The sequence below is a fragment of the Nicotiana sylvestris genome, chromosome 7, assembly GCF_000393655.2.
Source record: "Nicotiana sylvestris chromosome 7, ASM39365v2, whole genome shotgun sequence".
Lineage (NCBI taxonomy): Eukaryota > Viridiplantae > Streptophyta > Magnoliopsida > Solanales > Solanaceae > Nicotiana > Nicotiana sylvestris.
The window spans coordinates 134,720,436-134,792,188 of record NC_091063.1 but is presented as its reverse complement, the minus strand read 5'-3'; the positions used below and the strand labels follow the sequence as shown (position 1 = coordinate 134,792,188).

The window sequence follows — 71,753 nt, the reverse complement described above, 5'->3', positions numbered from 1 at the left end:
GGTAGTTACTCAGGTATTGGTGGATAACGGTTCAAGTGCCAATATCTGCCCATTATCCACTCTGAACCAGTTAAAGATCGACCACGGAAAAATCCGCAAGAATAGCATCTGTGTTCGAGGATTTGACGGGAATGGAACATCCACTGTAGGGGATGTTGTACTTTAATTGACCATCGGTCCAGTCCGGTTCACCATGGAGTTCCAGGTGTTAGATGCCACAGTATCTTATAACCTTCTGTTAGGATGACCATGGATTCATGCAGCCAAAGCAGTGCCCTCCACCCTACATTAGATGGTGAAGTTCGAGTGGGAAAGACAAGAGGTCGTACTACATGGCGAGGACACGGCATGCACCATGGGTGGCGCCATTGTACCTTTCATAGAGACCGATGATGACAAAGGTCCTTGGGTCTACCAGATTTTTGATACAGGGTTGGCAAACAAAATCGCTGAGGGAGAAAGCATCCCGCACCCTAGGGTAGCTGCCGCGACAGTCATGATGGTTTCGGAAATGCTGGGTAATGGATTTGTGCCGGGAAAGGGCCTGGGAGTCGAGCTTCAGGGGATTGTCCAACCTGTGTCCCTGCCTAAAAATCTGGAAACTTTCGGATTGGGGTTCAAACCAACTGCAGCAGATGTAAATCAAGCGCGGAAAATGAAGAAGAAAGTCTGGTATCTTCCCAAACCCGTGCCACGTTTCTCAAGATCTTTTGTCAGAGCAAGCGCCAAAGGGCCACCGGTCCCAAAGATTCTAGGACCGTTGATTGGTATGGATGGGGACCTGAATCAGAGTTTCGAGAGGCTATTCGCTGATGTCAGTATGGTAGAAGCTGGAGAAGGTTCCAGCAGAGCAGAGATACAGTTTGTGGGGCCTGAGGCCAAAACCAACAATTGGACGGTTACTCCTCTTCCTGTCCGAGGGGAGTCTTGGTAGTAGGCTTTGATTTATGTTTTGTTTGTTTCGTTTTGTTCGGATTATTCCAGGGTGTAATCCAAATTTTACTTTTGTTTTGTAAAAGTGTGAACCCTTTTATCCCGCAAGTTTAATAAAGTTCTCTTCTTTTGTCCCATTTTAATTTTGTTTTGTTCTTTTTCTTTTTGAACAGTTCTCTTTTTACTGGTTCTAACGACATGGAATGCACAGCGGATCTTCTACCTAGTCTAATAAATCAATCTGAATCCGACTTAATGACACAAGAGGTCGTTTGCGACGATGAATCTGAATATGACGAAGATAAAGCCTTCGAAGAGATAAACCGAGAACTGTGCCAATTTGAAGAAAAACCCAAACCTAACCTAAATGACACTGAGGCTATGAATCTAGGGGACACTGATAATGTCCGAGAAACCAAAATCAGCATCCATATTGAGCCAAATGTCAGGGAAGAATTGATCAAAACCCTCGTGGAATTCAAAGATGTTTTTGCATGGTCATATGATGATATGCCGGGATTAAGCACCAATTTATGGTTCACAAATTGCCCACTGGCCCGGCATACCCTCCGGTCAAGCAAAAGCTAAGGAAATTTAAAACAGAAATGAGTGTAAAGATCAAAGAAGAGGTGATTAAGCAGTTGCAAGCGAAGGTCATTCGGGTCACTCGATATCCCGAGTGGTTGGACAACGTGGTACCAGTTCCAAAGAAGGGCGGGAAAATCAGGGTGTGCGTCGACTACCGCAATCTCAACAAAGCAAGTCCCAAGGACAATTTTCCGTTGCCCAACATTCATATCCTGATCGATAATTGCGCTGGGCGCGAGATCGGATCCTTTGTGGATTGCTATGCGGGATATCATCAGATCCTAATGGATGAGGAAGATGCGGAAAAGACAGCATTTATCACGCCATGGGGAACTTACTGCTATCGGGTAATGCCGTTCGGACTGAAGAATGCCGGGGCAACGTACATGCGAGCAATGACTGCTGTGTTTCACGACATGATACACAAAGAAATTGAGGTGTACGTAGATGATATGATCATAAAGTCTTGGCGTCAGGAAGACCATGTAGCAGACCTAAGGAGATTCTTCCAAAGACTCCGAAGGTATGATATCAAGCTTAACCGGCCAAATGCGCATTCGGGGTTCCGTCAGGAAAGCTGTTAGGATTCATCGTCAGTCGACGGGGGATTGAGTTAGACCCATCCAAAATCGAATCCATCCAAGATTTGCCACCGCCAAAGAACAAAACAGAGGTAATGAGTTTGCTGGGTAGACTCAATTACATCAACAGGTTCATCGCTCAACTCACAGCAACTTGTGAGCCCATATTTCGGCTACTGAAAAAGGATGTTGCGGTAAGTTGGACGGCAGAGTGTCAAGAGGCTTTCGACCAAATCAAAGGGTATCTGTCTAATCCACCCGTATTGGTCCCGCCTAAGCCAGGGAAGCCCTTAATTCTTTATCTGACGGTCCTGGAAAATTCATTTGGTTATGTACTGGGGCAACATGATGACACAGGAAGGAAGGAGCAGGCCCTATATTATATTAGCAAGAAATTCACAGTATATGAGGTCAAGTACACTCAACTCGAGAAAACATGCTGCGCCCTAACTTGGGTAGCTCAGAAGTTGAAACACTACCTGTCCTCGTATACTACTTATCTCATATCCCGTTTGGACCCATTGAAGTATATCTTTCAGAAACCTATGCCCACAGGGAGGTTGGAAAAATGACAAATTTTGCTCACAGAGTTCGATATCGTCTATGTGACGAGGACAGCCATGAAAGCCCAGGCGCTGGCCGACCATTTGGCAGAGAATCCCGTTGATGAAAAATATGAGCCTTTAAGAACGTATTTTCCCGACGAAGAGGTAATGCATACAAATGAGCTGGAGTTACCCGAGGAACCGGGTTGGAAGCTTTTCTTCGATGGGGCTGTAAACGCGAAAGGGGTTGGAATAGGAGCAGTACTCATTTCTGAAACAGGACGCCATTATCCTGTTACGGCTCAACTACGCTTCTATTGCACCAACAATATGGCCGAGTATGAAGCTTGCATATTGGGTCTGCGATTGGCTGCGGACATGGATGTCCAAGACGTCTTGGTCTTGGGAGACTCGGACCTCTTGGTACATCAGATTCAGGGTGAATGGGAAACGCGGGATCTAAAACTCATACCATATCGACAATACTTGCACGATCTGAGCAAACGATTTCGATCAGTAAAGTTCAAACATATCCCGAGAGTTCATAACGATGTTGCGGATGCATTGGCCACCTTAGCATCATGTTGCACCACCCTGACAAAATGTATGTTGACCCTCTGCACATCCAGGTTCGTGATCAACACGCTTATTGCAACACGGTGGAAGAGGAAGCGGATGGCGAGCCCTGGTTTCATGATATCAAGGAGTACCTCAAAATGGGGATATATCCGGAACAGGCCACTGGAGACCAAAAAAGAGCCCTTCGGCGTTTGTCGAATGGTTTCTTCCTCAGCGGAGGAGTTTTGTACAAAAGAACCCCGGATTTGGGATTGTTAAGATGTATAGACGCCGGTCAAGCCACGACGGTCATGGCAGAGGTACATGCTGGAGTTTGCGGGCCACATATGAGCGGATATGTATTGGAAAGGAAGATCCTTCGAGCAGGGTATTATTGGCTTACCATGGAGCATGACTGTATCTCTTTCGTGAGAAAATTCCATCAGTGTCAGATACATGGAGATCTGATTCATTCTCCGCCAACAGAGTTACATACGATGTCAGCACCCTGGCCGTTTGTGGCATGGGGCATGGATGTCATTGGACCTATCGAGCCGGCAGCATCCAACGGTCATAGGTTCATTCTAGTAACCATTGACTACTTCACCAAATGGGTTGAGGCTAAAACCTTCAAGTCGGTAACTAAAAAGGCAGTGGTGGATTTTGTGCACTCCCATATCATCTGCAGATTTGGGATCCCAAAAGTGATCATTACGGACAACGGTGCAAACCTTAACAACAGTCTGATAAGAGAGGTATGCCAACAATTCAAGATTACACACCGCAATTCCACCCCATATCGCCCCAAGGAGAATGGAGCGGTCGAAGCAGCCAATAAAAACATCAAGAAGATACTGCGAAAGATGGTGGAAGGATCTAGACAATGGCACGAGAGATTACCCTTTGCTTTGTTGGGTTATCGCACTACCGTCCGGACTTCCATAGGTGTAACTCCTTATTTGTTGTTGTACGGAACTGAGGCCGTAATACCGACGGAGGTCGAAATTCCATCCCTCCGGATTGTCGCTGAAGCCGAAATTGATGATGACGAATGGGTCAAAGCTCAACTAGAACAGTTGAGCTTGATAGACGAGAAAAGATTGGCAGCAGTGTGCCATGGTCAGCTGTATCAGAAGAGAATGGCAAGAACATATAATAAGAAGGTACGCCCCAGGAAGTTTGAAGTAGGGCAGCAGGTATTGAAGAAGATCCTCCCACATCAGGTCGAGGCAAAAGGCAAGTTCACCCCAAATTGGCAAGGGCCTTATATCGTGACCAGAGTATTGTCCAATTGAGCTTTGTGTTTGACGGATATCGAGGGAAGATGTGTTGACATGACTATCAATTCGGATGCAGTCAAGAGATATTATGCGTAATTTCTTTGATTATGGCAATTATGGGTTCGTTTGTTTGTACTTGGTACTTATTGGATAATGAAATGACGGAGACAATTCTTTCTTCTATCCAAACACTTTTTACCCTTGTTTCCCCCTTTTGAGCCTTAAGTTATTCTTTCATACCCCTCTTTTGGAATCACTAACGGAAAAGATATGAAAAGAGAAAGAAGAAGAAAAGAAGTTTTTAAGAGAAAATGAAAAAAAAAAAGAAGAAAAAAAAAGAAAAAAAAAAGAAAAAAAAGAAGAAGATAAAAATCACAAACCATGGGAACTACGTTTGACCTGATTCCTCAAAGAGGTTACGTAGGCGCCTCACGGCTCGGTCATAGTGTGCATAATGTCCATAAGTGTGCATAATAGGCACAGTGTGCATAGCGCACATAGCTCAACATAGAGTAAAAATAAAATCCCCCAAGCAAGAAAACTGGGGCAGAGGTTATGTTTTAAAATCCCAACAAAAGGTTTGATTCCAAAAGTTGTAGATGATCACCCATCAAAGTTATTTCATTTTTGATAGCCTTTCTTTAGTCCCACACCAAAACCAACATCGACGTCCAAAAGACCTCCCGACCAATATCCAAGAGATGCCAAGTCAGGAAAATAAAGCCGAGGATAATACACTGATCCCCAGCAAAGAAGAAGATCATAAAACTGGAAATGAATTGATAGTCCAAAGGAATCTCCGAAGAGAGGGTCATATCGACGACACTCCAATTCTCCGTTGAGGAAATAAAATTAGAGAGTCTTGGCGGTGAAAACCTTCGCAGGCATCGCAAGGCGACGAAAGATGAGATATATAAAACTAGAGAGTCTTACCGGTGAAAACCTTCACAGGCACCATAAGGCGACGGGAGCTGAGAGAAAAGAGAGAGTCTCATTAGTGAAAACCCCTCGAAGGGCACTATGAGGCGACAAGATGGATCAACGAAAGGGTCCGCGTTCGCAAAGGAATGGACACCCATTTATCCCCAGCAAGTAAGGTCATCAGGCAAATTGATTGATACAAATAGACTGGGTCGGGAATCTATGGTGCACGTCATGATCACCAGGACCAGTCATGTCGCCCAGATAAGTTTTTCTCTTTTTCTTTTCCCACCAAGTATTGGTTCAGAAAAATTTTCCTCCTTTTTCTATCTCTTTCATTTTTCTTTCTAAGAATTCGTTTTGAAAGAGATTTTTCAAAGTTTACTACCGGAGGCCGAAGGGTCACAAAAGCAGAATATGAAAAGGGTAGGCCAAGAGCCGAGGCAATAAGACAAAAGGCATCGGCTGTAAAACCAAAGGACGAATTGTGTAGAAAAAAGGGTAACATAAAGAGAGCGGAAAATGACGATTGAAGAACTTGTGGACCAAGTTCCGAGAAGGTTTCCCCGCAGAATGTTGATAAATCTCGGACCCAAATCCGAAGTGGTCAGACGCCACAAGAAAGGGAAGTCAATCCAGTGCAAGATATCCCCAGGCAACGCAATTCTATGCCTTGCAGTTCCGGGAGGAAGTAAACTCCTGAAGGGGTAGTTTCGGGATTAAAAGCAGACTCCCACAGCATGTCCTGAAAAGAGGAAGCAGAAAGGAGGATAAATGGAAAACCACCCCAGCAGGCAACGTCGTCCACCAACCAGTTGTTGGTGCACAGAGCAAGGAAAAGAAAAGGGAAAAATCATCCCTCAACGGAAAGACCACCGTTGCCCCACCATGATAAAAACTAATTAAGTCCTTTTGTCTGCTGCAGGAAAATAAAGGTCGATGAAGGCAGAGGGACGCGATACCAGAAAGGTCACCAAAACAGGGGCAGAAAATTTTCTGCCATTGTCAGAAATCAAACATGTCTTAGTTTAAATAGGTGCCCACCTGTATAACGAGAGGAATAAATTTCATGTCTTAGTTTAGATAGGCGCCCACCTGTATAACGAGAGGAATAATTTTCAGTCTTAGTTTAAATAGGCGCCCACCTGTATAACGAGAGGAATACTTTTCAGTCTTAGTTTAAATAGGCGCCCACCTGTATAACGAGAGGAATAATTTTCAGTCTTAGTTTAAATAGGCGCCCACCTGTATAACGAGAGGAATACTTTTCAGTCTTAGTTTAAATAGGCGCCCACCTGTATAACGAGAGGAATACTTTTCAGTCTTAGTTTAAATAGGCGCCCACCTGTATAACGAGTGGAATAATTTCATGTCTTAGTTTAAATAGGCGCCCACCTGTATAACGAGAGGAATAATTTTCAGTCTTAGTTTAAATAGGCGCCCACCTGTATAACGAGTGGAATACTTTTCATGTCTTAGTTTAAATAGGCGCCCACCTGTATAACGAGAGGAATAATTTTCAGTCTTAGTTTAAATAGGCGCCCACCTGTATAACGAGAGGAATAATTTTCAGTCTTAGTTTAAATAGGCGCCCACCTGTATAACGAGAGGAATAATTTTCAGTCTTAGTTTAAATAGGCGCCCACCTGTATAACGAGTGGAATACTTTTCATGTCTTAGTTTAAATAGGCGCCCACCTGTATAACTAGAGGAATAATTTTCAGTCTTAGTTTAAATAGGCGCCCACCTGTATAACGAGAGGAATAATTTTCATGTCTTAGTTCAAATAGGCGCCCACCTGTATAACGAGAGGAATAATTTTCATGTCTTAGTTTAAATAGGCGCGCACCTGTATAACGAGAGGAATATTTTCAGTCTTAGTTTAAATAGGCGCCCACCTGTATAATGAGAGGAATATTTTCAGTCTTAGTTTAAATAGGCTCCCACCTGTATAACGAGAGGAATACTTTTCAGTCTTAGTTTAAATAGGCGCCCACCTGTATAACGAGAGGAATAATTTTTCAGTCTTAGTTTAAATAGGCGCCCACCTGTATAACGAGAGGAATAGTTTTCATGTCTTAGTTAAATAGGCGCCCACATGTATAACGAGAGGAATATTTTCATGTTTTAGTTCAAACATTTCGGGTTTTGAGAGCAGTAACCCCACTGAAAGGCAGAAGGTTACAACAGGAGTACCCAGCAGAAAACAATAAAAATCCCCAGCACCGGGAAGCAGAAGGTTGCAAACTCAGGCGCACAAATCAAAAAGACGCGTAAGGACGCATTTTGAAAGAAGCAGCTTGTGAACATTGAATCATGCCCAGCATGGCAAATCTGATGAAGAGAGCCGTACCACCAGAGGAACCACTGAAAAGCTTAATGAAGAAAGCCGTGTCCCCAGCGGACCAAGAAAAATGATGAAAATCGGCATTCAGAAAGGCAGAGGATCGGTGTAATCCCCAAGTTCACAAAATAAAAGCATCGGAGGAAAACGCAAGCCGACAAGAAAGCAAGGCGACGAGAACAAGTTGAAGATAGATGAGATCCTATGATCCATAGTCTAGCCTAGCTTCTTGTTTTTCCTTTTGGCACAATGTAACAGGGAGATCGGTAAGCGATAACAACATACAAAATCATGTAACAGCACACAACAACAGCGAACGTTACAGTCACACGGTAGTCCCAGCTACCAAAGCTTCCCGAACTACATTGACCTGATTCCTGTTCAGCCCAGGATATGTAGGAAACCTCTGAAGCAAAGGTTCGGTCAAATCTTTTTCAAAAAATGCTTCACACGGAGTACGCGGATGAGCAAAAATCGCTCACTTTGTCTTTGCACAAAGACCCTTCGTGTCTTCGGGCAAAGAGGGGCAGTTGTAAGCACGTGATTTTTGCTTCGCGAAAGTTACTCCAAAAAGAAAAGAAAATCAAAAAATATATGTCTTGTCATTGAGTGATTTGTATTTAATGTTAATTTGTGTGTTAATTGTTATAGGTATTAACCAATGTGTGTTAATTCTATTTTTAATTTTTTATAATTTTACAATTTATTTAGGAATTTGGTTTAAATTTGGTTAATTAGAAAGGGAAAGGGTTGTGGGAAAATCAGATTGGGCCCCAAAGAGAGGCCCAAAACCAGCACAAGAACCCGGTCCAAACCAGGCCTGCCCAGGCACGGACCCAAAACGACGCCGCATAGGGCATCTGATCTGAGCCGTCCGTTCAAACTCATCCAACGAACCACACTCACACCCATAACCCGACCTGTTTACTCGGGTCAACCCAACCCCTCACTTAAACCAAAACGACCCCGTTTCAATACCAAACGACCCCGTCCTGTCATTCACCAGTAGATCCAAGCCGTTGAGATCACTTGATCTAATGGCCCTGATCTATCTTCCCCTTCCGTATATAAACCCTCCATCACACCCCACGCCCCCTATCCAAACACCCCCGGTTCCATCGTCCCCAAGAGCCCAACCCTAATGTCCCAAACCCTAGCCGCCCCCCTTCACCTTCCCCGTAAAGCCGGCGGCAAGGACGCCGGTGACCACCCCCTTAACACCTCTGATGCATCTCACCACCCCATACCCAAATCTGTTACCCCCTGGCCTCGAATCACACTCCATCATCTCGAATCTTGATTTGAAGATTCGAGACCAAACCCCGATCTACACCAAACCAACCCAGATTCACACTAGACAACCCCTTGACCTCCCTCATGACCAAACCAAGCTTGGTTTGGTCCGAATCTACCCACAAATCCTAGAATCTCAAATCTGAAGATCCAAACCCTAGAACACAAGAACCTGAGGAATCCGGCCAGTTTTAATAGAGGTTTGAGGTCTAATAGACCTTAATCAAGGTGTTCTCGGTTGAGAACACCCCGATTAAAGTTTGTTCGGCCTCAAATGGTCAAATCTAATTCAGACCTGGGTCGGCTTTGGTTGAACATTTTCAGTAAGTTTTCTTTTTCTTTTCAGTTTTGTTTAAGTATTGTCTGAATTTGTTAAGCATGTTTTGTCGTAGTTGTTTGGTGTTTCTGATATGTTCCTTTCAATTTCTTCCGTCTTTGTAAAGACCATTTATTTGGTCGCTTGTTCTTCTGTGTATATGTTGAACACGTCTTGTGATATACATGTTCGTCAATTAGATTAGTCGTCGAGTAGATAATTCATATAGATTCTCTGTGTTGTGCAAAGTTGTTAAAGGCAGTCGATTGCCCTGTTCGTGTTGTTTGATTGATCGACCGATTATTTCATGTTATAATTAGTATAGTCAACCTGATAAACGTCGTCGATTAATTTTCTATTACTGAATGATCAAATGGTCTAACAACTTCACATGACTGATCGAACCCTGTTGTTGACTGGATGCCCGACATTGTTTGAAATTAGTTTGTTTGCATTGCAAAACAACTGAAAAGATTCAGTCCAGGGCAGCTCTGAATTTGAACTTTCAGAAGTTCAAAAATGCCCTACTGTTGCAATGAGTTAATACAGTAATAACCAGGGTTAACAAGGGTAGTTTGGGTGTTAACAAAAACAGAAATAATTAGTTTAAGTAGGCTGACAAATAGGGTAATGAATTAGGATTAAACTAATGTATTAGTGGGGACAAAACATAAGAGCATGGGAGTTTAATACTTAAATGAACCCATGACTCTTGAATAGAGCAATAGGCCAGGCGTGGGGAACAAAATGACTTGCATCAAGAAGATGCTTAGGCATGGGAAATGAAGGGGATGGGCAGTCACTGAGGCTGTGAAGTTCTAGGCAGCCCTTAGGGTTTCTCATTCAGTTATAAATAGAGTTGTTTTTAGTTAAGAAAGGGCGGGACATTTTTTAGTCTTCAGAGAAAGAAAGAAACATAAAGAGGATTTCAGAATATTGTAACAAAAACATTGTCTGAAACTGAATAAGAGACTAAGGTAGTCAGGCTACTTTTGCCAAGTCAGTTCTTCTAGTTGGGACTGTCACTATTTCATTAGGGTAGTCTGATCTCTCTGGGGGATTACTACTGTATCCTGGGCCTCTGTATGCTGCTGACTGATTCTGGCCTTATTGATATTGAAGTTATTGCTGGTTGTCTGCCGAGTTGTTGTGGTTATTGAATTGTTGTTGCGATTACATTGATTATTCTGGGTTTGTCTGCTGGTTTACCACTCTGTTTTCTGGGACTGTTGTTTGTTGCTCGACCACTTGTGAGCTTCATCATCATGGTTGATTGTATTTTTTTGCTGTTGATCATTGACTGCTGTTTACCTGCTGTTGTTGTATTGTTGCATACTACTCAGCTGATCATTCTCCTTCTTCTTTTGTTTTCCTATACCAGGTACACAATTAATACTGTCCATGTAACTTGAAAGTTGAGCATGAATACAAAAGAGAAGAGTTGAAGATGTTATTTTTACACATAGTCTGTTACATTGAATATCATGCAATGTATAATGGTTTACGTTTTTGCCTGGATACTGGAGTTAGCCTTCCCACACAGTGAATGTAAATGTGGGGTAATTTAATGTCATATTGTGTGTATAGGCTGATAGACAATAGGATTGACAGTGTAGTAGGTTATATTTTAAAAGTTAGCTATGTTTGTGATTAGCATGTCCTTTAATGCATGTCAAATGTGAAACTATCCATTGTTAGTTAACTTCTTTCCCTTTTAATAGACTGCCCCGTCACAACGAACAAACCACACCTTCAGAACAAAGAACACAAATTTGCGGTCTCAACCTCACGAAGGTCGGGCCCAAGTCGAAACGCTAAGTAGGCTTTCATCGGAAAAGCCGTGGCCCAAGCTTGGCCTATCCTGCATGAGCTGGGTTTGGGCCCATAATGTTCGATTAGCTGCCCACGTGCATGGCCATGTTTTCTTATTCTGCAAAGGCCTTTGGAATTCCGTTATAAATAACCTGCAAGCATGTAATTGAGTAGGATCATTTTACTTTCAATTAGTAGAGACAAATGCGACAAGAAAACATAGCCGCTATAGGATATCCTTTAAAAAATAAAGACGAGATGAGCCTCGACAAATAAAAGAATGTACAAGCTGCGGGGCCCTCTAAATGTGTATATTAAAATACTTATAATTCGGGACAGGCGGTTTAGCGAATTTCACGGCCTTCCCCAAAATAACAATACGCTAGTTACTTTAGGCGCGTATCTTAATAATCTTACCTTCTTAAACTCGGGTGCGCATTTCATGCGACCCAAATCCAAATCCTAAAACATTGAACAAAAATATGTTCCGGACCGTGGGTGCATTTCATGTGACGCGAGCTAAAGACATGTTTTAAGCAATGTTCACGTTCTTTTAAAATAATAATAATAAAGCGGTAAAAAGTTAAAATTGGCACATCGGTTCATAAAGTATTAAAATCAGATAAATAAGCCGAATATAACAGTTGAGCAACCGTGCTAGAACCACGGACTCGGGAATGCCTAACACCTTCTCCCGGGTTAACAGAATTCCTTATCTGGATTTCTGGTACGCAGACTGTAATATGGAATCATTCTTTTCCTCGATTCGGGGTTAAAATTGGTGACTTGGGACACCCTAAATCTCCCAAGTGGCGACTCTGAAATAAATAAACCAATCCCGTTTTGATTGTCCTTTAATTGGAAAAACTCCCTTGTACCCTCTCGGGTGCGGAAAAAGGAGGTGTGACACTCATTTCACGCTTGGATCCACTGAAGTATATTTTCCAGAACCCTATGCCCACAGGGAGGTTAGCGAAATGACAAATATTACTCACGGAGTTCGACATCGTCTATGTGACGAGGACGGCCATGAAAGCCTAAGAATTGGCCGATCACTTGGCTGAGAATCCTGTTGATGAAGAATACGAGCCATTGAGGACGTATTTTCCTGATGAAGAAGTGATGCATATAGATGAGTTGGAACTATCTGATGAACCAGGTTGGAAGCTCTTCTTTGATGGAGCCGCAAATGCGAAAGGAGTTGGAATAGGAGCGGTACTTATATCTGAAACAGGACATCATTATCCTGTTACGACACAGTTACATTTCTATTGTACCAATAACATGGCTGAATATGAGGCATGCATTTTGGAATTACGGTTAGCTACAGACGTGGATGTCCAGGACGTTTTGGTCTTGGGAGACTCAGACCTCCTGGTGCATCAAATCTAGGGTGAATGGGAAACACGGGATTTGAAGCTTATACCATATCGACAATATTTGCACGATCTGAGCAAGCGATTTCGATCAGTGGAGTTCAGACACATCTCAAGAGTTCACAATGAGGTTGTCGATGCTTTGGCCACTTTAGCATCGATGTTGCACCACCCAGACAAAATTCATGTTGACCCGTTGTATATCCATGTTCGTGATCAGCATGCATATTGCAACATGATAGAGGAAGAAATGGATGGCGAGCCATAGTTTTATGATGTCAAGGAATACCTCAGGATGGGGATATACCCAGAGCAGGACACCAGAGATCAAAATAGAGTCATTCGGCGATTGGCAAATGGATTTTTCCTCAGTGGAGGAGTGTTATACAAAAGAACACCAGATTTGGGATTGCTGAGATGTATAGATGCTGGTCAACCCATGACAGTGATGACATAGGTACATGCGGGAGTTTGTGGGTCACATATGAACGAATATGTATTGGCGAAGAAGATTCTTCGAGCAGGGTATTATTGGCTCACTATGGAGCATGATTGTATCAATTTCGTGCGAAAATGCCATCAGTGTCAGATACACGGAGATTTGATTCATTCTCCGCCAACAGAATTGCATACAATGTCAGCACCATGGCCATTTGTTGCATGGGGCATGGATGTTATTGGACCGATTGAGCCGGCAGCTTCCAACGGTCATAGGTTCATTCTGGTCACCATCGATTATTTCACCAAGTGGGTTGAAGCTAAAACTTTCAAGTCGGTAACCAAGAAGGCAGTGGTGGATTTCGTTCATTCCCATATCATCTATAGATTTGGGATCCCCAAAGTGATCATCACGGACAATGGAGCTAATCTTAACAGCAGTTTGATGAAAGAAGTATGTCAATAGTTCAAGATTACACACCGTAATTCCACCCCGTATCGTCCCAAGGCGAATGGCGCGGTTGAGGCAGCCAACAAGAACATAAAGAAGATATTGAGGAAGATGGTAGAAGGGTCCAGGCAATGGCACGAAAAGTTGTCATTTGCATTGTTGGGATATTACACTATTGTCCGCACTTCAGTAGGTGCAACTCCATATTTGTTGTTATACGGAACTGAAGCAGTGATACCGGAAGAAGTAGAAATTCCATCCCTCTAGATTATCGCTGAGACTGGGATTGATGATGATGAATGGGTCAAAGCCCGATTGGAGCAGTTGAGCTTGATTAATGAAAAGAGATTGGCAGCAGTATGTCATGGCCAGTTGTATCAAAAGAGGATGGCAAGAGCATATAATAAGAAGGTGCGTCCCAGGAAATTTGAAGTAGGACAATAGGTGCTGAAATGAATCTTGCCACATCAGGCCGAAGCAAAGGGCAAGTTCGCCCCGAATTGGCAAGGGCTGTTTATTGTGACCAGAGTGTTATCCAACGGCGCCTTATGTCTGACAGATGTCGAGGGAAGATGCATCGACATGGCTATCAATTCTGACGCAGTCAAGATATATTATGTGTAATTCCTTTGATTGCAATTGATGTTTGTCTGTTTGTACTTGACATTTATCGGAGAATGAAATGACGGAGGTAATTCTTTCTTCTATCCAAACACTTTAACCTTTGCTTCCCCCTTTGAGCCTTATTTATTCTTTCATACCCCTCTCTTGGAATCACTAATGAAAATGAAAAAAAAGGAAGAAAAAATAATAACAAAACAAAAAGAAAAGCCACAAGAAAAAGAAATACAAAGGAATCGAATGAACTACGTTCGACCTGATTCCTCAAAGAGGATACGTAGGCGCCTCACGGCTCGGTCATAGTATAACAAAAATCAAAAAAATCCCCCAAACAAGAAAACTAGGGCAGAAGTTACGTTTTAAATTGTGGAAAAAGGTTTGATTCCGAGAGTTGTAATGTTTTACCCATTAAAGTTATTTTGAATATTTTGATATCCTTTTCTTTTTAGCCCCACACAAAAACCCATATTTTATGTCCAAAAAGACCTCCCGATCAGTATCCGAGAGATGTCGAGCAGGCAAATGAAAGCCGAGAATAACACACTGATCCCCGACTGAAAGAGGATAATGAGCCGATGGAATTGATAGCCAAAGGAATCCCCAGTAGAGAGAATCTTATCGGCAACACTCCAATCCCCAGCTGAGAAAGATAAAATAAAATGAGAGAGTCTTATGGTGAAAACCTTCACAGGCATCGTAAGGCGACGAAAGCTGAGAGAAACAAAATGAGAGAGTCTTATGGTGAAAACCTTCATAGGCACCAGAAGGCGACGGGAGTTGAGAGAAATAAGAGAGTCTTATTAGTGAAAACCCATCGAAGGACACTATGAGGCGACAAGATAAGATTGGCGGAAAGGATCCGTCGAGGCATCAAGCAATGCAAAAGTGTTGATTTGGCAAAAAGAGTTCGGCGCCTGCATATCCCCCAGTGAAATGAGGCCACAAGAAAGATTGATTGATACAAATAGACTGTGTTGATTAATTCGGAATGCACCACATGATCGTTGGGATCGGTTATATCATTCAGATAAGTCCTTTTCCTTTTCTTCTCCCCAGCATTCGTTCGGAAAAACTTCTTCTTTTTCCATCTTTTGAAATCATCACTTTTCATTTGTTTTAAGAATATTTCCTCCAGCAGTTTGCTTTGAGAAAGATTTTTCAGAGCTTACTACCAGTTGCCAAAACGGTGCAAAGCAAAATGCGAACAGGACAGGCCAAAGATAAGGCGACAAAGCGAAAAGAAGTTTGTCGCAAGAACAAATGATGAATGGGTCAAGATTCCAAGAGGACCAAATTTCCAGGGGAAGTTGGAGAAAAACAGAAAATTAGGAAGTTGAAAAGTTATGGATCAAATTCCAAAAGGATCCCCAGCAGATTTGCAAGATGCAGGAACAACTCCGACAGATTATCGACCAAGTTCCGCGATGGTCGGACAACACAGAGCGGGGAAGGAAGAGAAAAGAAAAACCATCCCCAGCAGGAATATCATCCCCAGCAAATAATATCATCCCCAACAAGTTTTGTAATAAAACGCAAAGCAGGGAAAGGGAAAAGGGGAAAAACCATCCCCAGCAGGAGTGGCACGACCACTCATCACATTTTAAACTAACAAATTTTTCTTTGATTTGAAGTAGGGGAAAGGAAATGTTATTGACAGCGGGGAGACATGGCCACAAAGAAGATTATCAAACTGGGGCAGAAAATTCTCTCATTGCGAAAATTTTCTTGAAATCAGATACCCACTTGAGGAAGATGGAAGATAACACAAGTTTTGAAGGAAGTGGAATCCCCAGCAGTTTACGGGAGAAGGCAATACAAGTTTTAAAGAAAGTAATCCTGGAAGAAGCAAGATAACCCAAGTTTTAAGGATAGTGGTCTTTGAATCAGTATCATCCCCACCATTGTTAAAAGGAGGAAAGTAACTAGTCTTAAAGAAGGAAGATAATTCCCCAGCAGTGTTATCCCCGGCAGGTTTCAGAGAAGTGAAAACACCAATTTGAGGAAAGTAATTGCTGAAGAAGTCAGGAGCCCGCCTGGAGAATGGAGGTTGTTATAATTTTAAGATGAAGTCAGGAGCCCGTCTGAAGAACGGAGGTTGTTATATTTTAAGTTGAAGAAGTCAGGAGCCCGCCTGTTAGAACAGAGGTTGTTATATTTGAAGTTGATGAAGTCAGGAGTCCGCCTGTAGAACAAAGGAGTACACATTCAAGTTGAAGTCAGGAGCCCCCCTGCAGAACAGAGGAATACATTTCAAGATCAAGTCAGAAGTCAATAATGCGGAGGGTTACTACAAAAATCCCCAGCATAAATTCAAGTTCAGAAATCGAGAGGAAGACAACAATGATCAACAAAAGCTAGTCACAATAAAAAAAAAGAGAAAAAAAAAATGAATCCAAAGTGCAGAAGTTGGAGAAAAGATGTGGTCTGTTCAAGACATAATTGAAGTCACGAGCTCTGCATGTCCCGTCCTGATATGAAAAAGCTGAAGAAGATTGAACCAACACCTGTAGCTAACAAGCATCAAGATTCAGATCAGAGTCCGCATGAAGCACCAACCAAGACTCAAGATCAAGCTTCAGAAGACTCATAGATATAAATCTTGTAACTAGTAGCTCATAAGCTTAGTTAGTCTTTTTTATGTTTTTGATTTTGATGGAATAGCAGGACCGCGGACCGAAACCTCGACGGAACGGAACCTCGATCGGCTCTTCACCTCGGTATACTCCATCACCTTACTCACTTCTGAACTACACGTGACCTGATTCCTTTATAGCCAAGGATATGTAGGCAGCTCAGATACCCGGGCTCGGTCACAATCTCTCCCTTTCCTTTAGTTTTAGTCTCTCCGAATAAGGGTCGGGTCAAAACATGTCTAGTCGTTCTTTGTTGGAAAACTCTTCGTATTTTCAATCAAAGAGGGGCCGCTGTAGACGTGTAGTTTTTGACCCTCCCCAAGATTTTTTCATATTTTAGCGCGTAAATATTTAATTTAGGCCTAATATAGCTATTTCAACTCATTTTAACTCTTTTATTTTATTTTCTGACAAGAAAAATAAAAATTACAAACAAGTATTTTAGTTTATGTACTTTTCATAAAGAAAACAATTTTTAAAAAATAGTACCTTATTTTTATCTTTATATAATTTCGAAAACACAAAAATAGTTTATATTTATTTTAATTAATTAGGATTAGCTTTGGTATTGTACAATATTTCTATCTTATTTTAAAATGCATTATGTAGTATTTCAGATTATGAATATATATATATATATATATATATATATATATTGCATCTGCATTTTGGATTTTATTTTACATTTTTAGATTAATTAAGTAAGTTGTTGTTGAAAAAATAGAAAAAGATCATAAAAAATAGTCATGTTACATTTTACTCTTTAATTTTTAAATTTTGGCAATTTTCTTTTAATTTGGTTTTTAATTAGGTGTAATAAGTATTAGGGTTAATTAATTTAATTGCCTAAGATAATTTGGGGATAGAAATTAATTTAGATTTTATTTAAAAAAAATGAAAAAAGAGTCTTACATAACTAATTAGGAAACTTCTATATTGGTAGAGTAAAACTAACACTAATGAAAATTAAATAATAACACTAACTAGTGGATAATTAAAGAAGTTAAAAGTATAATTTGTAATGGAAGATGCACTAATTTGATGCCTATTTAGAGATTAGAGATCTGGAGAAAGAGGGAGGGGGGGGGAAGTTCAAAAGATAAAGAGGAAAAAAAGATGGCTTCTTCTTAGCGGATACAGGGCGTATACACTCGATATACAGTCAGTATACATTCTATATACACTAGAGATACTCTCGATATACACTGGATATACACGGACAACCAACGAAAAGAGGGTCTTCTTCCTCCTAAAAATTCTACATCTAGAGCTTAACATCCACCATGAAAGAGCCATGAGAGCTCATCTTCTCCACCTGAAAAACACCCCATAAAACGCCCCAAATAGTCCACTTCCAAAACTGTTCCGGCGAGTTTCGAGGTCGTCGAAGAACGTAATTCTGAGGTTTCCAATTCGAGGTCTGGATTTTGCTTGCGGTTCCTGTTTGACTTTGCCGCCGTTATTTTGTTTGAATTTGGAAGATAAGGTCGGCTCCTATTTTCTAGCACTTTGATAGTACTACTGTATCAGTGTTGATCTTCTCAGCTAGTTTGGTTATTGTCGATTTTGCATCCCTGTATTTGTTTGACGTAAAATATTTTATTATCTTTGGTTAGTTGGAAACGTGAGTTTAAGTTGAAGGCCTTTTGATTTATTTGAAGGTTGCTGAAGAAGTACATGATTTCCCTTTGAATTTAAAACTCATTATTTAGAAAGTAAACAACAAAAGCTATGGAAATTGTTAGCTAAAGTTGAAAAGTATTGCTATTTATATCATTGTGTCCTTTAGATGTGTTTTAACGATGTGTTGTATGTAGTTGTCAAATTAGTGCCTTTATTTATTATATTAGCGGTTAACTTTAAAGATGCCTGAATGATGTGTTGTATCGTATATCTACTTGTGAAATGACCATGTTTCATATTATTAAATCCTATGAATATTCTCACGATATTTTGTCAATAAAGAATTTAATACCTTTTGATCTCTTCTATTTTGGTTTCACCTGAACCTATGTCAAACAATTTTGATATGCTTGTTTTCTGCACATATTGGAGCAAAACTTTAGCAGTAATGTACCGCAAATGTATCCACAATAGTTCTCCTATTGAAGATGGTTTTCCACAATATATTTTGTTCATAATCCATAGCCCGCATATAACTAATTTTAACCCTTTAGAAATCGAGGCGTGCCATTAGTTGAATTTTCTATGGCCCTCGCAAATTTGAAAGTGCGTAGTTGTTTTAGGCGCGTTATTTTAATAATTTATCTTCCTAAACTCGGGTGCGCATTTATATGACCCAAATCTAAATCTCAACAATGTTGGATAAAATACGTCACAGACCGCGGGTGCATTTATGTGACGGGGTTCAAGACGTGTTTTAGATGACGTTGAATTTTTCTTAAAAAATTGAATAAAGAAAAGCGGTTTAAGTTAAAATTTGCACATAGGTTTAAACATGTACTAAAATCAGATAATATGCCAATTATAACAGTTGAGCGACCGTGCTAAAATCACGGAACTCGGTAATGCCTAACACCTTCTCCCGGGTTAACAGAATTCTTTACCCGGATTTCTGTGTTCGCAGACTGTAATACAGAGTCAATCTTTTCCTCGATTCGGGATTTGAACCGGTGACTTGGGACACCATTAATTATCCCAAGTGGCGACTCTGAATTTTAATTAAAATAATCCCGTTTCGATTGTCACTTGAATGGGAAAAGACTCCATTTATTATACCCTCCCCAGGGTGTAGGTGAAAAAGGAGGTGTGACACTAAGTTCTGCCTCTGCCTCTGACGCGACCTCGGCCTCGATCTCTGCCTCTCGTAAGAGCTGCCACTGGGGGCTCCGGCTGCTGTCCAGCTAAAGATGCAGTACGTGTTCTCGCCATCTGCGAGAGAACAAGAATAGAAGAGTTCAATTATCAATGATAGAATTAAATCGCACGACAAAGAAGAATAAAAGTGAAATTGTTCCTAAAATCCATAGCCTCTGGAAGATAAGTATAGACGTCTCCGTACCGATCCTCCAGACTCTACTAAGCCTGCCCATGCCTCGTGAGACTTAGGTAACATAATGCTCTGATACTAACTTGTCACGACCCAGAATTCTCACCTTCGGGACCATGATGGTGCCTAACATTTCACTCGCTAGACAAGCCAATATTAGAGTAAATATTCTGCCATTTTAAACAATTCAAACAAATAAACTCATTTAAACTGAAATAAAGCTAAAATGATGTGCGAAAAGATTAAACAACCAAAAATGTCTCAGTACAATCCCGAAAATGGAGTCACAAGTGCTCGAGCTACTAGAGGTACTACAAATAGTGTCCAAAATAAGTAAACTTGTCTCGAATGAGCTGAACAATAAATAGGGAAAGAGGAAAGGGCCTTCAAGGTCTACGGATGCCGGCAAATCTACCTCGAGTCTCAAAATGTGCCAATTCGAGCTGATGCACCTCACGTTCAACTAAGACCAGTACCAAAATCTTCATAAGAAGTGCAGAGTGTAGTATGAGTACAACCGATCCAATGTACTCCGTAAGTGTCGAGCATAACCTCGACGAGGTAGTGATGAGGCTATGACAGGACATTCACATAATTAAACATGTACAAGTGAAGATATACGTGCAACATAAAAGCAAACAACAACAACAACAACAAACCTAGTATTACCCCACACTGTGGAATCTGAGGAGGGCAGTGTATACGTAGACCTTATCCCTACTTTGTGAGGATAGAGAGGATGTTTCCAATAGACTCTCGGCTCAGGAAAGTATAAAAACCATATTATTGAAAATATAGACAAGAAATACGTACGATTAAATACATACAATTGTGAGGGGACATGAAAAAGGGGAACAAGATATGGTAACTACAACAGGAAAGACAACATGAGACAGTCAAACAAATCATCAACCAATAGAATGGATCATCACAATGAATAAAAATGACACGGCACCACCCATCGTGCTTTTATTCTCAATTTCACCATAAAATAATAATAATGGCACGACATTACCCATTGTGCTTTAACTCCCAATCTCTCCATGAAACTGTAAATACGCCATGACATCATCCTTCGTGCTTTAACCCTCTTGCTCACCATGTATTAATCAATAAATGAAGCGATAAATGGCACCACATTATCCTTCGTGGTTTAACACTCTCATTTACCATGTAGCAATGAATATAAACATCTTGGAGATAGAATAAGCAAGAATTAGCCTTACGTCAACAACGGTTCAAAAATATCAAACCTCAACTTCCAAAAATACTCAATTATCATAAATAGTTCATAGATATGGAAAGAACCATCAATTAAGTAATAAGCTAGTCTAAGCATGGATATGATAATCAAAGAAGACAATAAATTACAAGGAAATTAGTCCCACCCGCATGCTTTAAACAAATAACAACGTATATGTATTCGTCACCTCACATATATGTTGTACCCACACATTTAAACACGTAGCAAATAGGCAAACAAGTCCTAATCCATCAAGTCAAGGTTAACCACGATACTTAACTGGCTCCGCAATCGACTCAAAGTTCAACCACGGCTTTGCCTTTCGAACAAGCCTCCGAACTAACCAAATCTAGCAAATTATTAACCAAACGATTCAAAATAAGCCTTAGGAACTACCCACGAATGAAAGGGATTCAATTTAGGTCATTATTGAAAAAGTCAACAAAAGTCAATCTCCGGGCCCGCTTGGGCAAAACCCAAAATTCTGACCAAAACCTGATTACTCATTAAATTATTTCGAAATCTAACCTTAATTCGAGGTCAAATTCCAACTCTACAAAAATTCCTAATTCTACACAAAACCGCAATTCCTACTATGAAAATTCTAGATTTAAGATTCAAATCTTATGAAATGTAATGGATAATTGAAAGAAAGTAGGTTAAAGTCACTTACCAATGAATTGGAGAAGAAGAGCTCTTGGAAAAATTGCCTCTAAGGTTTTTTAGGGTTGAGAATTTGAAAGAATGAGCTAAAATTCCGTTTTTCCCTTCTTAAGTCCAGGTGCAGATGTCGCAATTGCGACCTGGGGTTCGCAATTGCGACCAATTGCGAACCCCGCAAATGCGAAGTCTTCACATTACTGCTGCTAAAAAACGCAAACAATGTGTTCGCAATTGCAAACCTCAAGAGATCGCAAATGCGAACCCAGATCTCGCAAATGCGAAAACCAGCCCCCAGCCCCTGCTCACAAATGCGAAGAATTGATCGCAAATACGATCCCTTGGTGCCCAGTTATTCTTCGCAAATGCGAACCTGAGAGAGATTTTGATAGTTCGCAAATGCGAATATTGACCTCGCAAATGCTAGATCAGAGGCTGCTCCAGAACCAGATATTGCACCAACTTTTTTCTTAAGTCTAAACCACTCTGAAGCCTATCTGAATCTTGCCCGAGCTCTCGGGGCTCCAAACAAATCTTGTGCACAAATCCAAAAATACAATATGAACTCGCTCGCGCGATCATAAAACTAAAATAATACCTAGAACTACAAATCGGTCACCAAATCAAATGAAATTTTTAATGAAACTTAAGAATTTCTATTTTAACAACTAGACGTCCGAATCACATCAAATCAACTTCGTTTTGCACTAAATTTTTCAGACAAGTCATAAATATAGTAATGAACCTATACCAAGCTCCGAAACTAAAATCCGAATCCGGTAGCAATAAGTTAAATTTTGATCAAATTTTAAATTCTTTAAACCTTTAAACTTCAAATTTTCGGTAAAATGCGATAACTCGAGCTAGGAACCTCCGAATTCGATTCCGGACATACGCCTAAGTCCCAAATTACGGTATGGACCCATCGGGCCATCAAAATACAAATTCGAGCCATTTTCTTAAAACATTAATCGAAGTCAACTCAATTGAATTTTTAAGGCACAAATTCACATTTTAATCAATTTTCACATAAATGCCTTCTGGAAAAAGACACGGACTGCGCACTCAAATCAATGAAGGCTAAAAGGGGCTATTCGAGGTTTCGAAATATAGAATTAAGGTTTAACTCTAGATGACCTATCGGGTCATCACATAAGCTAACACCTAGCACTTCTCAATATCCCCAAACTGATGGTCAAACTGAAATAATCAATTAGAGTTTAGGTAGTTTGCTTCATGGATTAATAAAGAAGAATCTCACTATATGCAAGAGTCCATTCGAAGTCGTCTATAGTAAAAATCCTCTTGGACGACTTGATCGTTTCCCTCTTCTTGTTACTTATTCTTTTAATGGAGATGTTGTTGATCAAGTTAAGCAACTCAAAAAATTACATTAGAAAGTTCGTGCACATATCAAAAAGAAAAATGCTAAATATAAAGAAAAGACTGATATGCATAAGAAACAAGTGATAGTCAGGGAAGGCAACCTAGTTTGAGTTCATTTGAGTAAATAGATATTCCCAAACCGCAAGTTTTTGAAATTACAAAAGCAAGTTGGGGGACCTTTTAAGGTGCTGCAAAAGATTGGTGATAATGCTATCACTTGGAGTTTCCTAATGACTTAGAACTATCATCTATCTTCAATATAACACATTTTGCTTCTTACTATCCGATGACTTGAGGGCGAATCCTTTTCAGCTAAGGGTGAATAATGAACAAAAAAGCTCAAATTATGATGCTAGAGAAACACAAGTAAAGATCGTGAAGATGCCAATGGATTTGGAGAATTGGGCCATGAATTTAAAATGCTTACTAATTAGTATTAATCCAATTGAGGCCCAAGAATCTCAAGAGATTTAAGAAAGTCCAAGAATTCATTTAAGATTATGATTCTTTTCCTTAAAGCTTAGATTTTTTTTATTTCTTGTTTCCTAGTAATTTAATTCTTATTTTAGTAGGATTATATTTGTAGTTCTAGTCAAATTGTGATTGTTATTTGGTATTCCATTCCTACTAGAATTTGTTTTTCTATTTTAGTTAGAATAGGTTTTTCTTAACTTTTTTTTTTAATTCTAGTTTAATTAGGATTAGTTTTTCTTAACCCCATCAAGCTTAGTCATCGTAAAGCCTCTTAAAGGACTCAATATGTTGAAAATAAATATTGGTGATTAGTTTTTCTAAGCTCTTGTTTAAAAACGTGATTTATCTTTTATTTTGTTCTTCTTCCTTTATTCAACACTTCGTGCAATCTAGCAGGATTGAGGAACGACTAAGTAAGGTTTTTTCTTCGTACATTCTTCTCACGTGAGTTTGAAGAATGCTTTTAAGTAAGGTTTTTTCTTCGTACATTCTTATTATGTGAGTTTGAAGAATGCTTTCTCTAGTTCTATGAAAAACTTTGACGGAGTGCTTTTATTTATTTTTCCCTTCTTAGTGCTTGTGGTGCAAAACCTAGAAAGTAGGCCATCTTGTACTTTTAGTCATGAGGATCGATAATGTAAATAGATTCCTAATGTAAGTTTCTGAATTGCATCCACTCTCTCAGAGCACACACCAGTTAAGTTGATGAATTGCTATTAAAAATGATTAACTAAAAAGTAGTTACCTAAAACTGAGAGACCTTAGATTAAGCAAACAAATGTTGATATTCCAAGATCGAACATACATTAACTTATTTTTCAACAAATAATTAAATTAAATAATATACAAATATACAATAAACAACAATTGTTCTCTTACAACAATGAGAACAACACATTTAATAAGTATATATAGTTGGAGGTAAGGCAATAGGTAAACCAAAATATAAAGAGAAAATACAAATCAAAATCAAACAAAATTACATCAGAAAATTTAACATTGAAGAATGACTGCGGGAAGGAAAGAACATACAACTGCAGAAAATCTTCACCAATCATCGTATTTAACCTTCTGGTTTGGATCACCGTGGGATATTTCTATTAAATATAAATGAAGAACTATCCACACTATATTGTCCAGAAAAATTGCTGGTACTATTTGTGGTGGAGTTGGAATTGTATTGTCCGGATAAGTTGTTGAATCCTGTATTAGAGTCAAATTGAACTGTATAAAGATCTGATGATTCATCTTCATTCTCTTCATGATGTCCATGTCCGTTCGGCCAAGGGTTATTTTTGGTGAACTTTCTTAAACTTTCAAGTTCCATTGCCACTTCCTTCATAGTAGGCCTATCTTCACCATGCAGACTAAGACAGCTCTTCACTAGCTCAGCCACCTTTTGGAGTTGCTCAAGACTTCCTTCCCTTACTACTCTGCGATCAAGAATTTGAAACAATTGATTCTTTCTCACGGACAAAACAAAATACTCTGCCAAATTTTTGTCCTCGTCATTTCTTTCCCTCGAAATAGGTTTCATTCCTGTCAAAAGTTCTGCAAGGACTACTCCAAAACTATAAACATCACTTTTCTCAGTCAACTGACTTGTGCGAAAATATTCAGGATCCAAGTATCCTAATGTCCCTTGAACCAATGTAGCGATATGTGTTTGATCAAGAGGGATTAATCTGGAAGCTCCAAAATCTGCCACTTTCGCAGTGTAAACATCATCCAATAATAAATTAGCAGACTTGACATCTCTGTGAATTATAGGCATTGCGGCGGATGAATGAAGATAAGCAAGTGCACTTGCTGTCTCAGTAGCAACTCTTAGCCGATTTTGCCAAGATAACCAAGGCGCTCCATTTCGGCTGTGGATATGCTCATAAAGAGTTCCATGAGAAACATATTCATAGACCAGTAAAGGAACTTCAGCTTCCAAACAACATCCAAAGAGTCTCACAACATTTCTGTGATTGACTTGAGTAAGAATAAGTACCTCATTAATGAACTGCTCAACTTGATCCTCGTCCACAAACTTAGATTTTTTGATTGCAACTATGCGATTATCAGGTAGAATACCTTTATAGACAATGCCATTTCCACCACGACCAAGAATTCTATCATTTGCATAGTTGTTTGTAGCTTTCTTCAACTCTTCTGCTGTAAAAACTTTGGTTGCTTCCACACCACCCTCGTCAGAAGATATTCGTTGTTTCAAAAGCAAACCGCCATTTTGTTGAAAGAATTTTTCCCGAAGTTTAATGAGTTTTCTTTTCTTGATGCTGAAATAGAGCCAAGTTGTCCCAACCACTAAGGACATGAAACCAACTCCCATACCTGTGTTCATAAAAACAAAATTTAAACCCCTTTTTATTTGAATTAGAGAGAGAGCATGATATTAGCTATAAATATGAATTATTTTCACTTCAAGAAACTAGTACTTGTTACTATGTTTAAGCAATTCCATGGCTCATATTGATAACTTGTAAATATATATATAGAGTTATGAGCTGTACTTTCACTTGAAAATCTTATGCAAATGTCTAGTGAATTCACAAGATAAGCATTTGAACTTTTGACACAAGATAGTTTAATTTCCACTCAAGTTTTCTCGTAAAAGAAATTATGCAATCCTTGTTGATTCTACTCAACATTCTTGGACATAGAGGGATTAGGTCAGAACTACGTTACTCATATTTTTGTTTGATTAAGTTGTATGCATTAACATACTATCACAATTCAAACTACATAGTATGTACTACTATGCGAGTAGAGACAAGTATAATTACCTACAGAAAACTTGATCCATGGGAACTCAGAGTTCGAGCTCGGTGCATTACAACCACGACCATTCTTTCTGCCATCACCGGTATAACCTTGTGGACAAAAACAATTGTAACTTCCCGGTGTGTTTATGCAAATTTGTTCACATGAATTGGCATTTGGATCTGCACATTCATCAATATCTGGCACACAAAAAAAGTATTAATTTGTGATGCTTAAGCACCAAAAAATGGAGTCTGATCTAGTAGTCAATAAAGTGTGATGAGAATCACAGAAGACCGTATTCAAATCCTAAAAGAAACAAAAACTGCTTAGAAATCTCTTTTAATATGCCAAAGTTTTGGTGAATAGAGTTATCTATTACGTGTCTTGGTGAACCAAGAGAAATTAATTCTTGATGTTTTTTTTTAATCCTTCTTTTTTTGTGATTATACCCTATTGTAAGATGACAGACGAATTGATGTTACACCATATTCTTTTATCGTATAGCTCTAAAAAAGTATAAAATCATATAGCTTAAATACTTTAAAAGCTAAACAATATTTATATAGCTATGAATCTTTAAACACTACTGCTAGATTGGTTCACCTCAAAAGTCAACTAAATATTTTTCTTAGAGTAAAGTAATATTATTATCCTTTTTTTTTTTTTTTTTTGATTTTGTGATAGTGCAAGTCCGAAAATTTGAAATCTATCTTTTTCAAGTACCAAATGAGATTAAAAAAATTATACCAGTGATGATCAAACTACCCCACCCTATCTCCAACATTAGGTCAATGTTTTAAAATTGCCTTGAAAGAACAACTTGGGAACTACTATTGATTTTCTATGGATAGTGGTATAAATAAATAAATAAATAAAAAAGACAAATTTCCCATAAGCAAAAAGAAGTTCAAATTTATGTGTTAAAGTTATCGATGAAATAGTTTGGTAATATCATCATAAAAAAATGTGAAAGTAGAAATAGTTAAATAATATCATCGATGAAAATTGCCTCGAAAGAACAAATAGAGAACTACTACTTCATCTGGTCCACTTTAATTAATTTTTTGGCTGTATTCACACATATTAAGGAATTCATCTTTTAACATTAATTAACAATGAAAATGACTATATTAACATTAATTTGTTCATTAAAAGTTAAATATAACAAATACTTCAATGTTAAAAAAAATAAGTTAATTCCTAATTGATATTTGAAAAATCAAATATTATGAAATACAAAAAATACCAAAAGATCAATTAAAGTAGAGGGAAGGTAGTACTGATTTTATAGGGATAGTGGTATTAAAAAAAGATGACAAATTGCCCATAAACAAAAAGAAGTTCAAATAATGAGTGAAAGTTAGCTGGTACCAATGATGGGTGAAATTCAAAAATAGTCAGATTTACAATTGGTAATTGAAAAATAATGACAGTTTCAAAAGTAATCGAAATTTAGCAACTTTTCATGTAAAGATAACTCTGAACGAAAATACTGTTCAAAATCCAGAAAATATTCCAGTATAATATATTGGAGTTCTAGTATAATATACTGGACTTCCTAATATATTGGATTTCCAGCATAATATGCTAGAAGTTCATACACATGTGCTCCAATCTTCAGTATAGTATGCCGGAACTTTGCGTATTGCAGCAAAATAATTGCTATTTTTCAATGACTTTACAAACTTTGGTTATTTTTCAATTATTAGTCCGAAAACTAGCTAGCTCGTGCTATTTTCACATGAAATAGTGATAGTAGAAATCAAGTTACCTTGGCAGCCTGGGCCAATGTATGGATTGCCTTCGTATCCCGAGTTGCAGTTGCACCTATAACCACCAAGGCCAGTATCAGAATCAACGCACCGACTATTTTCCAGGCAAGCATAATCGTTTCGTTTCTGTGCTTCAACACAGCTAACATTTCCGATGGCCCAATCTACCACAATTGGAACATTATTCATAATCTTCTCTACAAAATTAAGATCACCGAGATCCTGCAAACCCTTAAATTCGAATCTACTTGCCTCACCAAGAAATGCATAGCCACATCTATTAAACGACCAAACAGCAGTGTGATTTAATTTCGAGCTTTGCATAGATGTGTTGAAATATTTCAAGCCTTTTGGTATTGTTATTTGGCAGCAACCAGCACCCATACATCTTCCTTCAATTACTTGACTGGAACTCATGCAGACAGTGGGGCAGCCATTAGCGAAGTCACGTCCAGCTATTACAGCAGCTTCATCACAACCAACGACAATGAATCTGTAGAGGTGAATTCATAACTTTATATAGGTGTAAAGAGAAGGCGAAATCAACTTACTTTTTAATAATCCCCCAATCCGTCTAAGTTTAACCGGGTTGAGTTATGAGTTATGACCAGTTTGTTGATTTGATCCAACGGATTAAACAAAAAATGACCCATCAAAATATTTGGTCAAAGCGATTCAAAAATAGTGTAACCCAGTGGGTCAAGTGTAATACAAACCCAAACATACATAAGCTAATAATTTAAGAAAAATACATTTGTTTTCACTTCTTCTTTTTTCAAAAAAGCAAAATAGAAAAGGAGAGTGTATGTTAGGAGGATTGATTATCAACCGTTATTTGACGCAGCTTCACTCAAGCAAACTTTGCGTGAGCTGGATCATGAGACGTTTATTGATTTGACATAGTCTGCTTCGTTTAGATTTGACCTAACACGTCCATTTGCCACTATAACTTATTACTCAAATATAAACATTGTTAAAAATGTTTAAGCAGAAAGCCAGCATTGAAGTACCTGTTGAGGGAAGAGAAACTGTAAGGATTTGAGCTTCCTAAATTCATCCAAGCAGGATCATCTTGGAGCAATACTCCTGTAGATGAGTAACACCTTCGATTTAACGTACTTGATATGCGCATTTCAGCATCAGAAATATCGTAAACTTGTATGTTCCCAATGAAGGGTGATTGAGAACCAGTCGTATTAGTAACACAATTGATTTCAAAATTTGGATCAATGGCACAACCAGATTGTAAGCCAATCCCAAATGGATATGGAACTGTAAGATTTCCACACTGTTTCGGACATCCTGGTTTCGTGATATTAGCAGCTTTGGTGATTGTGTTGGTAGGGGTGGTGGTGTTTGCGGATGGTGAGGTAGTGTTAGTGGGTGGTGGGGTGGTGTTAGTGGGTGGTGGGGTGGCGTTGGTGGGTGGTGGAGTGGAGGTTGGAGGAGGAGAAATGGTGATAATTTGGGCAGTGGCTAATGTCAAGATTATTAGCACAAAGGAAAAGAAACAGGAGAGCTGAAAAGAAAACAGAGAAACTAGCTTATGCTGCTGCATGGTTTTTGGGAGATACTAATGCAAGACGAACGAAATGAGTAAAAGATATTCATTCATATATAGAACTATAAGTACAGAGTGACCTTAGCTTGTTAGATAGTACAAAATCATTAATTTCATAGAACTTTATTTTCTTTTTATCTGATATTGCGAATGACAGTGAGGTATGAGTAGAATAAAGATTTCGATTTGACAAATTCGAAGTTTTAATTTGTCCTGAAATAATGTGCCTACCAAACAGCAAAGACTTTGACAAAATCAAAGTCGACGAGGAATCACTAAAATGAATGCAAGGAAAGTGAAAAGAGTATTCAATAACTGGTGGAAGTAAAATAATTAAGATATGAAGCATGTTGATCCAGACTCTAACTACTGTTAATGAAAAAGAAAAAGGGATGATTTAAGTGTTTCTGGGAATTATTTTTTCTGGCTTGTATCCATGCATTACGTTTAGTCAACGTTCTACTCTTTCTTCTTTCTGTTACAAGAAGTCATGCACCATTTCGAAGCATTGTAGGTCTCTAATCTTGTACAGTGATTCTTTGACCAGGTGTGTTTTATTAAGCAAATGAGAACAGAAAGGGGTTAGGCCTTACCTCAAAATACTAACACAAGAATGGAAAACCAACCCATTCTTCAAAAGCATGGAGTAGGTAGATTATATCAGATCCTACTCCATCTCTACCACTTCTTAACTTACAAAGAAATTGGCCTTATCATATCTAGTCCTAATGCTTGGAAGCTGACACTTATCCAGTTGAAAAGGACCCTTAGCATGTTTAGGAAGATCCTGAAAAGTGTAGTAGAAGGAGTCTTTCCCAGAAGTAGCTGCCAGCTTTGCCAAGAAGTCCGCAACTTGATTAGCTTCCCTGAAACAGTTATGGTTGTGTTGGCAAAATACATGTTCTATGCAATATCTTCAATCACTTCTTTATGCTTGTAGTTGTTGGTATGCTTCTCTTGAATCATTTTAGTAACTATTTGTGAGTCTAGTTCCAAAACCAAATTGGTATAGCCTTTTATGAATACCCCATTGGACTCCAAATCTAGGTGCTAATGCTTCACTCAAGTTGTTACTACTGCATTTAGCTGCGATAGAAAATGCCATGATAGGATCGCCATTATCATTCCTGACATCTCAGTTTGTATACTACTTCACAGATGTGTAGCCAAGATCATTCTAGTTGCATGTAGGTAAGCTAAGATTCATCGCAACCTGAATAGTCCATTCTATTTGCTGTTTCATTTTGTACAACTTGAAATTTTTTTGATCTCCATAATTACAAGCACAGCAAGCTTTCCAAATTTCCCAACATATTATTATAGGAGTAATATGCAAAAACATTTTGTGCTCAATTTTCACGACTCCAGTTTTCCTCCTTAGGATGTTGTAATGGAACATAGTCTCTAAGACTAGGTAAGCTTAACATTCATGAATACTTAAAGGAATTTAACAACTAAGATAACAAGATAATTCGAAAAACTCATAATAAATCCGAAATAGAACATCTATAACAAAACTCCCAAAACTGGTGGAACTGAGTCATAAGCTCTACATGAATATACTGCAAAATCTCTAGTATAACACTGTCTAGATAAAGAGTAAACAGTAGCAAAATAAGGGCAGAAGGTGACTCCGAGGCCTACGAACGCCTGAAAGGTATACCTTGAAGTCTCTGAACTGAATGATCCACTCACTGATGCCTAGCCTGAGTCGAGGTACCTGGATCTATACAAAAAAAGTACAGATGTATAGTATGAGTACACCACAACGGTACCCAATAAGTATCAAGCCTAATCTTGGTAGAGTAGGGACGAGGCCAGGTCAAGATACCTACTAGGATAAGAAAAACTGAACAAGTATAGTATATTCTAATAATGAAAACGAGAAAATAGTGGCAATAAAGCAAAACAACAAGGTAAGCTACAACTGAATTTAAAGCAACAAAGACAACAAGGAAGGTACACAAATTATGAACATCAAAAAAATAATGCAAAAAAATACAAGTGAGGTAAATGAGAGATAACAATAAGAATCACAACCAAGGTACCGCCTCGCAACCTCATTTCACAATCACAATTTTTTCTTATATCGCCGCGTGAGCCTGACATTTAGATAGTTTTGAAAATATTTTTTCCGAAATAGCTGCATGTACTTTAGCCCATCTTATGTCGCCGCATGGCTTCAAGTAATTCCCTTACTAGTAACACGCACATAAATCCCACCATATGCCGCCGCATGCACATTAACCCCTAACCTTATACTGCCGCATATGCATCAATATTACAACACAATAACAACTCACACCGCAAGTGCCCATATGTCACAACTTGCCAAAAATAAACAATACCAAAATTTCCATAACATATAGCCCACGGCTCAGCCACAATATAAATAAGAATCTCAATAATAACAATAAGAACGAGAATTTCTCAATGAGGAAAGATATCTCAATAATCAACAACTTCAACCTCAAGGAAATATTAGCTCTCATAACTTCAACTTCAATAACTCAAAATGAAGGTATTTTCATGGAATGACAATTTCGACTTCAGAATAACAAGACAATAAAATAAGTAACATGACAATAAGAGAGATAACAAAGGCAACTAAAGCATAAAAGAGCATGTTTGACAATAATGGATAGACCATGTGATAACAATCTCAAGTAAAGTATGTGAGGGCAATTTAACAATGAAAAATATAACATGATATCAAACTTCCTAATCTAATGAGTTGTATCATCACTTCTTATCAAATGTTATTGAAAATTGTTAATCTCTTTGTTCTTTCATATTTATATGTCAAGATCTTTTAAATTCTTGATAGGTTACAAGTACTTTGGTCATACGTACTTTACTTTATGTTTTGATGATCTAACAAACTTACTATCCAGAACCAGATAAGGAACCTATTACACATTTACAAGACCTTAAGATCACCAGGTTCTAGGTTGAGATCCAGCTTGCGTTATGATTTAACCCTTCAGATTGGAAGGAACAACTGAGGGAACATGTCCCTACCAGTTCCTGAGGAGACTGTACGAAGTCAACTCTCCAGCTGGAAAGATGCTGCCTGCACACGCTACAGTACAAGAACAGTGTTGCAGTCAACTTTTCAGGGAAGACTTTTTACCTACCTTGCTTACATCATTGTAAGTGATGTCACACATGTATATATACAATCAAGGGAGGTAAAACACAATCACTTAAACTTTTCAGAAGCTCATTCACGTGACCATCCAGCAAGGAAGTTTCAAGTGCTTCAAGAACAAAGAACAAAGCAACTACGGACCAGTTCCCATATCGAGTCATTATATGTCCTTAGTTGAGTTGTAAATGTGTAATACTTCTTCAATTGTAATTCCTATCTAGCTTGTTTAGAAGCATTCTATAGTAACCCCTTTGTAAACCTTAAACCAGTATGTTTGAGTCTTGGCTAGAGTTAGTCATGTTGTAAAGCCTTTGTAATAGAGTTATTACAAAGTGGCTTGTAATAGAGTATTGCAAGTTAGTGAGGGATTAAGAGGTTAATTTATAGGTTGCATAGGTTGTAATATAAAAGTTTCTCAGTAGTGAAGTTGAAATCCTACAAGGGTAGGTCGTGATTTTTAATTTAGTTATTGTTGTGTGTGTGTACTGTTAAATCTGATAGAGAACCTGGTTCTCTATAGAGTTTGGCGGACCCTTATATTCTATCAATTGGTATCAGAGTGGGTTCTTTCTATCAAGTTAACGCCTAGAAAGGATCCTCATGGTTGCTCCTCCAAACTTCGAAGAAGTCCAGTCTACTTACAGACCACCTAGGTTCAATGGACTGTACTATGGATGGTGGAAAACTAGAATGCATGGCTTCATCATGGCTGAATATTCTAAGATATGGAATGTCATATGTGATGGACCCTTTGTCCCTACCAAAAACCTTGACGACCCATCTGTAGCCATTCCCAAGACAAGGAAAGAATTCAATGATGCAGATAGAAAGGCCATAGAGAAGAACTTTCGTGCAAAGAAAATTCTGGTGTGTGTTATTGGTCCTGAAATAAAATAGGATATTAGCATGTCAGTCAGCCAAAGAAATCTAGGAAGCTCTTCAGACAGCTCGTGAATGAACAACACAGGTCAAGCAATCCAAAATCGACATGCTCACAACTGAATACGAGCTCTTCAGGATGCAAGACGATGAATCTGTCCAAGAAATGCATACCCTGTTCACCTCCATCATTAATGAGCTTCACTCCTTTGGTGAAACTATTCCAAGAAACAAGCTGATTAGAAAAATCCTCAGTGTGCTGCTCAGTTCTTGGGAAAGCAAAGTGAATGCCAATACAAAGGCGAAGGACTTGAAGAGCTAACTATTGATTAGCTTGTTGGCAATCTAAAACATATGAAATGACCTCTGTCAAGACAGAAAACAATGACTCAAGTGGTGAGGATGGTGATATGGCATGCCTAACAAGAAGATTCCAGAAGATGGTTTATAGGAATGGAGGCATTCCAAAAAGGGGAAGTTCTAGCAAGCCAAAGTATTATGACCTCTGTCATAAATATGGAAAGCCAAGGTATTTCATCAAGGATCGCCCTCTCCTAAAGCATGATCAGTACAAGAACAACTCTGACAAAGCAGCCAAAAGGAACCTGGTTCCTGATAGACGATTCAATAGAAAAAATGTCGCTGACAATGTCGTGAGAAAAACTCTTGCTGCATGGAGAGATTCATCAAGCGAATCTGGATAAAATGATGAACCAGGTAACAGCTCTATGATGGTAGTAGAAAGTGAAGCAATCTAGCATGATTCAATTTTTGCTTTGGTTGCCCAGTTTGATGATGAAGATGACAAAGACGATGAGGTAATTTTTCTGGATGTTCAGAGAAATCTGAAATCTTATTCTCCTAAGAAACTCATGTCTTTGGAAAATATGCTAATCAATGCTTATTATAGTCTTATAAATGACAGATATGCCTTAACAGTTGAACTAGGAGAAGTAGAATAGTCTAGAGATGACCTAGTAATAGTTGCAATTGAGTTGAGAGAGTCAATTGAGAACCTGAAGAAAGAAAGAAATGTCTTAGATAAAAAGATTGCAAATGTAGAACAAGAAAGAGATGACCTTCTAGTGGTAGTAATGGATTTGAAGGAAACAATTGGGAAACATAAAATTGAGAGTAGGGCTGAAAATTATCAAAAGGTAAAGGAAGTTGCAAGCGAGGCACACATTAAGCTTGAAAGTGAGCTAAATTCAGTGAAGTTTAGTTTGTGGGTTGAGCTTGAGAAAAACGAACAACTTCAAGAAGAACTAGGTATAGTGAAGAGTGATCTTGAAAAATCACTCAAGTAGACCTGGTCCTCGATGCTATCACTGCCATGTACACCAACAATGGGGGAAACAGGCAGGGGATTGGGTTTCAAAGGAAAAATATTCCCTACAACCCTCATAACAAGTATGTTATTGTACCTGACAATTGGTTTTGCACCCATTGCAGTAACAACGGGCACCATAAAGAAAACTGTAATGCCAGATTTTAGTCACATCAGAAAAATAAATCCTTTGCTGAAAAAGTAACTACTAGTAAAGAACTTGCCCCTCATTTAAAAAACACATAATGCCTGCATGGACCAAAAGATCCCCGATTCACCCCTTTCCTCATGACAAAAGACCCAAATAAGTTTGGTTCCTAAAGCTAACTCCTAACTCTTCTTGTGTAGGGAATAGTGAAAGGAAGCAGCCTACAATTGTACTGGATAGTGGCTGCTCAAAGCATATGACTGGAAGTGCAAATGATTTCCTTTCACTTAAGGCCCTGCAAGGAGGGAGTGTATCCTTTGAAAATGGCAAAAAGGGATACATTCTGGGAGTCAGAAGGATTGCGAAGTCTCTTTCTCACTCAATCTAAAATGTGTACTATGTGAACGGATTGAAATACAACTTGCTAAGCGTTTCCCAAATCTATGACAAGGGAAACAAGGTGGAATTAGTGTCAAAACCTGTACATCACAAACTTGGTGACTGGTGAGGTGGTGCTAGTGGAAAAAAGATACAAGAACATCTATATAGCTGATTTTGAGTCTCTGAAGAATGGTGATCTAAGCCGTCTAAGCGTCGTTGATGATGATGTTGAATTATAGAACATGAGGCTAGGTCATGCAAGCTTCACGTTGTTAAACAAATTAGTCAGGAAGGACCTGGTTCGTGGTTTGCCCAAGTCAAGCTTCAAGGATCATAAAGTATGTGATGCTTGTGTAAAAGGGAAGCAAGTCAGATCCTTATTCAAGCCCAAAAAGGAAGTCAGCATTGCAAGGTCATTTGATCTCCTTCACACGGATCGATGTGGACCTATGAGAGTGCCAAGCAGAGGAGGAAATAAGTACATTTTTGTGATAGTTGATGACTATTCTAGATTCACCTGGACTTTGTTCCTCAGGACCAAAGATGAAACCTTTGAAGTGTTTGTTGCCTTTTTCAAGAAGATCCAAGTGAAGATAGGTAATAAAGTAGCCTACATTAGGTCTGATCATAGGACAGAGTTTGACAATGTCAAATTCGATGAGTTCTACACTGAAAATGGCATCACTCACAATTTTTCAGCTATAAGAACACCTCAACAAAATGGTGTTGTAGAGAGGAAGAATAGAACTCTTGAAGACATCACAAGAACAATGCTAATTGACAGCGGGATCGCAAAGTATTCTGGGCAGAAGCTGTCAATAATGTGTGCTACTTGGTAAACAGGTGCATGATCAGGTCCCTTCTGAACAAAACCCCATATGAACTGCTGAATGGAAGGAAGCCCAAGCTGACACATCTAAGAACTTTTGGGTGTAAATACTTTGTTTATAACAATAGAAATGAAGCTCTTGGAAAGTTTGATGCCAAAAATTATGAAGGAATTTTTCTGGGATACTCAACTCAAAGAAAAGCTTACAAGGTATACAACAAAAGGACTAAATGTGTAGAAGAAAGCATACATGTGATCTTTGATGAAGCTCACCTCTCCTGTGAGAAGGACAGATATGTTGATCAAGATGGAGAGACCTTATCTGTTCCAGGTGAAGTAATTGACATGACAAATGGAAAGGCAGACATGATGAGACACGTCAAGGAATCTAGTAAAGAAGATGCAAACACAACTCCATTAGTGGGAGAGGAACCTGGTACCTCGATTATAATAATTAAAGTTGAAAATAGAGTTATTGATGCAATCCAAGGAACTCCACTCTGTGAAGTAAGAAATGCTCAAGAACCCTAGTCAGATATACCTGGTTCCTCTACCAATGATACTCAGGCACCAAATTGGAGGTTCAAAAGTTCACATCCTCTTGACAACATAATCACTCCTCTTGAACCAGGAGTTCAAACCAGATCGAAAGCAAGAAACTCACTTGCCTTCTCAGTTTTTCTTTCCCAAATAGATCCCAAAAATATAAAAGAAGCGCTAAAAGATGCATACTGGATAACCATGCAAGAGGAGCTGTATCAAGTTGAAAGGAACAAGGTATGACACCTAGTTCCTCGACATGCTGATCGAACCATTATATAAACCAGGTGGGTATTCAGGAATAAACTTGATGAGCTTGGAAATACAACAAGAAATAAGGCAAGGCTTGTAGTTCAAGGCTACAATCAGGAAGAAGGGATTGATTACGATAAAACATTAGCTTTTGTAGCTCGAATGGAAACCATTAGAATTCTAGTTTCCTTTGCATCTCATATGGAGTTCACATTGTTCCAAATGGATGCCAAAAGTGCATTTCTAAACGGCTATCTGAAAGAAGAAGTTTATGTCAAGCAGCCTCCTAGTTTTGAGTGTCACGAGCACCCTGATCATGTGTTTACACTAGATAAGGCATTATATGGGTTAAAACAGGCTCCTAGGGGTTGGTATGAAAGGTTGTCAAAATTCCTTCTGGAAAATGGCTTTACAAGAGGAAAAATTGACAAAACTCTTTTTCTAAAGAAACGAGGGAGAAACCTGCTCATTGTTCAGGTGTATGTTGATGATATCATCTTTGGAGCCACAACTGACTCTCTTTGCGAAGAATTTGCAAAACTCATGGGGAGTGAATTCGAGATAATTATAATGGAAGAACTGAATTTCTTCCTAGGACTTCAAGTGAAATTATCTTAGAAGGGAACATTGATAAGTCAGCAAAAGTACATCAAGGAGATACTGAAAAGGTTTGATATGGAAGCATCAAAAGTTATCGACACGCCTATTGCCACAACCACTCATCTAGACATGGATGAAGCTGGTCACTATTGTATAGAGGGATCACAGGGTCACTATGTATCTCACTACAAGAAGACCAAACATTGTTTTTAGTGTGGGTTTCAATCCAATCCAAAGGAATCTCATTTGAAGGCTGCCAAAAGAATACTGAGATATCTCAAAGGAATACAGGACCTGGTCCTCTATTATCTTTCAGGAGACAACTTCGATCTTATTGGGTATGTTGAAGCTGATTATGCAGGATATCTAGTGGACAGGAAAAGCACGTCTGGAATGGCACACTTCCTGGTTTCCTACTTAATCTCATGGGGTACAAGGAAGCCGAACTCTATGGCACTTTCAACTGCAAAAGCTCAATTTGTAGCAGCTGCATCTTGTTGTGCTCAACTTCTGTGGATCAAGCAACAATTGGAAGATTTTGGAGTATTCTCAGACTATTTGCCTCTCTTATGTGATAATACTAGTGCACTCAACATGTCAAAAAATCCAGTTTAACATAAGAGGACCAAGCACATTGATGTACGTCATCACTTCCTCAGAGACAATTTTGAGAAAGGGCTTATATGCATGAAATTGTGTAGCACTGAGGATCAAATTGCAGATATATTTACCAAAGCCCTGAGCAGAGAACACTTCGAGCAAAATCGTCTGGCATTGGGGTTGATAAAACCCAATTGAGAACCTACTACCTCAATGATTGGCTATCAAAGAAAGGTTCAGGTAAACTTAGTTAAAAGGTGTTTTCTGGCAAAGTCTAACTCGTCTTTATACCGTTACAGGTAGACGCGCTTGATAATTATAGAGCAAATAAGCAATTGAGGCTGTATACACTGGTAAAAAGGGCAAAGCTTACAGATAAAAGATCAATCAAGGAACCTGGTTCTCCTAACACAGGTTAGTAGTTTCTTTGTTCTCTCATGCACAATTCTGAACAATTAAAACAAGTGCCACATTATCGGTATGTCAATTTTTAGTTTTGTGTCTTTTGAACCCAAACATGTTCACCAGCTATTAATCGACGCATCTCCCTAAAACCTGTCATCATTTCTAACCGATCCCTCTGTCATCATAAATACATCTATCTTTGTCACCACACTTCACATCAACACTTCCAAACCTATTTCCTATCCTTTCTCTCTTCAGTTCACCAAATCTTCTCTCTTCTTCTCACCATGGCTGAAGATCAAATAATCTCTAGTTTCACCGACTCCTCACAAGTTGAAACACCAACACCAGACTTTCCTCCTCAAACTACGGATAACCAAAACCATAGAACAGAGTCACCCCCACACTCCGTCTCCTCTCCTATGCATTTGAGTTCTGGTTCTCAAAAGAGTTACCAAGCAGCAACTCTCACAAGAAGTGTTGCTCCGAGCTCTTCTCTTACCTCTCCAAAAAAGAGGGATGAAGCGAGCGTTGCTGAGAATGCAGAAAATCAAAAAAATCTCAAGTTCTCATATACAAGAAGGGTTAAAGATAGACCAGGCTGAGGGAAAATCATCGACTCAACAAAGGCTGCTCCTAAACCCATGTCCACTGGTACTGCTTCTACTGCTCCTAGCTTCTCACGAATCTACAAGAAAAGAAAGCAATTAAAAATATGTTGTCCATCACCAGTGAAGGGGTTTTTGTCGGAGGAAGTAAGGATGGTCTTAATACTCCGGGGGAAGAATATAAGCCGGTTGGTGAGGATAATGAGCTTGTGTCTATTGAATTTTCAGCAAAGGAAGGTGCTACTGGGGAACCTGCTGGAGGACCTGATTCGCCTACAGAGGATCCAACTCCGGGTCCTTCTTAGGAACTCCAAGTTGGTACTGACCCTGCTCCCTCTACTCATTCAGATGTTGAGCCTCTAAGTGTGATTATGCCTGAGACAAGCCATGTGTCTGAAAATCAAAAGGAAGATAGTGAAAAAGATTATAATGACTTACCAATTGCCTGCCTAGGCATAGAGTATCTGCTGGTGAAGAGCCAACTCCTAAGCGACCCACAACAAGGTTGCAAAAGAAGGAGGCTCTTCAGTCTGCTCTTAAGAACAATCAAACTAAGTCAAGGAGAAGAAAATTAGTGAAAGATGGCAAAATTGTAAATGAGAAGATAGTGCATGTTGTGAATGTGGATGAAGAAGAAGCGGAGGAACCTAGCACGTTGACTAAGAAGTTATCACAAAATCATGGTCTTCTCAAGACAAAAGGGGGATCTACTGTGTCTGTTAAACGTCTGACTAGGTCTGTTGATGTTGTTGCTACTAAGAATGTGGAGAAAGAATCAGGTGAAAAATCTGTGAAGTCTGATAAAAAAGAGAAAGGTGTTCGCAAGACTGCTAAGAGAAAGGTTGATACTGATGTGGAACTCGGTTACTCAAAGAAGGCCAAAGTTGGTAATCTGGGAAGTGCTGGGAAAGAGAGATTGAGAAGTCAAAAGGTACTATGGGAGCGCACATTTGCCTCTGATGTCTTGGAGGAGGCTGGTATGTGACAGTTAGTTGAAATATGTGATTTCCAACAATGGACATACTTGTTCACAAGTGATGCTTCTAGGGTATATAAGGAGGAAGCTTAAAGTTTTTATGCCGACTTGTACAAGGTTGAGGATGGTCACATTTGTGCCTTGGTGAATGGGGTTGATATGGTAATAGACTCTGCCCTGCTGAGATCTATTCTTGGAGTGCCCACTGAAGGGCTGTCTAGTGTTCAGGGAGCTTGTACTTAGAACTTCAGAAATGCAATCTTGAAGGATAGAGCAGTTCAACAGGGGGAACGGGTTCAGAAGAAGGCCCTCCTTCCTGTTTACCAACTACTTTTCAAGATAGTAAAAAAAGTATTGCTGCCTCGAGCTGAGCGAAGATCCATCACCACTTGTGCAGACCTATTCCTCATGGAAGCACTAGACAACTTCATTACCATCAATCTACCTGGGATCATGATAGAGCATATGAAAAAGGTGGCAGACTTTAAAGATGGTAATCATGGGCTGCCGTATGAGTTCCTTCTTACCAAGGTCTTTGAGTACTTCAAGGTTCCTCTCGGGCCAGTCAAAGTGGGTGCCAAGTAGCAAACTTTTTCAAAAGGCACTCTTGAAGAATGCGAGTGCATAGAGAAATTTGGAGGGGTTGCAAGCACTTCTACCATTTCTCAGTTAATAAATGCTCAAAACAGTGCTACCACTAAGATTAGGCAATTGAAAAAAGGAATGATATCCTTGAGACTCAGATAAGTTAGTTGCACGAGGCACCTGGTTCCAGTCGTTCTCAAAGCGAAAAGGTTACTCGCCTTACAAAGGATAACGCTGAGCTCAGGAAACAAGTGGAGGACCTGAAAGAAAGACTATTCAATGAGCAAATGTCAGCAAATTCTCGAATGGATTTAGTCCTCCAAATAATTTCCTCTGCCTCCAAACCTTCTCCTCCCTGTGCTTCTTAAAGTTTTTCCCTTCTGTGTCCAGTCTATAAACCAGTTTGTGCTCCTCTCTCCGTGTCAGTTCTTATGATGATAACTTGTGGTATTTTTGTTAATTGTTCTAATTTGTGGATGTGGAAGTAACATTGACTATGCTCCTACTCCAAAATCCAAAACTATGTTAATGCAAGCTTTTGCCTTGTTGCTATTTATATCGTGCTTTTAAGCTCTGTTCTTAATTATGACTGTGTGCACATAAGTGGCATGAGTTAACTTAAAACTAGACTTCTTTCTTGCTTAATTACCTATTTCTGATCTTTTTATGATGCTAAAATGGGAGGAAATAATTGCACTGATTAAGGGTTGCAATGATTAAGAGGGAACATGCAGAGATTGAGGAGGAAACTCAAGGTCTTTCTAGTTCACAGTCTAGTTCTATGTGGTTCTTTCTGGATTTTTCAATTATGAGTTTTTCATCATCAAAAAGGGATAAATTGATAGGTTACAAGTACTTTGGTCATACGTACTTTGCTTTATGTTTTGATGATCTAACAAACTTACTATCCAAAACCAGATAAGGAACCTGTTACACATTTACAAGACCTTAAGATCACAAGTTTCCAGGTTGGGATCCAGCTTGCGTTATGATTCAATCCTTCAGATTGGAAGAAACAGCTGAGGGAACAGGTCCCTACTAGTTCCCGAGGAGACTGTACGAAGTCAAATCTCCAGCTGGAAAGTTGCTGCCTGCATACGCTACAGTGCAGGAATAGTGCTACAGTCAACTTTTCAAGGAAGCCTTTTTACCTATCTTTCTTACATCATTATAAGTGATGTCACACATGTATATATACAATCAAGGGAGGTAAAACACAATCACTTAAACTTTTCAGAAGCTCATTCACGTGACCATCCAACAAGGAAGTTTCAAGTGCTTCAAGAATAAAGAACAAAGCAACTACGGACCAGTTCCCACATCTAGTCATTGTATGTTCTTAGTTGAGTTGTAACTTTATAATAGTTCTTCAATTGTAATCCCTATCTAGCTTGTTTAGAAGTATTCTATAGTAACCTCTTTGTAAACCTTAAACTAGTGTGTTTGAGTCTTGGCTAGAGTTAGTCATGTTGTAAAGCCTTTGTAATAGAGTTATTACAAAGTGGCTTGTAATATAGTATTATCTTATAAGTTAGTGAGGGATTAAGAGGTTAATTCCTAGATTGCATAGGTTGTAATCTAAAAGCTTCTCAGTAGTGAAGTTGAAATCCTACAAGAGTAGGTCGTGATTTTTAATCTCGTTAAGCTGTGAATTTTCCACGTAAAATTTCTCTTGCCACTTAGTTATTGTTGTGTGTATACTGTTAAATCTAATAAAGAACCTGGTTCTCTATAGAGTTTGATGGACTCTTATATTCTATCTATTCTTTTTCTTTTTCGAATTTGAAATAGTATTTTGATAATTTTAATACGTAATGGAACATATCATTAGGTTTCATATTTATTTTTTTATTTAATTAATAAAATAGGTGAACTTTGAATGCGTGCATCAAAAAAATTATTATTAGACGACTAAGAAAATAAATATCATGTGTTACCAAAAATATTTACTGTAAGAATATTTTAATAGGTTATATGTTTGTCAGTTTTTTCAATTTTACTACACATATATTCTATCAAAACTTTATCTATAACTTTAACAAAGTAAGATTGAAATAATATTCGTGTAACAAAGCACCTCAAAAAACCTGAAGAAAATCGACAAAATCGAACCAATCCAAACCGATACATGGTTTGGTATGGTTTTGACAAAAATTGAGCCAACCCGATCCATGTACACCACTGGAGAGAACGTAGTTCTTCAGGCAATCCAAAAAACATAAAAAAATACAAATCGAATTAAAAACAATAAACTACATCAGAAAATTCAATATGGAAGAAAGACTGAAAGGAAATTAAGAACTTACAAATGTATAAAATTTTCATCAATCATCATATTGGCCTTCCGTATTATAATTAAGATCGCCGTGGAATATTTGTTTTGTATATTTAATGAGGAATTGTTCGAACTATCCTGTCCAGAAAAGATGCTGCTATTTGTGTTGTCGTTGGAGCTGTATTGTCCAGAAAACTTATTGATACCTGTATTAGATTCAAGTGGAACTGCGTAAAGATCTGATAATTCATCTTCATTATCTTCATTTCGATGTCCGTTAGGCCAAGGGTTATTTTTTGCGAACTTCTTTAAACTTTCAAGTTCCATTGCCACTTCCATCATCGTAGGTCTGTCTTCTCCATGCAAACTAAGACAACTCTTCACAAGCTCAGCTATCTTCTGAAGTTGCTCAAGACTTCCTTCCTTTACCACTCTGCGATCAAGAATTTGAAACAATTGATTCTTTTCCATGGACAGAATAAAATACTCTGCCAAGTTTTTGTCCTCGTCATTGTTCCTTGAAATAGGTTTCATCCCTGTCAAAAGTTCTGCAAAAACGACTCCGAAACTATAAACGTCGCTTTTTTCTGTCAATTGACTTGTGCGGAAATATTCAGGATCCAAATACCCTAGTGTTCCTTGAACCAATGTATCAATATGTGTTTGATCAAGAGGGATTAATCTTGAAGCTCCGAAATCTGCAACTTTTGCTGTGTAAATATCATCCAATAATATGTTGGTAGATTTGACATCTCTATGAATTATAGGCATCGATGCAGATGAATGAAGGTAAGCAAGCGAACTTGCAGTCTCTGTAGCAATTCTTAACCGATTTTGCAAAGATAACCAATGTGCTCCATTTTGGTTGTGGATATGCTCATAAAGAGTTCCATGAGAAACGTATTCGTAAACTAGTAAAGGAACTTCAGCTTCCAAACAACATCCAAAGAGTCTCACCACATTTCTGTGGTTGACTTGAGTTAGAATAAGTACCTCATTGATGAACTGTTCAACTTGATCCTCGTCCACAAACTTAGACTTTTTAATTGCAATTATGCGATTATCAGGTAGAACACCTTTATATACAATCCCATTTCCACCACGACCAAGAATTCTATTACTGGCATAGTTGTTTGTAGCCTTCTTCAACTCCTCAGCTGTAAAAATTTTGGTTGCTTCCACACCACCCTCGTTAGAGGAGATTCGTTGTTTCAAGAGCAAACCACCATTCTGTTGGAAGAACTTCTCCCTAAGCTTAATGAGTTTTCGTTTCTTGACGCTAAAATAGAGCCAAGTCGCCGCAACCACTAGGGACATAAAACCAACTCCTACACCTACGTTTATTATAACAAAATTTCAAGCACCTCTTAAAAGAATTACATCTTTGTCGTAACAATAATTTCATGCTTGAGAAAATCAAAGACAAGAAATAGCGTAACTAATGTAGTACTCCCTTCGTTCCAATTTATGTGAACCTGTTTGACTGGGTACGGAATTTAAGAAAAAATAAAGACTTTTGAAATTTGTGGTCCTAAACAAGTCAAAAAGGGGCCCAAAGTATTTGTGTGGTTATAAAAGCTTCTCATTAAGGGTAGAATTGTAAGTTTAAGCTAAATTGGTTTCAAATTTAGAAAGGGATCATTCTTTTTGGAACGGACCAAAAAGGAAATAGGTTCAACGGAGGGAGTATCTAATTTCAGGTACAGTGGATATTACAATTTCTAGATATTTTTCTAAGTTTGAGGAAAATATCCTATGATTCTTTTCTTCAACTGTTGGCTCTCTAAGGCTTGATATTGTTCTTGAGTTTGATTGTTCTGTATATTACTTCAACGCGGCTTAATTAAAAAAAAAGGTGGAAAATCATGCAACGACCTATGTTCAAATGGGTTCAAGTTTCGAAGAAACTTACCAACAGAAAACTTGATCCATGGAAACTCAGAGTTTAGTGCTATACAACCACTACCATTCTTCTTTCCATTGCCGGCATGTCCTTCCGGACAAGAACAAGTGTAACTCCCGTGCGTGTTTATGCAAATTTTTTCACACAAATTGGTTTTTGGATCTGCACATTCATCAATATCTACCAAACAAGAGAAAAAGCAGTCACATTAATGCTGATACTGCACGTCTAAGTATCTTTTATGGATTTGAGTTAATACTAACATGACCGGGATAGAATTTTACACTATCAATGTACTTTTAACTTATTCAATATAGTAGGTTAGTTTTCATTTTGACCATGTTAATAATTAATGCTTAATATAGAGACTTAAGTACAATTACCTTGTGATTTATGTTATATACACAAACAATAGTAGTAATTTTTACACAATTATTATACATGTTACTTACTATTTATTGTAGGTTAACCAATCAACACCAATTAAATAAACATGCAATTACTTTCTAAATGACCTAATTTTGTAAAAAATTACTGTGTCGGTGCATAAACTTAATTTTTTATCTCATAGGTGACCTGTCACTGTCAGTGCATAGATGATCACAAAGATACGGGCTAACTACCTTGACAGCCAATGTAAGGATTGCCTTCATATCCCGGGTTACAGATACACCGATAACCACCTATGCCAGTGTCAGAATCAACACACTGGCTATTATCTCGGCAAGCATAATCGTTACGTTTTTGTGATCCAACACAAGTAAGATTTCCAATGGCCCAATCTAGTACGAGGGGCACACTAGTCACAATCCTATCTACCAAACTGATACGATCTTTTAGATCCTGCATGCCCAGGAATTGGAAGCGGCTTGCCTCACCAAGAAACGCATGGCTACATGGATTGAACGACCATACTTGTGTGTGGTTTTTCGGGCTTCCCAATGATGTATTGAAGTGTCTCAAGCCCTTTGGTATCGGTATTTGGCAGCAACCGGCGGACATACATGTACCATCGACCACGTCAGTCGAGTTCGGACAGAAGCTGAGGCAGCCATTCATGAATTCACCCCCAACCATTACACCAGTAGCATCGCAACCAACAACAGTGAATCTGTTGAAGCGGATTTAAAGTCAATTAGATGCAATTTACTCTAATATATTTATAGTGGGAGTTAAAAAGTACAAAGGTCAAACTATTTGTAGGTGTTTGTCATTTGGGAAAAAGTATGGTTGAAGTTGACAAAAAAAAAGGTTCAAGTTAAAGTTGCAAAAGAATATTTGGAAGTCGACGCAAACATAAAAAATTTTCAGGTTCTTTGATTACATATCTAGAAAATTAAATGAAATGTCATGTACAAGTCACAATAGTTAATTAATGGTTCGAAATATTTACAAATATTTGAAAAAATTGTGGTAAAGAAAAATCTCTTCGATGCTCTAAATAGTAGTAGTCCGCGTAATGTAGAACAGCGCGGGAATAAGCAGTTTCTTTCATATATATGTATATATAGTTCGAACGAAAAAATTATAGATTCAGTTGAACCCGTCTTAAGACTTAAACCTGTTAAGGGTAGAGAAACTGTAAGGATTATCAGTTCCTAAATCGGCCGATAGCAGATAATCCCGAGTCAGACGTCCTGTGGGTGTGTAACATTTCTCTGCTAAGATATTGAACAAGCGAATTTCAGTGTCGGAGATGTCGTGGACCTTGACACCGGTTGTGAGGAATGTTGGAGAACCTGTTGAAGTGTTACAGTTGACCTCGAAACTCGGGTTTATGGCACAACCAGATCCTATGCCAATCCCAAATGGGTATGGAACTGTAAGATTTCCACACTGTTTTGGGCATCCTGGTTTCGTGATATTGCGGTCTTTTGTTATGTTGTAATTGTTGGGTTGAGAGGTGGTGTTAGTGGTAGTTTGAGCGGTGGCTAATGTCAAGATTATTAGCGCACAGGAGGAAAAACAGGCAAATAGGAAATGAAGCTGAAGCACTTGTTTTTGCTGCATGGTTTTGAAAGATTATGGGAAAAAAAGAACGTAGGAGTATATATGAGGTGTTTCATCTTATATAATAGAGGCTATTAAGAAGATAACCCTTGCTAGTCAATGTTCTATTACTTTTTATCCTTTCTGTCTGTCATGCTCGCCACAACAAGTTATGGAACACCACTTCGAAACATTAATTTCTGGGAGTGGCCAATTTGCAGTTTTATAGTGCTTTAATGAAGGTTTAATTTGTCTTTCTTTTAATTTTTGATTAGTACAACTTGCTTGGAAAAGTGTTAGAGAAGAACTGGAACACAAAGGGCGTGTTGGTACGGATGAGAAAATATTTTTCAAATTTTCAATGTTTGGTTGGTTAAATATTTAGGAAAATATTTTTCTTGTGAATTCATTTTCTCCGATATAAGGAAAATGGCTTTCCAACCAAGAGGAGGAAAAACATTTTCCAAAACTCTCCTCTAAAACCTCCCTACCCAACTGCACACCTAATCCACCGACGCCACCCACTGCTAAAAATTTGCAAAAAAGAGTCCATACACTACTAGAAATCCGGTAATTAGCGACCATAAAAACGTTGGTCGGTTTTGGCAAATTACCGACTAAAACGCGTCCAAACACGCTTGGTCGCTATTTTGGTGGTCGTTTTAGTATACCGACCAAGGTTGGTCGCAAAGGTAAAAGGACCAAGGTTGGTCGCAAAAAAAAACGACCAAAGTTGATCGGTATTTTAATTAAGTAATCAAAACATTCACCATCTGGGAATCGAACCGGTGTGTGTACTGTTGCAGGAAACTATTCTACCACTAAACCATTGGTGCATTTTATTTTAAGATTGTCTTATTTTTTATATATACTCTTTAATTGTATTTTCGCACGAAAATAACCGACTTGGTCGGTTTTTAAAATGACCGGCCGAATTTACCGATCAAAGTTGGTCGGTTTTTTTAATATTAATTTTTATTTATTTTAATTGCAAAAACCGACCAAGGTTGGTCGGTTTCTTGAAAAATAAATTTTGCGGGACTCAAAAGTAGTTTCTCGTATTTTTGCGCCAAAGAAAACCGACCAAAGTTGGTCTATTTTTGGCCGGTTTTTTGACCGACCAAAATTGGTCAGTTTTTCTTGATCCGTTTTTGCCGAATTTCTAGTAGTGATAGTCTACCGACAGATTTGTAAGCTAAACCGATAGAAGTTCGTCGAAAAATCGGCATATCAGTCTTATAAGTTAAAGCAAAAATTCAAAATAAAAATACCGACCACCATCGGTCGGTAACCGTGGTAACAAAAGACCAGGAAAATACTTTTTATGGGTCAAACATGGTCAAACCTTTTATGGGTCATTGAAATTTACAATCTACATATAATTAATATCCTAAATTATAATATATATAGAGAGAGAGTTGTAACTTAAGTTTTGATATAGCACTACCTCTTTTTGCACTATACATTTTATTTTCAGATGTGTTTTAGCGTGTTGGATACGGATACGTAAGACTTGATCAATCACACATTTGGCCTCAAGATTTACTATGGACTACAAGAAAATGCTTATTTTGTTGAGGTTATTTTACTAATTTGTGGTGGTATTGGACCCCCACAAAATGAATTGTGACTAATTTGTGGTGGTATTGGACCCCCACAAAATGAATTGTGTAGGTTTTAAAAAATGCCACTGTTACGATTGCCACGCTCAATATTATAGCAATTTTTTAAAAGCTCCATGACGACCCCACAAAATGAATTTTTTTTGACGGCTTTGAAAGACAAATAGTGGCAATTTATAACCTCCTCAAGATGATCTCAATGTTTTAAAAAAAAATATTTGTGGGGGCTTATAACCCCCAAAATATGATCTCAAATTTTTAAAAAATTAATTAGTGGCAGTTTATACTGCCACAATAGTTATGCTTGACGAAATTTCATTTTCTATTGTAAAATTTTATCGGTAGCATTAGATGAACAGTTTTATTGAATAACCTATAACATAAATCAAATTTCATTACAAATAGCCATAGTAACAAGCATCCGAAATTAAATTCTTATCAAACTAATTTAATACTAACTCACGCAATGGTAACTCAATTTCACTAACCAGCGTGGTAACTTAAACATTACCAATTTCTAAAGTGGTTCTACAATTTATAAGTATAGAAAGATACTATATATTTGCTTGGTGATTCACACTGCTGCCACCAGATGATCCTCTTAGTCCACAAGTAGATTCACCATGGCTGAAATAATGAAATAAAAATATTTTATGAGAAACTTAAAAACCACTAGCGTTTCTCTAATATTATGCCTATCAAAGAAAGAAAAACATGTCCAAAATGCTCAAATTTAATTACAAAGAAAAGCAAAATTATAGCTACATAAAAACGAGACAAAAGCTAGAAATTCTTCCTACATATTGTACTGAAGTTATTGGATATTCACATGAATAAGAGCTTAATTACATATTTATTTCCTCGTCTATCATCACAAAACTCAGTTGTCTGGCAGCATGTATTCTATCCATATTGTCAAAATATAAGTTCACCTAAATTGGCTTTCTAACAAAAATTAGAATCAAACAAATAAAGCTTGACAATAGCTCTTATAGCATAAAGGTCGGTATGAGGTTTGAAATTAGAGCAGCCAAGACAAATGGTCTGTCTATATTGCTCAAGAACCGGCTCCACAGAGGTTCTTATCAACTTTGATGTTGCCTATACCAAGAATCAATAGAAACTTAAAATAAGACAAAAGAAAAATAGCAACAACCAATCAAGAAAAGGGAATGCTGGAGTTTCAACAACACAGTTACCAAACAAGGTCAAATTTTCTCTCAGTGCTAGTTAAAGATCCCAGTCAAGGTGCAACATTCTGCTGAAGAAAATGATTAACTTGATTTGAGAGGATGAGAATGGTACCTATATAATGCCCCATGGCTATATTGTTAGCAGCATCTCATTGCGAGAAATATATCGTTTAGGATGGCAGAGTTGCTTGTAAGCCCTAGTCCTCACTTCATCCACAAAGGTAGGCTCCAGATAATAAATACAGCTCTACGGACGTGTTTCCCGGCACTTGTCTCGTAAAGAACATAATCTGAAAGAACCATTTGTAGCACCAACTAATGGGTCACTGCAAGTAAAAAGCAAGACAGTGAGACATAAAAAACAGAATTAGAAGCAGGATGACCGTAGATTTCAATAAAAAAGTCGCTCTAAGAAATTAAACTCTGTAGGATTATAAAAAGAGCAAACTTTCCGAAAAAAGAAAGCAAAATATTATTAATATCATTACTCTAGTGTTTCGAATCACTACAAACTTATTGATAATGATAATCAAGACAGATACTCATAGCAAGAACCAGATAATAACATTGTTAAAATTCACTTTTTTCTGACACTCTCTTCATCCTAAAGAGTCTTGTTTTTTCTTATTTTATGCATTCTACACTTCCTCCTAAAGTGACAATGCAAATATAGAGAGAATGCACATGGTGAAAGTGAGGACAGATTATCATGAATACTTCTCATCCTTTCTCTGCAACAATCATAGAAGAAAGACCAGATGATTATAATATTGAGCATTTCTAAATAGAAAATCAGTTCTCCATAGGGTTTTGGAAGAACAAAAATTTCCTTACACCAGCATATTGTCCTTTACACTAATATAAACTCCATGCTGATAGGCAGTAGGGGCTTCTTAGTTTATCCTCCCAGCTGGAACAACTAAAGGGAGATTATGTAAGATCCTGACACATGAATCCAAAAGATTGTTAGGGAAGAGTAGTTAAGAAGAGTACAATACTCTTAAAGGAAAGTTTGAAGGAAATATACATGAATATCAATTCACCAGACCTCTGCAACCCGCAAATTGTTATATATCTCAAGAACATATTGACTGCATTTCTGTGGATCCTTTTGATCAGAATATGTCTTATGAAATCAAACTTTGTTGATATTGCTGGTGCTGCATCACAAACAACTTTCTCATGTGCCTATTTTATGTTTAATGAGTATGGAATGCTAAACGAGAAAAATTAACAGAGCAACGCGGTTGCAACAAAACTGAAACAGAGGAGAACTAGTAGATACAAATCCTTCTCCAGAGAAAATGTCAAAGATAATATATTCACTTAGTACCCAGGAATAAAGTATGAATATAAGACGAAAGCTTCCTCTTTGATTCTAGATATTGCTACAGAGAAATTTGCTTATTATCACTTATCATCATCTCCCTTCTTTAGTCCATACAACCATAAGTTTGTCAAAAGTTCTGTTGCTACAATGAAATAATTAGAAAGGAAACTGGCCTTTTTTCTAAAAGCTTTTGATTTCAGAAATATATGATTGCATTGCTGGTGTATATTGAACTTTTTATCTGAGTAACTATGATTAAAGCTACATCAATTAAAACTACAAGTACTCCAGAGAATCACATATTTACCTAAGATGAACAACTATCAAAAAAGAGCGACCACCAAGAAGCCCTCAGAAAAATCAAAACTTGGAAAGATCTAGAGACATATAGAAACCCTAATTATTCAATCACTAAAGGAGATGAAACAAATTACACAGAATGTAGAGAAACAAGGTACGCGCAAATGAAAGAGTAAACTCACCATTTACCGCCACCGAAGACCTTTTGAACAAGCTGCTCTCGAAAAGCCAACTATTCCTAAACTTGAATGACGGCTGCGATGAATTTGTTTTCTTCTCAACCCTAGAATCGGAAGCAGATGATGAAGAATGGTCATTCTGGTGATATTTTCAGTTATTTTCTCCATAATTAGACCCTTCCGCCGATTTGTGCTGTCTTCCCAAGAACCCTATCTCTTAGAAATCACAGACTTGAAAAAAAAACCGCACACCTTTAGAGAGAAAACGGAGAGGAAACTTCTGGACGAGCAATGCGTTTTTAGAAAAGGGTTTGGCCGGAAGGAAAAAAGGGGCAAAGGGTTTGGATCGGGGAAAATGAAAATATGCTGCCTTATAGCCTTTTTGGCCGAGCCGGAGAAATCAGCTTATTTTGAGAAATATTTTTGAAAAAGGTATTTTTAGAGAGAATCAGTTTGTGTTTGGCTAATCAGTCTGAAAAGCACTTTCGAGAAATAATTTGTGTTTGACCAAGCTTTTTAGAAAGTGCTTTTAAGTGTCAAATTACGAATAAGGGCATGAATAGATTTACTTAATAATTAATATTATAAGTAAATAAATAATATCAAAATTTTGTTATTACATGCAATAATTAAAAAAATTATTTAAGTAAAATATGAAAATAAAATTAAAAAGTACTTAATTCTTTTAATATAAGTTAAATATATTAAAATTCCTTCAACAAATATAAAAGCATTCACCCCTAAAGTCACTATATATTAGAAAGTTTCCTAAAAATAAGAAGAAATATTTATAAATTAATATCCTAAGTATTAAGTTTTATGGTTATTTTGGTATATACTATATTTTGTTAAGGGTATTTTAGGTAAGAAGAAAACCCAAAACTGCTTCTGCTTTTGGAAAGAAACTACTTTTTGGTGCTTCTCTGAAACTGCTTCTGCTTCTTCCCAAAAGCACTTTTTTCCCAAATAAGCTTGGCCAAACACCTCAAATTAGGAAAAAAAACACTTTTTTGTCTTGAGAAGCTTGGCCAAACATGCTATTAGTGCTAGTACGTTTTTAAAGTTCTGTCGCAAATTGCATTTTAAATTGAGGGGGTTAGACTGACCGTCGTAATGGCATCCAATTTGCGGAGTTACTATTAACCTCCTCAATAAAACTGCCGCAAATTGACAGTTTTTTTGTAGTCGGAGCGTCTAGTCAAATAAACTTAAAAAATGATACGTCTAGCTTAATTAAAGTGATCAAAGAAATATTAATCGAATATATCTGTTTTTTCAAATGATCTACTGATCAAATATTCGAGCGAAGTACTGATCAGGTGAGAATAAAACATCCACACACGTCATATATAAGTATAAATTCTCATAAGTGAAACAAAATAATACACTTTATAATCTATTTTTAAATGTGTTTTAGCATATGTTGGATGCATGTACAAATATGGAGACTCAATCGATAACACATTAGGCCTCAAGATTTACTAAGGCACCCAGTATACGAGAGCATCTAGTCACTTAAACTCAAAAATGATGCATGTCCTAGGTTAAATAAAGTGATTAAAAAATATATCCTCGATTAATCGAATATAATTGGTTTTTTAATTGATCTGCTGATCAAGTATATTCGAGCGAAGTACTGATCAGGTGAGAATAAAGCATCCATGTGTGTCATACGTAAGTGTAAATTCTCATAAGTGAAACAAAATAATACGTAATAATATTAATTCTTAATCAATTTGTTTCAAACTAGGGAACAAGATGTTAAAACTCAAAACAATCGGTTGAGTCGTTAGTCGTTATATACGTTCAAGCTAGCTCATGAGGTTAAAATTCACTATCTCATTTTCTCAACCAATGTGTGACTCAAGCACTGAGTATGAGGATTTGCCACATTTTTTTTTAGAAGTAGAAGATGGTTTGGCTTGACGACTGCATCTTTTTCGAGCCTTTGGCATGTCTGAGGGCTACTGGTAATCATATCTTGTAGGGCATGAGTAGGAATGGGAAACGGGCGGGTCGGGTCGGATATGGTTCGGGTCGAAAACGGGTAATGAAAAAAGATAAATTACCCGACCCATATTTAATACGGATAAAAAACGAGTTAACCGGCAGATAATATAGATAACTATTTTATCCATTACTTCTTACATATGATCACTTTTGGGAGAATTTTTAGTCTCTCTAACTTGAGTAACCCCCAATTTGAGGCTTTACAATAAAAATTAGACCCATTGATTATCCATTTTCTAAATGGATAATATGGTTCTTGTTCATATTTGACATATTTTTAAAAAGTTCATTATCCAACCCATTTTTTAGTGAATAATATAAGTGGTTAACTGTTTTCTTTTAACCATTTTGCCACCCCTAGGCATGAGTTCATCAAAACATTTGATCGAACAGAAAGAAGAGCAAAGCATGGAGTGAGGAACATATGTGTTGCGCTCAAGTCAATATGCTCTTTAAAAAGATAGGCAAAGTACATTATAAAATAATGAATATAGAAAAGTAAATTAGAAATCTTTCACTGAGTGTGTGTTGAATCTCTTTGAATGTGTATATTGCCTATGCTTGAATCTTCTTAAGTTATTTTTGATACTTATATTTTTCGAGTTGCAAAAATTCATTATCATGTAAAGACGACATACTCGGGGTTTTGCCTTCCGCAGTATACCAGATCTTATGCATATTTTTGTGACTATTATTGAGGGGGGGAAAAGTGTACTGCTTTTGAACCCCAGGAATTAACTTAAGTCGTTCGGGAAAGAGGCCTTCCCGTCTTCTTTGTGTGCTTTCTAGGTGTCCTTTTCTTCTTCTTCTTCTTCTCGAATGGCGAGGTCACTCATCAGAATGTGCGTAATGTTCTAAGAAGCATTAATCAGAATGCGCTGGAAACGTGCAGGATTATTTCCAATCGTCATGCTACAAATGGCAATAAATTAAACAGGAAAGCTCATATACCATTTCAAATTATCTGGGTTAACAATTACATGTTCTTTGCTGGTTTTCAGAAAACTTCTTAGTGAAAGGCTTTCTGAACTTCTCATGTAGCTTGTGGAGGAAAAAGAAAAGTTTGTTTTGGAAAAGCTCAGCACTCATGAAGGAAAACATAGAAATACAGATTTTAAAATCGTGAAGAAGAAAATGAATAGAAGAATCTATAAGAACATTTCATTGCGATAAAACTTTGTAAAAGTTAGATTACATAAGGCTTGTCTAGTACTCCCTCTGTTTCAAAAAGATTGTCCTAGTTTGACTTAGCACAAATTTTAATAAGGAATGAAAGACTTTTGAAATATGTGGTTTTAAATAAGCCATAACATTTCTGTGACCGTAAAACTTTTGAAACTTGTAGTCCTAAATCTGCCATAGAATTTGTGTGGCTATAAATATGCTTCATATTAAGGAAATATTGAGAGGTGTGATTCTTTTAGAAACGGACTAAACAGGAAACAGTGTCAATCTTCTTGAAACGGACTAATCAAGAAATATTGTCAATCTTTTTGAAACGGAGGGAGTGGTATTATCCATTAAGGTACTATTGCCACATGCAATAAAAAAATCAATGTATTCATGAGATAAACTATAAGAACATGTTTGATCTATAAATGATACAGATCTGTACGTCTATGCCACAAACTTGTACGTCTGAAATGTTCAAATTTTAGAAATGCAGAAGGGAAGCTAAAACACCAGAAATCATGAAACTAGCTTACTTATCATCAGCAGGCACCATTGCAGCAGAGTCCTTGTTGATAGCCTTTTTATACTTGTACCTCTTTGCAACCGCAAGAAAAGCAAAGAAGTTTAAGACACTTAAAATGGCTAACAACAAGAAGAAGTAATGCAGCTTGCCGCGATTTTGATTGTCCGCTATCCATCCTGGCTTTCCATTTCTTGTGCTAATATCTGTGACAACGGTTACTAAGAATGAGCTCACATAACTTCCAAGTGCAGTGGTCGTGAGAGAGAGGGCAGCGCACAAGCTCCTCATTGAATCAGGTGCTTGATCATAGAAAAACTCCAACTGACCGATAAATGTGAAAACTTCAGCACAACCAACTATCATATATTGGGGAATTTGCCAAAATACTGACATTGGCACATTTGTGGTGTTATAGTAATTGTGCCTTCTTACTATGCCCAGCCTAACTACCTCTACAATTGCTGCAGATACCATTGCAAAGACTGATATGACGAGCCCAGTCCCCATCCGTTGAAGTTGAGTCAAGCCATTTTTGTGACCTGTGAACTTTCGAACAAATGGGATAAGCATTCTATCATAGATAGGAACCCAGAGAATCACAGCGACGGTGTCAAAAACAGAAAGTGAAGCCTCAGGAATTCTAAATTTTCCTAAATGTGTATCCATGTATGTAGCTTGCAGCACAAACATATTACTCATTTGGTTATACACTGTGCTGAAGATAATTCCAGTAGCCCAAATAGGTAGCAACTTGATAACAGACTTGAGTTCTTCAACTTGTGTTACTGTGCAAAGCCTCCAATTGTTTATTGAACCACTATTCTCATCTGACTCTAGCTTCACAGCAGCTTTGTCGAAAAAACTGCAGAGCAAAACAAACATCCAAGTTAAACATCTCATATATAAAACTTAATGCGATAAGTATCAAGAAAGTTTAATCAGTTTCAAACTAGATATTACACCCATATAGCATCGAGGATGATCGTATAAGGTATCCACGAATTAGATCATGAGCCCTTTGGATGTCATAGTAAGTTAATTTTTATGTATGAGCTTTTGAAGACTTCATAATTCACAAACATACCACAACTCATTTGTATGAGCAAGTTTGCGACTCCCTTGGATGGCAGATTCAGCTTCTGCTGCAGTCTCATGTAGCAGAGATTTATCAGCAGGCAATGCAACGCGGTATTTTCTAAAAGAAGCCACAACAACTTGGCATATACGCGTCAAAGGGCTGCCTCCAGGCTTTTGGTATCGATATAGCCGGGTTCCTGAAAAGAAAGATACAACAGCAAGTGCCATGGCCACAGCTGGAACACCGAACCCCCATCCCCAGCCAATGTCTTGTTGTATCCAGACTATCAATGACGAAGCAACAAGAGCCCCAACATTGATGGAGAAGTAGAACCAATTAAAGAAGGAATTCTTGTGGTTTCTCTCAATAGGATCAGCATCATCGAACTGGTCTGCTCCATACGATGAGACACATGGCTTGATCCCTCCAGTTCCCAGTGCTACTAAGTAGAGTGCAATAAAGAATACAGAAGTTTGACCGTTGGTCGCATGACATTTATCTTTTTCATAGCAAGTTGGCTTAAGCCCTGGCACTGATGCCGAAATTGTCAATAATGTCATCCCCTTGAATGATAAGAAAAATCAGTTAAGATTGGATTTATATAACAAAATAAAATGAAAATTAAAATATTGGATTTATAGATAAAAGCCTAGAAAAACAACAATGAGCCAACAGAGCCAAATAAACTCACAAAAACATAGATAATAGAGAATATGGCAATAGTCCAGTATCTTCCAAGATAAGAATCAGCAAGAAATGCTCCAAGCAAAGGCATGACATAGCATGTCCCTGACCAATTTGATTGATTTTTTGAAGCAGTTGCATTATGCTGATGGAGTTGATTCTTAAAATAAAGGACAAGATTGGTACTCATCCCATAATATGCCAATCTTTCAGAGCATTCATTCCCTGTCAAGTGTTAACAATATTTTAAAATCAATAATTATGGTATTAGGACAGAGAATATATATGATGATAAAGATTAGCATGTTTACCAAGTATGTAAGGGCAAGCCTTCCAAGTTCCTGTTTTCTTCTTATTTGCAGGCTTATTCCGATAATCCACAGTCCCATCCTTGGTATAGATATCTTCTTCTGCCATGGCCTAACAACAACAAAAATCAATTTAGAGGGAGCCAAAAGATTGAGTTATGGCTCCACCCTATTTTTTTCTTAGATAGAATATCTCAGAGATTTAAAACACTATTCTAAAGTTCATTCACATAACCAAAGATAATTGTTATTGTTGGCAGCATAGATGCAATTTGGTTTTGGATGAATCAAACTCATTAGCTTCGTCTATCGGCCAGTAAAATGGCTAGATACATCTTGGAAAAGATTCTCTTAGTTTGTTGGAGAATTAATGGCTCATCTTTTTACAACTGATTTCCTTATGCTATCAAACAATAGGAAAAAGTCAAACAAAGAAAAGCAGTAAACACTCCTCGTAAATTCAGCAACCATTTTGTTCTATTTTATTTTTTTGTCTCATATCTAATTCTCATAAATGCACAAAGTGGTAGTCATATTTGACAATTTTATTTATTGAACCAAACAGATTTTAGAAATACTAAAAAGGAATAGTACATAAAAAAAAGGGACTAAACTTAACAAATAAATAAACTCATGAACTTTACCCCTAATCTCTCTATGTTTTACAAGTACATAAAAAAAGGGACTAAACTTAACAAATAAACAAACTCATGAAATTCCGAAAATGATAAACAAATTTCGCCAGAACAGAAAAGCAAAATAGACGTTCATAAATAATTAATGTTTGTTTCATCGACGACAAATGCTCCACTTATGGAATTTATGAAACGACAAACAAAGAGTTTCGTTTCTTTCACTTTCTCATAAATTCAATTACTCCACTATTATTTTGCTTTTGGAGAAGTAGGAGCTGTTGTTACAAAACATATGCATGCGCTTCTAGATTTGCTTCTCATCTGTGATGATTTACAGAATCTGGAAAACAACTGTTTTCTAATCATAAAATGAAACATCAAACTTTATAACGTATAACAACTATATCTGAGAGGCAGAAGCATAAAAAAATTAAATAAATAAGAAAGAAAGCCGAAGATGGTTCAGTAATTGAGTAGCAGTTGGAGAGAAAATGATACAGGACATGGAATAGCAGAGAAAATCGCAGTAGGAAGAAGCATGAATAGAGTAACAGAGAGAGAGAAAGAACCAAACCTCAAACTTGTGTTGGTGTAAGAAAAATTCTTAGTAGACGAAAAGATTGTCCAGGAATTAGGACAGACACCCAAAGTAATGTTTCGTCTTGTTAGAGATGTTTCTTGTTGAGTTTAATTTGTTTTCTCTTCCGCTGTTATATATAGGAGTATAGTTGTCACCCCATGCACCCCTACATCTGCATTTCCCCTTTTAACCCGGATTCCACCCACCAGTAATAAATATTTTACTTTTAAAAAAGAAAATTTTATTTTATGTCTTACAAAAAAAGAATTATACTTAAGTTCAATCCAAATTATTTTCCAGGTAAAAGATTTCCTACAAGTTTTTTTTCTTTCGAAAACTAAGTCAGACAAACAACTTTTTCTTTCCCAGAATCTTTTTTTTAAAAAAGTTACTCCCTCCGTTCGAACTTGTTTGATTGGGCACAGAGTTTAAGAAAAAATGATTTTTTTTTGAATTTGTGGTCCTAAACAAGTCAAAAAGTGGTCCACAATATTTGTGTGGTTATAAAACCTTCTCATCAAGGCAATAATATAATTGGAAGATTAAGTTAAATTGTTTCCAAATTCAAAAAAGGGTCATTCTTTTTTAAAATGACCAAAAAAGAAATAAATTCATATAAACTGGAACGGAGGGAGTACTTAGTTTTTTAAAAGTTAATCTATAGCAAATCCAATGCTAGGAATGTTAATTACTATTTCAACAGTATTGACTATCCTAGGAATGAATGCTAATCCAATTGAAGATCTTAGGACTAAGCTTGTTACTAAAATTGCAAAAATGATGACTCACCGTACATTCAATGATGTGAATGTCAAAGTGATTTAAAGCAATCAATTTCCATCTATTAGGGTCTGTTTGAAAAGCCCTAAGATAATTAGAATTGGTGTAATTACTCACAGCCTAGTAATTACACAGTATTATAATTACAACAATTTATTTATTTGTTATAATATAATTACAATGTAACTATAATTGTATTGTTTGGTTGCACAAGTATAATCACACAGTTAAATTATATTTTAAATATAAAGTTAATTATCAAAAATTTAAAGTTAAGATTTACAAATATATGCCTTTATAAATAATATTAAAATTTACATTTAAGATAGATATTGTTTCTTGAAAATATATTAATTATTAATCATATATTTGAAACTAATGTTGTAAAAATACTTGATATATATTTTTCAAATTAATAATATTTTTCTTTAATCAATTAAAAAACTAAAAGTACATATTTGTAAGAATATCATGGACTTCATCCTTTAAAAAAAATATTAATATTTATAAATATAATGCCATAATATAACTCAAATATTTTACGAAAAAATAATCTATCAATTCTAACTGAAAAATTAATAGCATGCAATCTGAATTAATAATACTACTAAAACAAATAAAATAGAAGCGAAAATATAACATAAATTCAAAATCCATTTTTTTTAAAACATAATACTCATATGTAAAATTACAACATAACATAAAATAAGTTTCAACATAATTTAAGTAAATATAATTCAAAAGAAAAGAAAAGAATAAATCTATAACCTCATTCAACAATAAGTTCTACTTTAATGATACCAATAATTATATGATAAGTTAATAAATGATTAATTATTTCTAATATTAAGAGGAATAGTTTCAAAACTAGAATAATGGCACAATTACGCTAAATAAAAAAATAAAATAAAAAATATGAGTAACTACATGGACTCGCAAAAACTAAAGGTTGAAAAATGAGAATATTATTTAATTATTAAAAAGTTATAGGAGTATATCATTTTAACATAGTTAATATTGCATATAACCTCATTTAATAAATACAACTCTACTGACATCACTCATTATAAGTCAAGTTTGTGGATGACTTATTCTTCTAAGATTATGAGGTATAATTTTTTCAAAAATATTAGAATAATAACATAGCTAAGTGTAATTAAAAATAAATAAAATTAGTTAAAAAATAAATAAAATATGAGAAATTATGTAGAAACACGTGAAGTAAATGTTGGAATATGAGCAATAAGAAAATAAAAAATAAATAATGTAAAAAAATACATTTGATTTTTTTAAAATAAATTAAAAGTAAAAAAGAGTAGAAATAAAAAGTAAATTAGAATAAGAGAGTTCAAAAAATAGCCTGGTAATTATATCAAATTCTCAGCTCCCCCTTGAGAATTTCAAAGTGTAATTATACCCCCTCAATTACACTCAATTATATGTTAATCAAATAATTACTTGGTCACACAAACATATCAAAAATGTATAATTATATTTAATTACATGGTGGCTTTCCAAAAAAGCCCTTAGTTTTCATCTAATGTGTCGTTGTGTACGTGACACAAAAATGAGGCATTAGCTTAATTCCAAAGCCCACTTCTGAATGGAAAGGAATCAATTTTAGAGGGGTCTCAGATTATTTTCTTATTGTAATTACAATTTAGCATGTTGATCGCCTGCTCATTTAATGCTTGATGTTTTTTATTGATTAGGATGTACATATTCTTATTTTATTTTGATTCTACTGTATTTATATCATGATCCAAAATTTTATCAAGTCGTAATGTCATTTAACTCAAAATCACTAAGTCAGTCAACTAACATAAAGTATTATCCATCCCGAAGATCAGTAATAAATACAAAAAAAAAAAGAATACAAATTTAGTATATAAATTCTTTTTTTTTTTTGAGCAAACAAGAAATATATATTAATAACTAAAGAGCGTTCAGTACATGATTATCATAAGATATGTCACGAAGGACACATTGGTTCCCTAAGCTTGCCAACAGTTGGCAAGCTTCAAAAGATAGTAATTTTTCATCAGTAGTAAGTTCAAGTCTTTCCCTATCTACAAAATATATTACATCACTTGGAGGTCTAACAAAAATATTTTTTACTGCTCCCCTAATCATTACTTCTTATCACAGTAGATACGGCCGTAAAGAAAAAGGATTCTTTTTGTACTCCCAATACATCTTGCATGCATATAGTCTCATAAAATGAAAATATGTATGTCCAATTTGAATCGATCTCATCCAGCTGCTCCAAAAACTTGACTTCCCATATTCAGGCACTTTTTTGCTAGTTGATGAGCTATCATATTCCCCTGCCTGAAGGTGTGTTGGAGGATAACCTTCTGCTGGTGCATTAACCACCAGCAATCATTCACAACCTTATTAAATAAATTATTACCTTCATGTATTGCTTGGATTACCTCTGTGCAATCTGTCTCTATTTCAAGTGGGAATAGATTCAAATCCGTTGTTGTTCTGAGACCTTCTCTTAGGGCTTTCAATTCTGCTGCTAGTGAACCATTTGCATGAGTTGATTTTGTAAAACCAACCACCCAATTACCATTGGCATTCCTGAAAACACCACTTAAGCCACAACTTTGGTTATAGTTATTGAAATTGGCATCAACGTTTAGTTTAAACCAACCCCTTTGAGGTTTATGCCAATCGATTTTAATGATAATTTCGGAGGCTTTATAGAGAGTTTATTCGTGAGTAATTGGAATTCTATAGCTCTCTGCATAATAAGAGAATCAGTGATAGGGTTGGTAGTATTATTATGGTTATTATTATTTCTATTTATACAAATGTGCCAAATGATAAAGGGAAAATAAGAGTTCCAGTTTAAGTAAGTGTTATTAAGAGGATAGTTAAGGTCTCTTGCTTGGATAAGCCAGTACTTACCATTTAAACTATTGTGGTTTTGCCATCGAAGGCAAGCCCAGAATATTTTTACGGCTTTGCATTCTAGGAAAATATATTTTATGGATTCTTCATTAGGACATTTATAGATGAGACAGTAAGGGTCAATATTTAGCCCAATCTGTGAAAGGTATAATCCTGCAGGGGATTCGATCATGAAGACATTGCCATAAAAAATATTTATTTTATTGGGGCAGTCTAGTTTCCAAATCCAGTCAAATTCTAAGTCAGTATTTTTTGGTGTTTCTAGAAGAGTATAACAAGACCTAATAATGAACACACCCTTTTTGTTGAGAGACCAAATAGGTAAATCATTAGAGGGTCCCTTGAGACGAATTATGATCTTTGTGATATTAGCTAATAGTCTCGGAGGAAGAGGAAAGGATAGGTCATCCAAGTTCCAATTGCAACCATCGAAGATATCTCTAATTTTTGTCATAGTATCCCTAGTGGAGGGTGGGCCTATCATATTTTTTCTTAGGTTACCAAATTTAGGGATCCAATTTATTTTCCATATGTTAAGATTGGAGTGAAAGTGGGGAGACCATATTATACCCTTAGAGAAAATTTCCCAACCTTTGCAAATACTTTTTCAAACGAAGGAACACCTATTCATTATGGTACTAGTACAATAGTATGAACTGATAAGCTTGGCCCAATGGATTGTGGCATTTGCAAGAAGTCTCCAACTTAGGCTAGCTAATATGCACAGATTTTTATTCAAAACACTATGGATACCTAAGCCACCATTAGGTTTAGGCTGGCAAAGGGTAGATCAGTTGACTAGGTGAATTTTCCTTTTTTCTATTGAGCTACCCCATATAAAGTTTCTTTGGACTTTGTCAATTTCTTTTAGGGTTTGCTTGGGAAGAAGGGTGTATTGCATATAGTGGTTGTGTATGAAATTTAGGCATGATGTTGCAAGGGTTGTTCTTCCTGCCATATTAAAGAACTTCATTTTCTAGGAGGCAAGTTTGGTTCTCATCTTGTCGATTAGGAATTGATAGTCTCTAGGCTTTGGGCTATGGTTTAAGATAGGAAAACCTAGGTAGGTGCTAAAATGAGTACTTTTTTATACCTAACATAGTGGTAATATCTCTAATGAGAGTATGATTACAATTTTGGGAGAAGAGTATTTTTTATTTTGTAATAGTGATACATTGACCTGATAGGGAACAAAATTGGTCAAGGCCATATTTAATGGCTTGACATGATTTATCATTTGCTTTAGCCATTAGGGTAAGATCGTCTGTAACTAATAAATGAGAGATTTTTGGGCATCTATTTCCTAAGGATATAGGATCCCAATTTTTAGTATCCACTTGGTGCTCTATGTATCAAGTGAGCATTTCCAAGCAAAGATTAAAGATATAGGGATAAATGGGGTCTCCATGTCTTATTCCCCTACTTGGCTCAAAATAATTTATGACGGATCCATTTACTAAAATTGCTATACTACTAGTTGAGATGCAACTCAGTAACAATTTAGAAAATTTGAGTGAGAATTTAAAATAATCAAGAGTGTGACTAACAAAAGACTATTCTAAACGATCGAAGACCTTTTCTAGATCAATTTTTAGAATCATGTGGCCCTGCTTTCCTTTTAATTTATTAAATTTAGAAACCAGTTCCTGGATGATGATGGCATTATCAGATGCTCTTCTATTTTTCATGAAGCTAGCCTGATATGGACTGATCAATTGATCGAGGAATGGTTTAAGACGATTTGCAAGGATCTTAGTAATTAGCTTGTAGATAGTATTGCATAAACCAATAGGCCTGAAGTTTTTAATGTTGTTGACATTGTGGATTTTAGGAATACGACAGAGAAAGGCTTTGTTAATTTCAGAAGGGATTTCTTAGTTGTTGAAAATGTCATGACAAAGGTTACAAACTGATTGACCTATGTGATTCCAATATTTTTGAAAACAAAGGATGTAGACCATTCAGACCAGGAGATTTAAAGGGGTTGAACGAAAAAATAGCTCTTTTAATTTCAGAGTCCAGAATAGGGTATCTAAATTGCCTAAGTTGATTTTATTACAATTAAAACGATGATGTAGGGGGTTAACCCAGCTAGTTGGTGAGTGAGAAGTGGTAAAAGTAGAGGTAAAATAATTATGAACATAAGACATAATCAGATTATGATCATTAATCCAATTACCAGCATCATCTTTGAAGAAATTAATTTTGTTTCTTCTTTTCCTATTGGTGGCTGAGACATGGAAGAATTTTGTATTTGTGTCTCCTTCATTTAGCCACAAGACTCTGGACCTTAGTTTCCAATAATCTTCCTCAATTTTTAGAATGACATTGTATTCATTTTTAAGATCTAATTCTAAATTACAAAAGAAAGTACTGGTAGTATAACTATTGAAAGTTTGGATACCTTGGAGTCTAGCTAGTAATTTCCTGTTCCTTCCCATAATATTACCAAAGGTGCTATTTTTTTAGGGTTTTAAATTTTCCACAAAGTTAAGGCTGGCTTTGAAGCGGTCACTACCATACCAATTATTTTTCACAATAGTCTGGAATTCTGGATGTTTACACCAAAAAGTCTCTAGTCTAAAAGGTATTTTATGAAGAGACCTATTTTTAGGAATCAATTCTATAAGAATAGGGTTATGGTCAGAGTGAGTTCTAGGCATGTGGATTATTGAGCTTTTAGGGAAGAGTTCAATCCACTCCTCATTTCCAAAAACTTTATCTAATCTTTCCATTATAAGACCTTTTTTATTATGCCTGTTGTTTGTCCAAGTGTATTTACTACCTTAAAAGCCTAGATCGAGCAAGTTACACTTATTGATTTTTGATTATATGTACCTAGCTCTACTATCCTTAATAGGTTTACCACCGAATTTTTCACTAGCGGCTATAATATCATTAAAGTCACCTCCTACTCTCCAAGGCCCTTTATAAGAGTTGCTAATATTTTCTAGATGCTCCCACATTATATTTCTATTGTAGACACAAGTACTAGCATATATAGAACTAAGGTTTACGTATAGGAAGTACTTCTATGGTTGCATGGATTTCCTGGTTCCTATGTACTGCATTTTGAACATTGATTACTTCATCATTCCACATCATAACCATGCCTTATGACTGACCCTCCGAAGGAACTTTAATCATCTTCAACCCAAAGTCATTAAGCTAGGCTGCATGGTTAACCATTCTTATTTCCAACAGTGTCACCATGCAGGGCCTATGAGTATCACTCATTTCCCTAAAATTTCTCCTGAAATTTTCATTGTTCCCTCCACTTATATTCCAAATTATAAAATTTGTAGGACGCTTCATTGATAGATTAACTTCTAGATTTGCCCCCTCTCCATTCTCCCTTACCCCCAAAGGACATGGTTTCTTCACATCGAAGTTACTAGGATCATTGCTTTGTTGCCCACTGTTGGATCGTGTGGTGGATGGATGTCCATCGAGCACTTGTATAGGGCTAACGGGTAGCTGAGCACATGATTCTTCTCGTGCCTCTACGTGAAGAATTTTTTTTTATTACGTCTAGGTTTGAGAGTTCTAGGACTTGCCCTAAGTTTAGGTTTAGAGGGACATCGTCTTCCTCCATTTCTACTTCTACTGGACTGAGTATTGAGTCTGCCTGGTGATGTTGTGGAGATACTGGAGGGGTTATCGGTGGGTTTGGAATCTCCTGGTTCCCCTGGTTGATGTCCCAAGAAAGAAAGATGTGATTGAGATGGGTGTACATCTCCGAGGGGAAGAACAGAAGGTCCAAGTGAGCATTTTGAGGGTTTATGGGATTGAAGTGGGGTGGCATGCTCCATTGCTCTCTCATTACCTGAGCCATTTGGGGGTTTAATGATGGTTCCATTGGATGAATGATGTTGTTTAGCCAAACTTGGTTTATATAGTTGTTCATAGCTAACCTCATTCCTTCCGTTATGAGTTGTTCTAGATATTGGGTGTTGTGGAGGATTACTATTGCCTCTTGACCGTTGATTAGGACCGTGAAGGATATTGCATGGCCCATGAGGCCTAGCTCCATCCAACTGGTAGGATGATAGTCTTGCGTTTGAGGGAGTTGGGCATAAATTATCTGAGGGTGTTCCTGAGGGTGAAGGGGTGGAATGTTTTCCATGTTGAGAGGTTTGTGTTGGTGTAGAATTTGAATTAGACGGTTCCTCCTTCGTAGGGATGATGGAATCCTTGGCATTTTGGATAGGATAAAGAGTATTTAATGAACTAAGAGTAGGCATAGAGATGATGTTAATGGAGGGGAGTGGCAGATTGGTGGAAGAATAACTGATTGAGCATTCCAGTTTTGTGTCTTTTAGTTTCTTAATGTCTTGATATATAGGACTATTTATTGCTTCTTTTTGGTTTTCTAAGGGTGTTGCCATTTGGCTTCCCTTTTCTGCTTCCATTGCCATTTGGCCAACATGCGGTGGGATGGTGAATTTGCCAAATCTCAAGGAAGTATTTTGTTGAGATCCTTCGGATAACACTAGATTTTGCAAAGATTTTTGCTTTGGGGGGAGGGAGGTTTAGGGTAGTAGGGGTATGATTATTAGGAGGGTTAGTAGTGTCCATTAAGGTACTATTTTGTATGGCATTGTTTGTATCTAAAATGTTAGAATCAATTGATGCCACGTTGGAGTCACTCATACAAGTGTCATTTTCTCCAAAGGCCAAGTCATCACTTAATTGAATAAATTTATTATCAAAAAGAAAATTAGTATTAGCCATAGTGATTTTTGGAGAAACCGTTTGCTTATTGTCTAAGAAGTGATTTTTGGCTAGACTAGTGGTTTGATCTTTAGTAATGATTGGTTGAGTATTAGCTTTTGAGGGAATATTAGAAGTGGGATGATCTTTAGATTTATATTGAAGCATTTGAGTATCCAAATACTTACTTGTATTAGCATTGAACAATTTAACCGCTATATCTGGACCATTACTGCCTTTTGCTTGGGTGTTGATAGGTTGAGATGGAATTTTTTCTACCTTGATTTCTTCTCTTATTGAATGAAACAGTTATCCATTCAGTTTCAGCATCTCCCTTTATATCTGTAGGTTGATGTTCTTGTCCTGCATGGTAAGGATCATTACTTTGTTTCTTGATATAGTTTCACTGTCTCATTGTGTGACCAAATCGACCACAATTTTTGTAAAGGAAATCTTCCCCTTCATAATGAATGTATTGCTTGTGGTGTCCAACAAATAGGTAGGGTTGGACTGGAATTTCTAGAGGAATTTCAACACAAATCCTTGCATATCGACCTCTTAGGGTTGTTGATGTGCATGTGTCTATTTTCAGTAGGCGTCCTATTGCATTTCCAATTTTTTCTAGGACTTTTCTATCGTAAAATTCCGTTGGCAATTGAGGGAGCCTAATCCATACAACGGAGGTAGTTAATTTTTTATTTTTAGCCACAAAGTTTGGTTTCCATCTAGAGATGGACAGAAAATGGCCATTTATGAACCATGGACCTTGATGGATAGCTTTGTCCATGTTTTCCTTCTTTTTGAATTTGATGATATAATAGTCATCTTCAAGATCAATTAGTGAGAAATCTTCCGTTGGATTCCATAGATCTTGAATTTTCCTGTTTAGATAATGATGTAGCATACGTTTCCCTACTAGTTTGATTATGATAGAATATTTCCATGGTTCATAGATACGTTGTCTATCTTCCGTGGAGAGGGAAATTTTTATAAAACCTCTTGTGCTATCTTCTGGATAATGCACAAACTCCTTTTCTTACATTGAGTTTGTTGTGTAGACCATATCTTCCTGTTCTATTGTAGGAGCAAAATCCATTGGATTTGACTCCAACAATTTGTCTTTGAAGAATGAAAACTTTTCCAAATCATTTTGTGACAAGTTTCGATGACCCATGTCAGGTGGTTTTGGAGGGATATTGTTTTGGTTTTCAAAGGGTTGGGAGTTCATGTTAGAGAGAAGTAATGCTAATTTTAATCCTTTAAGGCTTCAAATCTACACGAAGTTAGAAAGCCACAAAACCTAAGGCTAGCTAAACATGTATTCATTATACTCAGATAGGTTAGTATATAAGTTCTTAAATCTCATGCATAGTTAAACATGTCACCTCTCTCCTCATTCCCCCAAACCCCTAACCCGCCGCACCCCTTCCCCCTCCTTCCGACCACCGGAGACCGCTCTGGAGGTCAGCTAGTCCTCATCATCAACCCCACAAATCCAATTCCATCACCACCCAGTTATGCAGCAACAATTGGAGGACAAACTAATGGAGGAATGAAGAAATTAATACGACTTGAACCTAGGCCTTATGAATTGATTGATGGTAAGGATAGGTTGATCTTTACCAAGGAAGAAGATGATCAACTGGCTGAAAAGTGTCGACTCACAGTGGTTGGAAAATTTCTCTGTTCCAGACCCTAAATTGACAAACTTAGGGACGAGTTCAAATGACTTGTTCCATTGAGGGGGCTTGAGAAAATTGGTGCTAAGGATTGGAGCCATGTGTTTATTTTTTTCTCTGATGAAGAAGACTTTAAGAGATTCTATGGTAGACGTTTGATGTCAATATGTGAAATGTTAATGCGGGTTCGGAGATGAACTCGAAATTTTAAGGCAGATATGGAGTCTACTTTAACTCTAGTTTGGGTGACATTGTCGGATTTGCGTTGGCATTATCATGATTGGCCCGCATTATAAAGGATACTTGACCCTATTGGCACGATCATTGCACTTGACAAAGCTACTATGGATTGTACTAGATCGATAACTGCCAAGGCTCGGATTGAAATTGATCTGACAAGACCCAGGCTAAATGAAGTTGAGGTAGAACTGCTGGACAACAATGGAGAAATACAAACCTTCATTCAACCTGTGGAGTATGAGCAAGTGCTTGAATTTTGCTACTATTGCAAGATGCAAGGGCACTCGGATGCGGAATGTAGACTACAACAAGCGAATAAACCAGCAACAGGAGAACCAATTTTTGAAATGCCTATTGAAAAGGATCGGACTTATATGGAAAACGAAGAGGGATGGATAGAGATATCCAGGTCAAAGAAGAAGACATCAGGGAAAGACAAGGAGGGGATGAAAATTGAAATTGTTCAGAAACAAATAGCAAAGGCACCCGGTGATCAAGAAAGTGGCTCGATGACACAAAACCTCAAACACGAAACCAATGTTATGGAGGATAGTGAAAGTCAGGAACATGTTCTCATACATAGCATGGATCTTCAAGGTGCGAGCAGGTTTGAAAAATATGCTAAGATGGAAGTTCAAAATGAAGGGATTGGGAGCACTGAAGCCTTAGTTATTTCAATTCCTACTCTGTCTAAAGATGGTCTATGAACTATGTCTCAGAGAAGGGACAAGAAGTTGAAGAAACAGAAGCACAAAAAGAAAAAATAGCTACTACAAAAAGGTGAAGAAACATAAGAAAGTGCACGTTGTGTTATCTAAGCAATTTGAAGAGCAATTATAGATAACAGGGAATGAACTTTTTAATGTGTCTGAGGAGCAGACCGAGAAGTTAAATTTGAAGAATGATGCAGATTCAAGTCAAAGATATTACTCAATGACTTACCTGAGTCTGACCATAAAGAGTTAGGCTTAGAGAGATTGGAGTTTCCAACTTTGAATATAGGTGGACTTAATTCTGGGGACAAGAATAACAATTGTAATTTCAATGACGAACTAGACTTACCAGTTGACAACAGTACACCTGGGATGTATTCCAAAGTGAAGTCAATTGGGAGAACGACCAACATGACACAAAATACTAATGTGTTATGTGTTGTCTCTCAAGGGAATGTAGAAACTATGGATGAAGAAATGCTACAACAACAAGATGTCAAAGTAGAGGTAAGATCAGATGATGAGTTTGCAAGAAGACCCCACAGAGCTCTTGATTTTGAGAATGAAGACACCCCACAGAGTGTTCAAGACAAAATTTCATAGTTTAACAACCTCATGCCTAGAGGAACTCAGGGATTAGGTGGTGGCAGTACTAAATGGCCTTCACCAAGGATGTCCAAAATTAACAAGAAAAAGTCCAAAGCCCCCACCCCTAATGTTTCCCATGATTAGTCTGCTTTCGTGGAATATTAGGGGCATGAAATTCCAACACGCTTGTGGGCGGCTTAAAACTCTCATAACTCAACATCACCTAACCTTCATTGCCTTACAAGAGCCTATGAATAGGTCTTCTAAGATAGGAGGTATCAAATTCAACTTGCTTTACATCATATTTTTTTCAATTACAACAATAAAATCCAGCTTTTCTGGATGAGAGCCGTGCGGTGAATTTACTGGAGGAAACCGAACAACAAGTGACATGTAGCATTAGCCATCATATGGGAACTGATCCTTTGTACTTGAAAGTGGTGTATGAAAAATGTAAAACTCACTTAAGATTACAATTATGGGATGAGTTAAGATCTCTTGCAAATAGGATTCATGGCTCATGGGGTGTAGTAGGAGATTTTAATGTAATCACCAATATAGCGGAAAAGTGGGGAGGCAAACCATAACGAATTGAGAAAATTTTGACTTTCTAAGCTGCATTAGTGATTGTGGACTTAATGATGCATGTTTCTTTGGTAACATATACACCTGGAGTGACAACCAAAGGCCCCCACACACTATCTAGAAACGATCAGATAGACTCTTACTCAGTGAAAAACGGGAAGATGAATTTTCACATACGTCTGATATACATTTAGCCAGAGTATGCTCGGATCAAGCCTCATTGTTGAACAATATGAAAAATGTAATACCTGAGAGTCCAAAATACTTCAAGTTTTAGGACATATGGGTTGAACATCAGGAGTTTCTAGATATAGTGAAGGAATAATGGTAGGAACTAGTCCAAGAAAATGCTATGTGGGTGTTGCACCAGAAATTGAAAAGGGTGAGTAAAAGATTAAGCATATGGTTAATATAAGCTTTTGGCAATATATATGAGGAACCCAAGAATCTAGAGAAACAAATAAACGACCATGAAGAAGTTCTAGCAATCAGTAATATACCGGAACAGAGGGCAGAAAATCAATGAAGCAAAGGCCAAATGTGTGTACAATTTAAAGCTTCAAGATCAGGTACTGAGGCAAAAAGCTAAAGCAAAATGGTTGGAGAATAGGGACATAAATACTGCATACTTTTATAGTGTAAACAACGGTAAGAGAAGGAGGCTCTGTATTCAAAGAATTCAAGATGAAAACGGCCACTGGAGGGAGGGAGGAGCAGATGTATCAGATGCAATAGTTGACTACTTCCAGCACATTTCCAACCATGATGAAGATGCAAGTGACTTCTTCGACCTAAACTATATCTTGCCCAAGACTTCTAATAAGTATAATGAAATGTAGCTATCCCTACAAAGGAAGAAACTAAGGAGAGTATCTTCTCTATTGACTCAGTAGTGGACCTGATATGGT

At 37.3% G+C, this 71,753-nt stretch overlaps 4 protein-coding genes and 1 long non-coding RNA gene across 12 annotated transcripts; 1 reads left to right on the top strand and 4 right to left on the bottom strand.

The window, feature by feature from the left end:
• Window positions 1-24,292: 24,292 nt before the first annotated feature.
• Window positions 24,293-29,625, bottom strand: LOC104229508 (wall-associated receptor kinase 2-like). Its single transcript, XM_009782162.2, has 4 exons — window positions 29,015-29,625; window positions 28,004-28,497; window positions 26,253-26,429; window positions 24,293-25,800 (listed from the first exon to the last, which is right to left on the bottom strand). The coding sequence occupies exons 1-4, from the start codon at window positions 29,560-29,562 to the stop codon at window positions 24,545-24,547; spliced, it is 2,475 nt and encodes an 824-aa protein (XP_009780464.1). The 5' UTR covers window positions 29,563-29,625; the 3' UTR covers window positions 24,293-24,544.
• A 5,064-nt stretch (window positions 29,626-34,689) lies between these two features.
• LOC138873819 (uncharacterized) lies at window positions 34,690-35,458 on the top strand. Its single transcript, XM_070152297.1, has 2 exons — window positions 34,690-34,864; window positions 35,271-35,458. The coding sequence occupies exons 1-2, from the start codon at window positions 34,690-34,692 to the stop codon at window positions 35,456-35,458; spliced, it is 363 nt and encodes a 120-aa protein (XP_070008398.1).
• Window positions 35,459-42,943: 7,485 nt separating this feature from the next.
• On the bottom strand, window positions 42,944-47,038 carry LOC104229509 (wall-associated receptor kinase 2-like). Its single transcript, XM_009782163.2, has 4 exons — window positions 46,586-47,038; window positions 45,648-46,135; window positions 45,034-45,204; window positions 42,944-44,455 (listed from the first exon to the last, which is right to left on the bottom strand). Exons 1-4 carry the CDS (start codon window positions 47,032-47,034, stop codon window positions 43,149-43,151), a joined length of 2,415 nt encoding a protein of 804 aa, XP_009780465.1. The 5' UTR covers window positions 47,035-47,038; the 3' UTR covers window positions 42,944-43,148.
• A 1,973-nt stretch (window positions 47,039-49,011) lies between these two features.
• LOC104229510 (uncharacterized) lies at window positions 49,012-51,963 on the bottom strand. Of its 6 annotated transcripts, none has more exons than XR_011401217.1 (5): window positions 51,641-51,963; window positions 50,856-50,988; window positions 50,663-50,770; window positions 49,941-50,154; window positions 49,012-49,262 (listed from the first exon to the last, which is right to left on the bottom strand). It is a non-coding gene; the product is annotated as an uncharacterized lncRNA (long non-coding RNA). The 6 variants fall into 6 exon arrangements; XR_011401216.1 differs by having other exon boundaries at window positions 50,877-50,988; XR_711650.2 differs by having other exon boundaries at window positions 50,663-50,988.
• Window positions 51,964-55,118: 3,155 nt separating this feature from the next.
• LOC104229512 (protein NRT1/ PTR FAMILY 8.1-like) lies at window positions 55,119-58,731 on the bottom strand. 3 transcript variants are annotated; one of them, XM_009782165.2, is made up of 5 exons: window positions 58,623-58,731; window positions 57,417-57,525; window positions 57,113-57,330; window positions 56,428-56,984; window positions 55,119-56,205 (listed from the first exon to the last, which is right to left on the bottom strand). In XM_009782165.2, exons 2-5 carry the CDS (start codon window positions 57,520-57,522, stop codon window positions 55,350-55,352), a joined length of 1,737 nt encoding a protein of 578 aa, XP_009780467.1. In that variant the 5' UTR covers window positions 57,523-57,525; window positions 58,623-58,731; the 3' UTR covers window positions 55,119-55,349. The 3 variants fall into 3 exon arrangements, with proteins under 3 accessions (XP_009780467.1, XP_009780468.1, XP_009780466.1); XM_009782166.2 differs by lacking the exon at window positions 58,623-58,731 and adding an exon at window positions 57,649-57,697; XM_009782164.2 differs by lacking the exon at window positions 58,623-58,731 and having other exon boundaries at window positions 57,417-57,610.
• Between the last annotated feature and the right edge of the window lie 13,022 nt (window positions 58,732-71,753).

Bases quoted from the DNA above. Each gene is read 5' to 3' on its own strand.
- LOC104229508 (XM_009782162.2), bottom strand. From the start codon at position 29,562: ATGCAGCAGCATAAGCTAGTTTCTCTGTTTTCTTTTCAGCTCTCCTGT. The intron at 26,430-28,003 runs GTAACTTGATTT...TTTGTGTGCCAG, and splicing joins CATTGGCCCAGGCTGCCAAG to ATATTGATGAATGTGCAGAT. The intron at 25,801-26,252 runs GTAATTATACTT...TTATGAACACAG, and splicing joins ATGGATCAAGTTTTCTGTAG to GTATGGGAGTTGGTTTCATG.
- LOC138873819 (XM_070152297.1), top strand. From the start codon at position 34,690: ATGGATTTGAAGGAAACAATTGGGAAACATAAAATTGAGAGTAGGGCT. The intron at 34,865-35,270 runs GTATAGTGAAGA...CTTCTTGTGTAG, and splicing joins ACAACTTCAAGAAGAACTAG to GGAATAGTGAAAGGAAGCAG.
- LOC104229509 (XM_009782163.2), bottom strand. From the start codon at position 47,034: ATGCAGCAAAAACAAGTGCTTCAGCTTCATTTCCTATTTGCCTGTTTT. The intron at 46,136-46,585 runs GTTTAAGTCTTA...CCGCTTCAACAG, and splicing joins AGTTTCTCTACCCTTAACAG to ATTCACTGTTGTTGGTTGCG. The intron at 45,205-45,647 runs GTAGTTAGCCCG...CTTGTTTGGTAG, and splicing joins TCCTTACATTGGCTGTCAAG to ATATTGATGAATGTGCAGAT.
- LOC104229512 (XM_009782165.2), bottom strand. From the start codon at position 57,522: ATGGCAGAAGAAGATATCTATACCAAGGATGGGACTGTGGATTATCGG. The intron at 57,331-57,416 runs GTAAACATGCTA...AACACTTGACAG, and splicing joins GGCTTGCCCTTACATACTTG to GGAATGAATGCTCTGAAAGA. The intron at 56,206-56,427 runs GTATGTTTGTGA...TTTGCTCTGCAG, and splicing joins GCTCATACAAATGAGTTGTG to TTTTTTCGACAAAGCTGCTG.